This window comes from Cornus florida, unplaced genomic scaffold (genome assembly GCF_030987335.1).
Source record: "Cornus florida cultivar Cherokee Brave unplaced genomic scaffold, ASM3098733v1 CherokeeBrave_3.0.0_Hap2_Chr02, whole genome shotgun sequence".
NCBI classification, from domain to species: domain Eukaryota; kingdom Viridiplantae; phylum Streptophyta; class Magnoliopsida; order Cornales; family Cornaceae; genus Cornus; species Cornus florida.
In genome coordinates, this window is record NW_026775572.1 from 35,936,671 (window position 1) to 35,995,700 (window position 59,030).

General features: G+C 35.9%; 2 protein-coding genes across 23 annotated transcripts; one reads left to right on the top strand and one right to left on the bottom strand.

Moving 5' to 3' along the window:
- Positions 1–7,719: 7,719 nt before the first annotated feature.
- LOC132294682 (ESCRT-related protein CHMP1B-like) lies at positions 7,720–32,588 on the top strand. Of its 22 annotated transcripts, none has more exons than XR_009478160.1 (7): positions 25,523–25,797; positions 26,134–26,186; positions 26,289–26,364; positions 28,207–28,290; positions 29,734–29,768; positions 30,735–30,903; positions 31,862–32,584. XR_009478160.1 is itself a non-coding variant. In XM_059792624.1 (5 exons), the coding sequence occupies exons 1-5, from the start codon at positions 25,609–25,611 to the stop codon at positions 30,831–30,833; spliced, it is 471 nt and encodes a 156-aa protein (XP_059648607.1). In that variant the 5' UTR covers positions 25,523–25,608; the 3' UTR covers positions 30,834–31,015. The 22 variants fall into 22 exon arrangements, 2 of the variants coding, with proteins under 2 accessions (XP_059648607.1, XP_059648608.1); XR_009478143.1 differs by lacking the exon at positions 26,289–26,364 and having other exon boundaries at positions 29,723–29,768; positions 31,862–31,927; positions 32,029–32,581; XR_009478149.1 differs by having other exon boundaries at positions 27,971–28,290; positions 29,654–29,768; positions 31,862–32,579.
- LOC132294681 (uncharacterized) lies at positions 14,048–15,782 on the bottom strand. Its single transcript, XM_059792623.1, has 2 exons — positions 15,581–15,782; positions 14,048–14,693 (listed from the first exon to the last, which is right to left on the bottom strand). The coding sequence occupies exons 1-2, from the start codon at positions 15,694–15,696 to the stop codon at positions 14,207–14,209; spliced, it is 603 nt and encodes a 200-aa protein (XP_059648606.1). The 5' UTR covers positions 15,697–15,782; the 3' UTR covers positions 14,048–14,206.
- Positions 32,589–59,030: the final 26,442 nt, after the last annotated feature.

A 59,030-nucleotide genomic window follows, 5' to 3' on the forward strand; every position in this document is an offset into this window, starting at 1 on the left:
CACCCACATACCATTTGGATACAGTCATATTGGTAAGACTACGCAAAAATATCTTGTCATTTATTAAAATTTTCATTTGTTAAAATACCCGACAACTAAAAATTATTAGACGGTTCTAGACCATTTATATTTGGTAGATCAATTCAATTCAGACTCCTCGATTGAGAAAATTATCCCACAAGAGTGTACTAATATATTACAAAGAAATCTCAACAACCGTTTGGATTGAATTAGTATACCAAATGTCAAATGGTCCAAGATCATCTAATAATCTTTCTAACAACTAAAGCCTTACCATTTTTCAGTAGATTCATTAGAATATGAGGGGTTGTTCCATGTACTTATCACTGCTTGATAGAAGTAGAAACAATTTCCTTCTCATCCACATCTTTATTGTGAAACAAGGAGACTCTTATTAAGTTTGTTCTTCAAGCCCTTCCTATGCATACTATGAGTTGTTTTAGGCTTCCCGTGGGAGTTTAGACCATCTCCAATGCAAATGCCATTTTTACATGCCAAATTTATATTTTGAGATGAGCTATATTATCAAAATGTTATATTTTAGTAATTCTATTCCAATGGTGCATTTCATCCAAAATGCTATTTTTTAACACAATTACCATTATTTTTCAACTACCATTCCCAACTATCAATTTTCAACAACTATTTTTTTATTTTTATTTTTTTGTGAGTGTTTGTATTTTATTTAGCTTATTTGCCTTATTAAAAATAAATAAATAAAAATAATCATTAAATCCAACTAAGTCTTGAAATTTAGGCAACTTTTGGATTAACAGACACACACACAGTTATATATATATATATATATATATATATATATATATATATATATATATAAACACAGACATATATATACACATATATACCAACACTGACATATATATGAATACACAAGCACAACATCAAACTACAAAATCTACAAGAATTAGAAGTTCAAAACCCATATATTTCTGTTTGGCAGAAGCAATAACAATAGCTATAGTTTGTACTATATTAGACACAAGATTTGGCAAAGCTATATTTTGGCAGTCCATTTAACAGCCCATATTAAACCCACCTACTATATTTTAGCCCATTGGAGTTGCTCTTACAAAAAAAAAAAAAGTATTGCTTTCGAAATTGGCAACCGATTTGGCAGCCCATTAGAGTTCAAAAATAATATTTTCTCAAAACTTTCCTTAAAAAATTTCCTGCTAACCAAATACATGAAAACTTGATTTTCTTTTCTTTCATTTCACTTCACTTTCTTTGACTTTCACTTTCCATAAAATTTTTTGTAAAACCAAACAAACCCTAGGGGTATAGTGATGTTGGCAGAGATTCGAGAGATATAATAGCGTTGGCAGGAATTCGAAAGATAAGTCCTTGAAGTATTGCTTTCGAACATTTACTCCTAACTTGAATGGTACATCTATTATAGACCGACCTTTATTCCTAATTTGAATGGTATATCTATGATAGACCCGTACACCTGCAATAATAATAATTATTATTATTATTATTATAATAAAATCCTGACCATCTAAAAATTTATGGCATTTCCTTTTCTCTCGCTTACCTTTCATTGCTTGCCCATTTCCCACGAAGTGGCACACAAGCCCTTATTCGCTGACGAATTTTTTTTAAAAAAGGCGATCCTCAAGCGCAACGAGAAGATGAATCACCTTCGACTGAAGTCCCGCTCAACGCCTTTGGTCGCAAGGCTCGACACGCAGGTGAAGATAACCACGATCGGCAAGTCGACGTCGTCAATAGTGAAATCACTCGAGTCGGCGCTTGTGACAAGGAATTTGCAGAAGATGTCGGAGACGATTGACCAGTTCGAGCGCCAGTTCGTGAACATGGTGAGTTGGTGTTTAAATTTTAATGGGTTTTTGAGTTTTTCAACTCCGAGGGAATTCATTTCGGTTGAATTTAGGCCTCGTTTGGATTGAGGGATTTAGAGGAATTTGGAGAGAAAAGAAAGGGAATGATAGTATTTAGTGTATTTGGATGGAGGGACTACAAGAGAAAGGAAAGGATTGGAAAGAATTTGGAGGGATAGCCTATCCCTCTAAATCACTCCCTCTAAATCACTCCAATACAGTAAAATCAAATTCTCCCACTTTTGAGAAGATTTGAAGGGAAAGGAAACCATTTTTGGTATAATTATTTTTAAAGACAAAATTAGCCTTCCAAATTTTATACACAAAATTTATATTACATTCAAGTCCTAGCAGGTCAATAATTAGGGCGCAGCATCTCCTCTTATCTCGAATCTGCAAATCTCACAGAATCGTCGCTTCTCTATTATTCTCTCGCGTCTCCGGCTTCGGCTCTGTTGATGGTGATAAGCCCACTAGCTTGCTGAGTGATGTTACTGAAGCGTTTCCGATTTAGGACCCATATGCTGTCTTATCTTTAAGTCATCCCATTTGCATTTCTTTGAAAGGTCAAGATGTTGTTATTTCTCTGATTGAAACCCTCGAGTCCTATCTTTTGAAGCCCTTGATCTGCATTTGGTACAATTCTTCAGCTAAAGAGTGAAACTTGTTACAATTTGATTTTTTTGAACTTAAATCATTCACTGTGCATGTCCTTGTACTTTGTGTAATTCATGGTTTTTAGCAAAGTCAGAATGCTGTATTCGATTTTCTTAATATTGGGTTCTGTTTGGGCGTCGATAAAGTGTAAGAAAATAAAGGGCACTCAAAATCTTGAACCTTATTTATGTCACAATCGTCTGGTTGAGTTGATAAACAAACAATTTTACTCAAAATGACATTTAAATAACAAATTTTTTTTTCTTAGTTGAGTTGATACTTCGTTTTCTAGACTGAAAAAAAAGAATTTTTGATTGCTCTGGTGAATTTAAATTCACTGACTTTTATTTATTTATTTTGGTCCCACCTTCTTTGTTTTTTTTTTTTTTTAATCTGAACACACATCCTTTATTTTCTCTCCTCTCTGTTTTATCCAAACAAAAATATTATATTTTCCTTTCCTTTCTTTTCTATCTGTCCAAACATGAATATAAATTATAGCTATCATTTTCTTTCTTTTCTTTTCTTTTCTTTGCTATTCCTTTCTTTTTTTTTCTCTCCTCTGTATCCAAACCAAACGAAGCCTTAAGTTTTATGGCAAATTTTGAAACTACACTATACGAGGGTTTTGAAATTGCATTCGCATTGTTAATTGTTTGGCTACTGGTTCCTTCACTATTATTTATTGAAATAGGGTTTATTTGTTGAATTTGTTTTACTATGGCATGTTTATTTGTATAGTAATTTCGATCCTTTTATAGTGTTGATTTGTTTTACTACAAACGTTTGTGCTTGATTACTCTTTTCTGATACCCTGGTTCTTGTGTAGGCCATTGCCGACGATTGCAATCAAAGAGGCCAAATTGTCGCTGGGCTTCTCAATTGGCCCCAAGGGACCTTTGCTCCCAAGGTGAGCCACATTATCATATTTTGTCGAAAATTCCATTGTTTTGTTAGCAAGAGGACATTGTTAACTTGTTGGCTAAATTCAATATCATTATTTTACCCATAGGTTAGTGGCCTAGTTGTACCAGGCTCTTACTTTCCAAAGAAAGATTAGGAGTTCGAGCCTCGGTGGAGGCATGTGTGTGAGTACCAATTAAGAATATATATATATATATATATATATATATATATATATATATATATATATATATATTTTATTTAGTTAATCTCTCATCAAGTGTAAAACTTGAACAGATTAAGTATAGCAACATAAATACAATGAGGTTGAATAACTTAATCTAGTAATGAAGAAAACAAAAGGCAAAATAATTTTGCCTTTTGTTTTCTTCATTACTAGATTAAGTTATTCAACCTCATTGTATTTATGTTGCTATACTTAATCTGTTCAAGTTTTACACTTGATGAGAGATTAACTAAATAAAATCCAGAACATTTTTATAAAACATGATTATTAGGAACAAAATATATATAGAAGTACTTTAATAACTTATACAGAGAGTAATTATATAATTTTTTATTTAACAAGTGACAGCTAAAAATATTAGCATATAAGATGTTACTGTTGTTATTGTCATTTTTGTCATCTTCGTATCATAGCACTTTAATTTTCCCTTCTTCCCAGCTTCAAAGACTTGCAGATGAATATTATAATATAATTTGAGATATGTTTCCCTTTAATACCATCTAACAAAATTGTTTGAGAAAGAAAACTCATTTATCTTTATTAAACATGAGGACATGTTAGTATAAGTTCTCCTTTTCTCTTTTGATTTCAAATCATCCATATCATACATGTGTGAACATTGTTGTAAATGTAGTAGTGATTTGTTAATGAACTTGCATTTTTGTTCCATAATATTAGACTTCAAAAGTAAAGGCTAAAAGGCTCTAAGTTAAAATTTAATTTCGAAAAATACAGGTTATATTTATTTCCAAGCTCACTATATATATATTTGGCCAATAAATTTGTGTTTTGGAAATATTTGGGGGGGGGCCAAGTGAATTTTTTTATGAACTTTGGGACCAAATGTTGGAATTATTTGTAAAAAAACTATTTTTTCTAGGGTATGGTAAAAAAATTCAAAATTTTTGGCTCCTAGCCCCCCTTTCCCCTCTGCCACTGGGTGGGTTGGGCCATCTATTATCACTCTCAAGTGGATTTGTAACAGTAAATAAGTCCACGTTAAGGTAGTACCGTAGTCATGTTGAAAATTTGGTCTTTTGCCACCCCTATAATGAACCAGCTCTGTTTCTGTCCAAAAAAACTAGAGAGTATAGATAAGATAATGATAAGTCATGGTTTATAAATTATAATGTTACGTATCTCTCAGTTGTTGATGTAGCCTCTACTAGGGTTATTAAACTGATGTAGTAATTAATTAAGAAAAGAGATCAAAAGAAAAGAAGTCAGAAAATGAGAGAATTTGAGAGAGAGATAAGAGAAGAGAAGCAATATAAGAGAGATCTGAGAAAAGGACAATGAATTCCATGGAGAGAGGGAGGACTTACATTAGAAGTAATAAAATAGAGAAGAGAAGAGGAGGGTGGGAGCAAAAAAACCAGAGATGGTGTTGATGGTTAGAAGAAAAAGAGGAGGGTAAAAGAGTGCAGAGCTCTTTTAAATTTCTCAAATTATTATTCACAGGGCCGGCCCTGAGATTGAAAAATTCTTGAGAGGCCTTAGGCGAACTTTAAATGTGAGGCCCCTATACATAAGTTTCACACGCGCAAATTTTTTTATTTTTTTTTTTATTTTTTATGGAAGTGCAAAATTTTTATTAAAGTAAATGTGATCGTCTTGCATTTTGAATTACAAAATTATCAATTAAAGTGCTCAAATCAACTTTCTCCAACATATCTTTTTCAATAGACAAGATAGCCAATCCATTCAATCTCAATAATACTTGCCTCCAATGTCCTCTATTTTTGTTGATTTTTTCTTCTATACTTTTATCGATTGTTGCATTTTTTTGTAATCTGATTTCTAATTCAATCCAATTCCCAATGTTAATAATGTGTTTACGACTAGTCTCGTGACTTTTAAGTTTATCCCAAAGATTTTTTCAGTTATTCACTCCTTCATTTGCCAAATGAGTTTTTGGTTCGTTACATATAAACAACTTACAACAAAAGCAATAGACTCTGTCCAAATAACTCTAATAGATTAGCCATCTCCTATCATGTTTTTCACCGTTTGACAAGTGTCGAATATAATATGTAAAAGAGAAATGTCTACTTTTTGAATTTTTAGAAAAAGTTTCAAGTTTAGCATCTCTTGGAGGACCTCTTTCAACTAATAAATCTCTCATTTTTTGATCAATATCTTTCCAATTTCCTGGATCATTAATGTTCAAAGGAAGATTATCATTCTCATTCATATATTCTTCATTTGCCAAATCTTAAAGTTCATTCACATGTTCTTCATTTTGATTCTCTTTCCTATCTTCATTCATTAAATCTCCATGTTCATTTAGATTTTCTTCATTCCTATGTTCTTCCTTTACCAAATCTTCAAGAGTTCAACTAAACTACCATTTTATGCATTGTTCCTAAAAACCTTATGAATAGTGCCATTTTGAGATTCAATCAATTCTTCTTCTCCTTTCTTCTTCTTCTTCTTCTTTTTTTTTTTTTCATACCCAGATTTAAATTTTCTTGTAAACATAATTGTCAAAAATCTTGCAATCTTAGAAATCTAAATAACAGGAAACACAATCAACATAAAACTAGACTTTAAAAATATATATATATATACTTTGCTGAAAGCAAATATAGATTACCTCAATCTCAATGGCTCAATATGCAATCATATGATTTACAGAAAAATAAAAATACCTCGTGAGAAGTCTAAATGATAAGTCCTCAACTCCCTGTATTACAACAAATTCATTTGTTAAACAATAACTCCATTATTTCCATAAGAACAATTGATATAGATTTAAGTTCATCAAAATAATTTTTTGGTTTAAGATTTAATTTAAGTTCATCAAAATAACTACTTAAAGACTTGAATTAGAGTTAGAACTTAGATGTAGAAAAGAAAACTTACAGTGTTGTTGCCATTAATTGAGTGTGTTGATAGGGATCGATGATGCAGATGCAAAGTTACGAACCCGGAAAAAAAGAAACAGATCGAAAGAGACTGAAAGAGAGCTCAAACTTTAAGAGAGACTGAAAAAGCTTCTGTCTTCTGATTGTTGTCGTTGGTTGCAGAGCACACAGAGAGAGGGAGTAAGCTTGAGACTTGAGAGGCGAGGTTAAACTAAATCTGCCCTAAATCTGATTGTTGCTGCATTTGCCCTATATTAGTTTATTTTTCAATGGCCCATCATTCTTGCTCCATTTTGATGGCCCTAAATTTGGAGGCGAGTTTCAATTGCTACGGTTTGGTTATAATTTTTTTTTTTTTTAGTGGCCCATCATTCTTGAGGTCCCTTATTTGTTACATTTTGGTTATAATTTTTTTTTTTTTTTGGGTAGCTCAACATTCATGGGCCTATAAAATTTGAGGCCCCTTAAATGATTTGATGCATTTAGTTACAATTTTTTTTTTTCTTTTGTAGCCTATCATACATGGGCCTATAAAATTTGAGGCTCCCCAAAATTCTGAGGCCCTAGGTGACCGCCTTGGGCGAGGGCCGGCCTTGATTATTCATTTTTGGGCTCTCCCGTTTTACACCAATGAGACCAATTCATAGGATTCGTAAACCCTAAAAACATGTGGGGACTGCTTAAAACTCATCCATGTAATGCCCCTACTCATTCATATAAGCTATTCATGCCTGCTGTTTTGCAAAAATCTCTTAGACGATTACTTTACAGTGTTCTCTTTGATTACTAATTTATTACGTTAGAAATCTTATGGTATTATTTTTATATTTTGACATGCGAGTCTCAGTGTATCATTGTTTTAGTTAGGATGATACTACATATGTAACATATGGGAGAAGTTTGGAGGGGAGACCAGAAAATGATGAAGAGGCAGACAACATCCCATCTGATTCTGAAAGTATTAAAGCAAGAAATTCCGTTTTTAAGTGTATGTCAAGTAATGGAAACCAGACTAAAAAAAAAAGGTACTGGAAAGCCGGTGTCAGATTTGACAGTCTTTGATTACTGCCTAGGAGGCTTAACTGAGAGGCCTTTTCTGCTCAGGGAGATTGCAACATCAGCTTCTGAACAAGAGCTTGCAGACTTTGCACAGCAGGTTTCCCTATATTCTGGATGTTCCCATCACAGGTAATATACACTACTACAAATTATACAGTTTGCTACCAAATATTCTCTACAATAATTTTTTATAGTAAATATATGTATTTATTTTTGTAACAAATGTTGTATGAATTTCCTACAAAATTTAAATTACGTAAGAAATACTTAAAAGTATTTGACAAAAGGACACCGTTTCCTTTGTAAAGTGTATTACAATTTAGTTTTTGTCGATATATTTTTTTATACTGCCCTTCACAACACTACTCCATTTCCCTTGTAAAGTATACTACAAAGTAGTTTTTGTCGATATATTCTTATATACTGACCGATTTCACGAAAGTCCCCCTCCCCCTTCCGCTCTCCCTAACGATCTCGATCAGCTAATCGCTGTCTTCAATTTGATATTTTCTGGTAAAATCCTAACCCAATCGATTTTATGAAGTCCTCTCTCTCTCGAAGGATCTCTCTCACAATCCAGATCTTCATTAGCTTAAGCGGTTCTCATCTTCAATTCAGTCTTTTCAGGTAAAATCCTAATTTTAATTGTTGATTTAATGTTGATTTGACATTCGATCTTTCTGGTATGATTTTTCTCCATAAACTGTGAGTACACTTTCATTATATGGATTCTGCTCGTTTCCAAATTGTTACAAGGTTCAAGGAAACTTCTTAGATGACTTTCAGTCAACGACTCCTTTTTCCACTTCTTTTCCTTACGGGATAATTTCACTTGCCTCTCTTGAGGTTAGGCATAATTACAGGTGGTACTCTTTATGTTTTAAAAATTACACTAACCTCCCTCCAAATTTTATTCAATGTAGCCATTTCCTCTGACGATCCATTACATTAATCGTTACCACTCAACTTTCCCTCTATATCACACACACTATGAATACATACACAGACAACTACCACACAACCACCACCATCATAATCATCACCACTAGCGGACTCTTCTACAACGACAACCAACACGGCACTATCATCCACAGGTGAAGCCAACGGTAACGACCTAAAATAAGGAGACTGAGGAAGAAGAAAACTTGGTGAATCCAAGAAAGTGTTTCAACTGGTCAAACTTATGTATTGATATATAGATGTATGGGCAGGGCAGAACAGAGCTACCATCTCTGGCATAAATTCACCGATCTGAACATGAACATCTGCCGCCTCGACTTTGCCGACATGGACGTGATTGCCATAATATTCACTAGCGAAGTCGCACCTGGCAAAACTCCAGATTGGATGCAAATCCGAATTCAAAAACCATAGTGAGCTCAGTCGGTTCTCGCTAGTGAAGCGGTTCGAGTCGCCGATCAACTGAGAGCTACGAGACTTGTGAAATGACGACGATTTGAAAACGCTGAAGTTGTCACTCTTCTGGTACTCATTGAGTTCGTCTCGGTCATCGTTGTAGGGATGATGCTTTCGCAGAAGACGATGTTGTTGATTGGGTTGATTGAAGTTCAAATCGATGAAGAACTCGAATAAGTCTTGATCTATGGGGGTTTTTGGATTAAGGTGTAGCCACGAACGGCAAAGCCGAGGAGGAGAGCTGCTCTGTCGGCGAAAGGGTTTCCATAGATGCCGGCGGCAAGGGGCTCCATCGATTTCAGCAGCGATTGTTGTGGTAGCGACGATTTGCAGCTATGTATATATATGTAGATCTAGAATGAGCCAATGTGTGTGTGTGTGTATATATATATAGACCAGTAGATATATATTATGGGGAAGGCGGCGAGGCATGCCGGATGGCGGAAAGGAATACTAAGTAGCCAAGAGGGAGCCGACGAAGGGTAGAAGGCGCGGTGGGCACAGAGAGAGAGTGATATTACATAACATTTATCCTTTTTTTTTATTTTTTTTTTCTAGGTATATAAGTTATTTTAATACAAAAGTAAGGGTTAAAATGTCTTTGCAAATATAGTAAGGGCAAATGTGGTATTACAGGGTTAAAAAGTGCTGATGTCATCAAAAATCATCATTGACCGGCGTTGACTTTCACCGGAGGGGGCTAAGTGTTACGACGGAGCAAACCTTGAGAGAGGGCGATGTAATTTTTTACACGTTAAGGGTACCGTCTGTAATTAGGCCTAATCCCAAAGGAGATAAGTGTAATTACCCCTTTCCTTATTAACAATGTCTTCTCTTTTGGTGACAGTGGGTCCTAACATCCTTGAAAATTAATTCAGGGATCACTTTTCCTTCAACATCTTCTCAAACATTTTCAGATTTCTCAGGAGGTTAAATGAAAACTCGTTATTGCTGCAAAACAATAATGAGTTTGCATTAAAACAAAACAATTTAAATATTTTCTGTGCCCAAAAGGTAAATGAATAAATAAATGTGTTGGGCTGCAGGCTGGGCTAACTGGTTTGTATTCGGGCCAGGCCTATCGGTCTTTACGGCGTGACTCCATGCTCAGCCCCCAGCGCCAGCGGGCAATGGGCCGAGTGATGTACGAATTCCCTATGTATTAATTTAGAAACTGAAGCCATGACATATTGGTTAAGTAACTTAATTCCAAAGCTTCTAACGTGGGCACCAAGAATACAAGCAATGCTTAAGTTTGAAAATAACATTTTCAAACTTGTTTAGTAAATGAGCATAACTCGTCAAACTCCGAATACGTTCACAAGCGAAAAAACATATCTGAACAAGCAACAGAAAATATTAACAAACTCGACAGGACTCATCAAAAGGACTCTCTGCAATCAAGCTTGAGCTTGAGAACTGCTAACATGAGCTTGACGAGCGAAAAACCATGTCTTCATCCTTCTCCTCATCTATACCAAGATTTTAGAAATCTTACGGACACCAAACACAATTATTGACTAGAAGATATTGCTAGCTATATGGACCATGACATATATGGAAGCTGCATTTTCCATCTTAACAATGGTTGTTTGCTTCACTTGCAGGCATTACCAACAAATGAGAATTTTGGAAGATGGAAGCCAACTGCAATTGCTGCTTTAACAAAGTACGAAGCCCACTTAGTTTTAAGTTTAACCAAGCAATAAGAGGAGTTCCCATTCTGAGTGTAGGTAAAGAAGTAACAGCTTGACTAGTCATCACAAGGAACACCTTCCCCAACTTCACCCGATCACCATTTGGCTCCTGGTTTTGAGGTGGTGTAGTAGCCATTCCAAACTTTTCCATTTTGGGGTCCACGCAGGGCGTTTCATAATCATTTCTTCTTATTGGTAAGCTTTTTTAAGCTCGTCAAGCCATTCTTTCACTGCTCCACTACTGAACTGCTTGTCATTCGCATTATTGACCAATGCTAGCTTCAAGGGCTCCCAAGGGTGCTTTCAGCTTCCTTAGGAGTCTATCGCCATCTTTTCGTTCCCAAAACAAGTTAATGAAGTCACGAGACGCGACACTTGATGGAAAGCTTCAGCCATTTTCTTTTCTGCTGCAGTTGGAAGAGAAGGTGAGACATAGAGAGGGAGCAAACGAGAGAGTGAGTGCAATATAGAATAGGTGTGAAGATCCTCTTCAATCTTCAATTTTGCGGTTAAAAAGAATCGAGTAAAGCTATCAATGTTACCTTGTAAAATAAAAGTAATGCTATGAATGTTATAGTAAATTACACCACAAGCATACTGCTGCAAATGCAATAGAACCCCATACGGGCTAATACAGACCAAAATAAAGCTACTTTGGATTGAAGCATCCAACAGATATCAATCATTTTGTACGTTGGGTAGTTATATTTAGTTGGTCGTTGGTGCGCTGTAAAGCAACATAAAAAGAAAGTTGGAATAATTAATGGAACTAAGAATGTCCACGGTTAAAAATAAATTTTTAATGTGTAGAAAGAGCATCAGCAAAAATCTTATTTTTATGTGTTTTAGCCACCCAAGTTGCCCAACCGACAAAACTCTACGTACTATTCTTAACGAATCCAAAGAAAGAAAAAACAAAGAATGGTTGTCTCTCTCTCATAGCTCACTCTATCTCACATACTAAAAATATGAGGAACCCAACGCGTTTTTGTGTGCGCGTGCTTAGGTTTAGCGAAAGTTTTGTCCTGTTACATTGTCCCTCAGCATTGTTGAGGTTGAGCCAAAAATTTACTAACGCGTTTTTATTTTTTTATTTTATTTTATTTATTTTTGCGTGTGTTTTGTGTATGGGGATGGTGACTGGTGGTTGTAGATCACATTATCTTATACAGGATGGTCCTAGGGGCAAGGCTAATACCTCCAATTTAAAAGGGCTCAAATTTAATACCAATATAATATAGTATATATATATATATGAAATATCACTACTTTTCATAATTGAACTTAATTAACCTTTTAATAAATTAAAAGGCTGATCAGGCCATAATTTTCATAATTAAAAGATAATATACAATAGCATTGTTGAGGTTGATTTTGAGCCAAAAATTCAAACTAACGCGTTTTTGTGTGCGTGTGTTTTGCATGGATGGTGATTGGTGGTTGTATATCACATTATCTTATACGAGGGTGGTCCGGGGCAAGGCGGCGGTAACCTAAGACTTTTAATTTGAAAGGGTCTCAAATTTAATATCAATATAATATAGTAGTATATGTATAAAATATCACTACTTTTCGTAATTTAACTTTACTAACCTTTTAATCAATTAAAAGACATCAATTTTAGACCATAATTTTCATAATTAAAAGATAATACACAATCATATCATGGAAATTTATATCAATAAATAACTTTCAAAAAATAATTTATGACAATAAACACGTACTTATAATATCAATTTATATATGTTATACAATAATTTGTATGGTAAAAATAATTTGTTTTTATCTATTTCCTTCAAAAGAAAAAATAATTTTTTATGTTTAAATAAGAAATTGATTTATTTTATTATTATATTAGTTTTGGGCTCACCTACATGCATAATAGTTAAGCCCAGTTCAAATAACCAAATTTTTGACTCATGGATGTAATCAAAAGTCAAATTTTTAATTCAGCTCAGTTCAAATAACAAAATTATGACCATGATTAGAGTACTTTAATTTATAATTTTGTATCTCAAAATATAAGACGGTCATATTTACTTTAATATGAAGTTGAATTTTGATTTTTGTGACATGTATTGAATATTTTAATTTTTTTTTAATGTAAATTGGAGTGTGCTCTTTATAAAGCACCAAGACCAATTTTGACTTTGTGTTATCAACCTTAATATATTTTATGTGTTTATCGTGTGAATTTAATGTAAATTTTGCACTCATATAATTTTTTTACTCGTATGAAATCTTATGTATAAAGTATCTCACATTTAAAAATCCGCCTACATCATCTCAAAATTTTGAGAATATCATAGCCACCTGTCTTATACAAGTTAAAACACTTTTAGGAGGAAACAGTAGTCGTGTTTGTTGTGTTGAGTTTGTGATTCTGAAAATCACACAAGGACACAAGATGCATGGATAGGATTAAATTCAAAGCATATACATATCCAAAGAAAAAAGATGGTCAATCCCGTGGTTTTTGGGTTTGACCTCCTCCGGTCACAATTTATGAAATGTTTATCCATATTTGACATTGACAAGTCAGAAAATTACAATTTATGATATTTTTTAAGCTACAATATATGATTCATTTTTTGTAGTACGTTACCCGACGGTCTCTAGCAAGAATTCTTGAATTGCCATATCAATCCGCGGTCAAAAAAAATTCGAATGATTTTATTTTAAAATTATTTTTCATTTGTAAAATTCAAGAATTACTCGTACATTTTAATTACAAGGTAACCTTGTGAATCTCATAACAAAGACTGGTCTAAGAGTTGTAAACAAAAATTTTGTGTCATTTTCAGATTAATTATACTTACATGAACATTTTTGAGCATGGGCAGGTGGAGTGGTGGTGTAGTGCATGTGTGGGGTGGCAGGTTAGTGAGACAGAAAAAAATTTCAAATCATGCCTAATTTTCTGTTACGTTCTGTATGAGAGGCACCATTCATGAACACATATAATTATATATTCTCTCTTATTATTATTATTTTTTTTCACAATTTTTTACACACACAAATATGTGCACCATGAATGGTGCCTCTTTTATTTAAACGTGTGAGTAGTTCATTAATAGTTTATTAAATTTTGTCTTAATTTTTTTTTTTTTATTGTTACAAGTGGGACTTGTCTTCCATCGAATTTAGATCCAATTTAGATGGGGTTAAAGTGTGTATGAATAATTAGGTATGCAACATTATCTAATAACGGATTAAAATGTATATAAATGAAAGAGTATGCAGCACTAATTGGATTTAATTATTTTAAAAATTAATAAAATATAATAAATTTTAAAAGGATAAAAAGTGTAAAAATTACTACTATAAAAAAGGTCATCAAATAATAAACCGAAAGTATAAAGATGTGTAAATGGTTTGAACCATTTATTGGGTGCCAAATAAATACTACTTTTTCTTTTTATTTTACAAAGAAAGAGACAGAAAAAAAGTAGAATAAGATGTAGGTGACCCTATCTAGCCCGGAATGAACGAGGTTCCCAGTGCAACAATAAAGGCACATACCGTGGCAATGATTCCGATTTTCTGAAAGATATCAGCTGCCCCTTTCTTCTTGTGAAGGAGAAAAACGGCAATCAGAGTAGCAATGAAACCGACTGCAATTGCTGCTTTAACAAAGTAGGAAGCCCACTTGGTTTTAGCCAAGTAAGAGGAGTTCCCATTCTGAGTGTAGGTCATCAATGAAACAACCGCTTGACCAGTCATTGCAAGGAACACCTCCCCCAACTTCTTCATCCCATCATCAATTGGACCTGTGGTGCCTCCAGTATGCGACTCCGGCGTCGTTTCTGGTCTATTTGGCCCGGAGTTTTGAGACGATTCAACTCCAGTAAGCAACCCCTGCTCCATTTCCGCTCTATTTGGCCCGGAGTTTCTAGACGATGCAACTCGAGTAAGCGGCCCCGGCTCGATACCGAAATTACTGATTTCATGTATACTCGAGCTACAAAAAGACACAGGTTTCATCAAAATAAGAATAAATAAGAATCCATATATTCAAAATCAAAAGAAAGCAATCAAATTAATGGGATTCATTAGCATGTGAACCTCGTTAGATTTTTTCCGGCGAATTTAATTTATAGCTGCACAAATAATGCAGACACTAGCTAGATTAAAAATATAACAGTAAAAAAAAAGATCACACGTGTTTTACCGGAATCATGGATTTCTCCCACCGGAATCCATGGAGCCAAAAATCAAAAGAGGAAAGGATTCCCGGCCGGGATTTTAATTCCTCTATTTTTCTAACCTTTGCTCTTCTAATTTTTGGCTCCTTGGATTCCGGCCGCGAATTCTATGATTTCCGGCCACACCACTAAGTGAGGAGAATCCGTGGCCCTGGTGAGGCGTTCACGAAGGGGGTCGAGGTATGCAGTAACGCTGAACCTCACAATTGTCGATGGCGAGGATATGGAGGACCTTGACAACGGCAAGGATCTGGTCGGAGAAGTCGAGCAAGGGCTCGGTCTCTGGACACGCTGAGCTCTTGGTCTAAAACGGTGCGGGGGGACCACTAACAAGTGTGAACGCTTTACGGTGGCGCGTGAGGTCGCGTGGATGGTGTCGTGTGTATAGTCTCTCTTCTGCCCACAGTGGAACTCCCACCGGAGATGGTGGTTCTGTGGCGAAAGTGAAAGTGGCGTTTCAGTCCTCCAATTAACTCCCACAGAAGGTGGTGGTATTTTGGTCTCGTGCCTGACTATATTGCAATGTATATATTGAATATTTTTATGTATTTTAACATATTCTAACAGGAGAGCCCAACTGGACAACGTTAGCTTTCCCATATATATATATATATATATATGTATGAACAATACACGTATCTACCTTGCCTGTTCCGGAGAGGTTATCACCACGGCGGCTGTGCCGACACCACCACCACCAACGCTCTGCCTTTGGGGGCTCTGGTGGGCCCTTTCTACTAATATACAAGCACTCTCCATGGGTTCATCTCTCACCTGCTGCTTTTTCTCTACACAAGATTTAGTTCCCCCTCATTCTCTCGGTGGATGTGGTTCAGCCAGATCACTAAGGGTCAAGTTAAGCGGTCAACACTCGGACAAAGTCCATTTCAGCAAGACAAGTAATAATTGACCACTGGCCTTGAACCTCAGCCCAACATTCAGACGACTTAGCCACGAATTATTGATCGACGGCCTTTGAACCTCGATCCGATCTAGCCACAAACTTTCCTTGATCTGACCTAGTCACGAACTGTCGATCGAAGGGCCTTGAACCTCGATCTGACCTCGCCACGAACTGTCGATCGACGGGCCTTGAATCTCGATCCGACCCTGTAACGAGCTGTCAATCGACGGGCCTTGAACCGCGATCCGACGTAGTGACGAACCGTCGATTCGATGGGCCTTGAATCTCAATCCGACCTAACCACGAACCATCAATCGACGAGCCTTGAACCTCGATCCAATATAACCTTGATCCGAGCAATGAAGAGTTATGGTAGGGCTCTTCAAGTAACGATGGGATGCAGAAGGGATTTTGGAATGGAGGATGAAAAATTAGTAATTTTTTGCCCACTAAAGCAAGGCCCAGTTTGAGGATAAGAACAAAAGACAGTTGGAATAGTACAATTGCCTTTACAACTTGCCATGTTTGGATCATTCAACAGGAAAGGTACACTTAGCAGCACCTCCAGAAATATAGGGATTAGGGCTACTTGACCCGTCCTCAGGATGGGGGCCCAATAGTGTACCACCCGAATGACCTAAGGCTATAAAAGGAGGCAGTGACAAAAAAAAGAAGGGTAAGAGAATTGACGGCCGCTTCTTCCATACCATTGCTTCAATCCTCTCACTGGACTAGTTTTCTCTCCCTTTCTCCACCTTTTCTGCATTCCTCATATTGTTTAGTGGAATATTCCTAGACCTCTTGACTTTTCAATGACAGGCGAGAAACAGGTATCTACATTTGGCGACTTCACTGGGGAATATCTTAGCAAGACGATGAATCCAGACGAGGTTCCTCCATCACAGGTAGAGGTGCCTGTCGCCAGAGCCACCAGCGCTAAGGCCACTAGTGCCAAAGCCACCAACGCTAGAGCCACTAGTGCTAGAGCTGCCAGCATTAGAACCACTAGCACTAAGGCTACCAACACCGGGTCTCATTCTTCAAGATCCAGACACAGATCTAGCACCGATACTGTTTTGAAGGCCATGTAGAGTATGAACCGCCAGCTGATGACTCGAATGGAAAGGTTTGAAGAAGCCCTCCATATCTTTGACAAGAGAGTTTCGATGACGCCAGCCATAGCTCAGACGGAGCTCCTTCTAGTGACCCAGATGGCATTCACTATCGTCACTCCAGCTGAAGTGAATCTGCCCCCGCCGTGTGGGCGACAGACCATCACGCTGTCACCAAGAGGCCAAGACCATGGTGCAGACCTGTTGTCGCTGCCTACTCCAGAGTGCTACAATCCCACACTACAGGTGACCCCTGGAGTTCCTCCAACTTTTTCATCTCGAGGCAAAGAACCCATGTTCTACTCCCTACCTACCTATGCTCAGGCTAACCCTAAAGCACATCACCCCCCTCCCCTCTTACTCATTTTCTGCTCCAAAAGAGGTTTTCACGCGCTCTGAAGTGCGTGACCTCTTCAAGAAAGGCACACCAACTTCTTGCGCCTTGGATTTCGGCAGCGAGCCCCCTTACCCTCGTGCCATTGCGCAAACCCCATACCCACAGGGATATTTGGTCCAAAAATTCCCTTAGTTTAATGGCATAACTGGTGACCCCTAGAGAGCATATCATGCGTTTGGTTGAGGCGTAGGGCCACTTCAGCGACAATCATGTGGTCCATTTAAGAGAATTCTCCAAGTCTTTGACTGTAATATCCCTTATTTTAAAAGGATAGTCTCGGCAATTTAATTATTATTTTATTGGGTTTTTATTTGTTTAATTGCTAACTATTATTTGTTTAATTGTTTATTTTGGTTGTTTAGTTGATTAATTGCCTTTGTTTGTTAATTTTGTGTGTTGAATTGATTAATTGATTGGGTGGCTTTATTAAATGATATTTGAATTAAATTGTTAATTGTATTATTTTTATTTAATTCACTGTTTTAATATAATTCCTGTAATGTTAAAATTAAGTAAGTATATTTAAGTTAAAATTATAGCTTTGGATAACAATTCACGTATAGGCAACCGAGCATATTATAACCTAGGTTATTATATGGGCCGACTAAGGTTTATGTTAGGGCTTTGGCTCTAATAAAACAAGGATTAGGGTTTAGTGTTTTACATCTATAAATACAGTGATTACAGCAATTTAGGGTTTTAGTAAAATAAGCAACATTCTGTAGAAACAGAGAACGTGAGATACAGAGTGAGGTTTTAAGAGAAACAGAGCAAGTTTGTGAGGTTTCCGACTGAGGCTTCAAGGTCAGACCTAGGAGAAGGGAAGAGCAGAAGTAAGAGAAGGCTAGACAGTAACTCAGTGTTGCCAAAACAGTGGACACGACGCCGGGATTTCATAACTGAAATCATAGGCAAGTTCTTTTCTTCCTCCTTCTCTTTGGCTTGTGTTCTGTGCACCTAGGTAGTCTCTAGGGTTTAATTAATCATTAACTGAGTTTTACAGTTATAGTAGATGCTATATTGATGCTCTGTATATGTTGAAATTTGTTCAAATATAGTTCGTGCATGTCTGATTTAAATTGTGTTCTTAAAGCATGATTAGTTCGTAGAACTTGTACTCTCTGTATTTGATTTTAACTGCTGTAAACACACCATGGGGATTCTACTAGACACAGTTAGGACTCTTAGGAACAGTTTAAAACCAGATAGAAAGGGTTGGTAGCGGCCGACGTTGAAGAAGAAAGTCGCAGAACTCGCAGACACAACAGACGACTCTCAGAGAGGGAGAGAGCCGGCTCCAGGAGGAAGGAGCCGGCTCCCCCCCATTGTAGAGCCGGCTCTACCCACTTAGAGAAAGCTCCAAGAACTTGGAGCTTGCTCTTTTGTTTTCTGGAGCCTGCTCTACAAGTTTTAGAGCAAGCTCTCTGACGGGGATTTGTTTCTGAAGTTTTTAGGCGACGTTTGGATGGTGTTAATGTTGTCTGGACTGTGTTATGGGTATACTGGGATTCTTAGTTCCAATTTCAAGGGGCATTAAAGCCTCTTATTGAATAGTTTATGTCTCTATGCTAAAGGATGAAACAGTAGAAAAATATACAACTGTGCATGCTATTAATGGAAGAAAGGAACTTAATGGCTTAATTAAATTTCAGCAATTTTATAGGATTTAATATGTTTTAAAACTTATTTTAAATGAATGATAGGGTCATTCATCTGTTAGTTTTGATCTATGCATGCTTTGGAAACTAATTGTTGAGATATTAAGTTTGTTTCTGAAATTACCTGGATTATTCTTTGGATTACAATTGCTAGAATATTAAATATCTTCCTGCAATTATTTGGATTATGGTTTGGATTTGTAAATTATTAAACTTCTATTTGTGTGTTGTAATTTACATTGACATGGAGGATTGTATGCACCGGTATGGGACGGTGGCATACTAGGGATGGTTTAACTCAAAACGCTAAGACCTAACCTATCGAATTAAAGGAAAGGATTATAAAATATTGATCCTAAATTGTGTTTAAGTCAGATCAACTGACTAAGTTGAGTGATTTCCTGAATTAGTTGGTTGTAATTAAGTCACATCAACTGAATAAGTTGAGTGACTAACTGGACTGTGTTTTGTATGTCACCTCAATGAATAATTGAATGGCACACTCTGGTTTCAGACGGACTTTAGATATATGATTATGTTACCGCGAGATGAGCTTGAGTCTCAGGCTCGTTGGTTAGGGTGCGTATATGCAGTAGATGCGTAGCTGGATATAGTACGCAGGTGTACCCTGTTAGGTCTAGGTACTCATGCCCACCTTTGGGTGCGTTTTCGCATGTTGTCTTCTATTCAGGTTGAGACCCTTATTATAGTCCAGTGAATGTCCCTTAGTGTGGATATATATATGTATGGACTAGATAGCTATTGTGAGGGTATCTAGGGTGTATCTGCGTATCAGTCACTGTATGGATTACAGTTAGATTAGAACTTGTTCGTGGGCCTGACCCACTATTTTAATCTTTTCAGGTACAGGACGGTTCCAGCCTTAGAGCTTAATCATGCTATTCGAGGACAGTTCCTCCTTCATCAGATTACGTAGGACTTCTCTCGATGTTTCAGTTTTATTTACTTTCAGTTATTTCAGTTTAGTTGGGATTTTGTTTAGGGGTCCACTAGATGGATTCCCGAGTTGTACACTTGGAGATTTCAGAAGTTGGATTTTATTAATTTTTATCAGTTGAGGATTTTATATTAGTATTCTTTTCAGCCTTATTATTTTATTTTCTTAAATCTATTTTTTTGTAATCTGTGTTCGTTTATATATTAATTGTTTGATATTTCCCTCGGGTTTGGGCTTGGGCCTGATCAAACCGTGTCTCGGATCCGAGGGGTATCACAGTTGGTATAAAAGCACTCCAGGTTCAAGTGTCTTTAGGATGTTTCGTATTAAGATTTTCGCGTAGCATTTTCTCTTGATTAGAGCTTAAGTTTAGGATTCATTGTATTCCTTTACGGTTCATTTAAACTCGTACTGATGCCTGTCTTTCTATGTTAACAACATGATTAACGCTAGACAGAATATGAATAGTCGATAGAGGAGAGCAGCACGTAGGCAACAGGAATGCCTGCAGCGTCGACAAATGGAGGAAGAGCAGCAAGTGCCTGGTTTCCGAATGATGATGGTCAGTTTCAGGAGGGGTAGGAGGACGTTCAGTAGACTCGGGATCAGGGAGGAGATCCAGAGTATCCTCTTCACATCAACGACCTCATTGCTCGGGCTATAGAAGCAGGGGTAACAGCTGCACTTCGGTTTCAGCCTCAGGTACAGCCGGCACCGTTAACAGCTCCGGTTGTTCAGACTGATACTTGGGAGAAGGTCAGGAGTTCTTTCACAAAGGGGAGCATGTCATGCGTTTGTTGAGGCGTAGGGCCACTTCAGCAACAATTATGTGGTCCGTTTAAGAGAATTCTCCAAGTCCTTGACCGATCGTACCTACCGCTGGTAATTTAACCTCGGGCCAGACTCCATCAGCACTTGGGAGCAGCTCAAAGATCGTTTCCTCACCAAGTTTTTCCAAGCTGAAGAACGTGTCACTACCTTTTCCCTCATAAAAGAGGCTCAAAAGGATAGCGAGGACGTACTTGCCTTCATCAACTGGTTCAATGATCATGCGGGTGAATGCTTCGAAAGTAGCAATGAGATGGACCTTGTCGATATTTGCATCCAGGGCATGTTACAAGTCTATAAGCTCCACCTTGTTAACTTGAGAATCGCTAGCTTTGGCGACCTCAAGATTGCGGCCAGAAATCTCAAAGACCTCAAGCCTACAATTGCCAAGTATGAGACTCCCAAATACGAATCCTCTAAGTTTGAGGCTGCGAAGGGATCCAACTGCAGACCTGCACCTGCAGCAACTATCAAAGAGTGTCCACGAAAGCGATTTGATAAGCCTCAACCCAAGCCTACAGGCGAGGAGCCATCACCATTTCCTATTTGCATTGAAGAGGTCAGGAACACACTGGCCCAATGGGTTAAGGACAGTGTTGTTGTTTTACCCACCCCACGTCGCGAGCCTACCCCCGCAGATAGGGCTAACGCTGACTTTTGTGCTTACCATCAAAGTATCGCTCATCCCACCATAAATTGTTTGGGCCTCCGCCGTCTTTTCCAACGCCGAATGGCTGCAGGCGATCTTGAAGTCACCCCCCCCCCCCCCAAAGATGCGCGCAGATTCCCATATCCCAACCATCGCGCAGCTGTCATTACCTGCTACGATGAGCTTGCCGAGACAAACCCAAGTCACGATCCTGAGACACTTGCTTCCGAGGTTAACCTGTGTCCTTTGGTCACCACCGCTAAACCCATTCCCCCCGGCACCAAAAAGGTTTTCTCCTTCACTGATAATGACAAGCAAAGCCAGGGAATTGACCCTTATATGTGCTAGCTTCAATCAAACGGGTAGAGTTCAAATGCGCGTTCCTCGACATTGGCTCCTCTATTAATGTCATGCCTCTCTTCACCTTTCGCAAGGCCGGCATCTCTGAGGATCGTTTAATCAAAGACTCAATCGAGGTCGCAGGTTTTGGCAATAATCTCCGCCACACATTGGGTTACGTTAATGTTAATCTGGCTGTTAACAAATTCCAGGCCTCCACGAAATTTCATGTCATCGACAGTGACACCTCTTATCACATCCTCCTCAGCCATGCATAGATGCACCGTTTTGGTATTGTCCCTTCCACTTACCACTAATGTTTTAAAGGAATTTGGAATAACAAAGTCGTCACAGTTCTTTGCTCCGATCGTCCCTTTGCCACCTTTGAGGCCCATTACACGGATGCCCTGTTTTTCAATGATCTAGATGATTATGCCCAAGGCTGTGAGGCCACCATCATCAGCACTCCCTTACCAACTTGGGCTGACGCCCAGAAAGGCGTATTCCATCCACCATCTCCAGTTTAGAATAGCGACGCTCCCCCTGAATGCAAGCGTGTCCGTCTCCCCAACGGTCACGTCATCTACCGTTTATGATGGTGCCCGGGGTCAGCAGAGGTCTACTCTATTAACCCCGTGAGTACCAACCTCGGATCATCGAGAAAACACCACTGCCAGACCTTGTCGAAGTTAATCTTGCCCTTCCCAATGAGCAACCCCATATTGCTTTCCTCTCTGGTACGCTCCCTTCTCATGATCATTCTCAACTTGTATCTCTCTTGTAGGAATTTAATGATATCCTTGCCTGGACTTACAGTGAGATGCCTAGGCTCAACCCTTCGTTGGTTTCCTATCACCTCAATGTTTTACCCAACACTCGACCGGTTAAGCAAGGTTCACGAACCTTTCGACCAGAGCTCGAACTACAAATTAAAGATGAAGTCCAAAAATTGTTAGAGGCTGGTTTTATTAAACCTATCATCCACCCCACTTGATTGGCTAACATTATCCCGGTCCAGAAGAAGAATGGTCAAATACGGGTGTGTGTTGACTTTTGAGATTTAAACAAGGCCTGCCCAAAAGACGATTTCCCCTTGCCAATTATCGATACTCTGGTCGACGGCACGGTAGGTCATGCAATGCTTTCTTTCATGGATGGCTTTAGTGGTTACAATTAAATTCAAATGGCTGAGGGTGATGCAGAAAAGACAGCCTTCCGGACGCCTCTTGGCAACTTCCTCTATATTGTTATGCCCTTTGGCTTAAAAAATGTAGGTACCACTTATCAGCGCGTAATGACCGCTATTTTCTATGATTTTCTCCATCACAATCTTGAAGACTATGTGGACAATTTGGTCGTTAAGTCCAAGTAGGCAGCCAACCACCTTTATGACTTACACCAAGTGTTTGAGCACCGTAGACAATATAATCTCAAGATGAAACCCTTCAAAAAAATTTTTGTGTCAACCATGGTAAATTCTTAGGTTTCGTTGTCAATTGTCAGGGCATCGAAGTGGATCTAGCCAAGTCTAAAACAATTATTGATATGCCTTCTCTAGCAACCTTAAAGCAGTTGAAGAGGTTCTTGGGCAAGGTTTCTTACCTTCGCCGTTTTTTGCCAACCCTCGCTGAAGTAACTCATGCCTTTAACACACCTGTCAAGGGCAAATCAAAGTTCTCTTGGACTGATTCTCACCAGGCAGCTTTCATGAGGATCAAACAAGTGTTACTATCCCTACAAATCATGCATACCCCACGCAGGGGCCAACCCCTCTTCTTGTACATCACTTCCACTCCTCGTTCTGTAGGGGCCCTCATGGCACAAGAAGTTGATGGTCAAGAACGCCTGGTCTATTACATTTGCCGTCTGATCCGTGATGCAAAAAAAAGAAAATCACTCCATTAACGAAAAACATTGCCTTGCCTTAGTTTTTGCGATACACAAGTTCCGGCACTACTTTCTTGTTCATCGCATTATCCTCCTCACCAAATGCGATCCCTACAGGCATCTTCTCTCAAAGCCTATGCTTACAGGTAAGGCCGCACGATGGCTCATCTACCATGCCAAATTTGACATCACATGCCAACAACCCAAGGCCATTAAAAGCCAAGCCCTCGCTTATCTGCTTGCCCAGTTCCCAAATAAAGCTTACGAACCTGTGGCAGAGCAGTTGCCCCTCGACGACTTACTGGTTACCTCCCTCGAGAAGCCTCAAGAATGGCACTTGTCTTTCGATGGTTCTGCCACAGCAAAAGGCGACGGTGCCGGTATTATGTTATCCTGTCCAACAGAGACCACCACTGCTGCCATCAAACTCGATTTCAAATGCACCAACAACAAGGTAGAATATGAAGCCCTTATTCTTGGACTTTTAGCAACTCTTGATAGACAGATCTCTCGGATATGTATAGACGGTGACTCCAATTTGATCGTCAAGCAGACCTCGTGGGAATTTGCAATTCGCGAGCCCTTATTGGCCTCTTACCACATGATCATCCAAAAACTTCTCCCACGGTTCACCACTGTTCGCCTGGCTCACGTCCCCCGTTCTGTCAATCGCTACCTTGACGCTTTCGCAACTCTTGCATCTAAGCTCGACATTTTTGGTACTGCCCAACAGATCCTTGTCAAGAAACAGACACAGCCTGCCGTCGCCTGTCTTCTCCCTCCTGAGAAATTCACTGATTGGCATCGCCCTGTCATCGATCAAATGCAGGCTGTGAGAATGTTGATGGCGCCGGCGAGATAGATCCAGCGGTGGCAGATCTAGCGGAGACAACTGGTTCGGCTGTGGCTGTGATGAGCTCTGCGAAGAGGGAGATGACTGGGTCTTGGAGATCCGGCGAGACAGATTCGGGTCTTGGATTTACAGATCGGATTGGATCGGCAGAATTTGGGGATGGATAAGGAGCAGAATCGGAAGAAATCTAGGGCGAAGGTTGTGGATTTGAGGACTTCTGAGGATTTGGAGGGGGTTAGAGTTAGGGTTAGTGTTTGGAGGTAGCCGAAGAGGTCGAGGAAAGGGTCTGATGATGAGGATTGGAGGATTTGAGCGACCTTGCAGATGAGGTCGAGACAAGGGAGAGGGTATCCTCGGACATCGGTTTGGAAAGTGAGAGAGTCGACTTTGACGGTGAATGAGAGGCCGTTGTCAGATTCAACGACGACTCTGCGCTATATTTGGTGGCGAATCCACGACGAAAAGGTGGATTAGACAGAGGTAGAGGTGGTGGTGTTTCATTGTCAGTGTGAGCTATACAACTCAGGAACTCATGTGTTATGTTATAAGTGTACCAAACAAAACCTATTATCTTGTTATCAATAATTATCAGATTTGGAATGGGGTGATGGGTGGTGGTGGTTATGGGTTTGCAGAGATGGGTGGCGGTGGTGTTGATGCGACACTGTTGAGGTAGAGGAGGGGATGTCGCAGATGGTGGAAGGGCATTATTGTCCAAAATATTCAACTTGTCTATTGCGTGAGAATCACGCGCTCATTTTTGGACTGCCGGTGGCCGGATGGAGTGATCTGTAATAAATTTGTATAGTTTAGGAGGTTTTATGCAATTTTAATAGTTTAAGGGGTTAGTTGTAAATTTCGCAATAGTTCAGGGGGATTTATTGCACTTTTCCCCTATAATAATAATAATAATAATAATAATAAACAACAAATGAATCCTGACCGTCTAAAAATTTCTGGCATTTCCTTTTCTCTTGCCTACCCTTCCCTGTCAGCCCATTTCCCTCGGAGTGGCGCACATGAGGCCACGTCCTTATTAGCTGATGAATTTTTTTAAAAAAGGCGATCTGCAAGCGCAACGAGGAGATGAATCACCTCCGAATGAAGTCCCGCTCGACGCCGTTGGTCGCGAGGCTCGACACGCTGGTGAGGATAACCACGATCGGCAAGTCGATGTCATCAATAGCGAAGTCACTCGAGTCGGCGCTTGCGACAAGGAATTTGCAGAAGATGTCGGAGACGATTGACCAGTTCGAGCACCAGTTCGTGAACATGGTGAGTTGGTGTTTAAATTAAATGGGTTTTTGAGTTTTTCAACTTCTAGGGAATTCATTTGGGTTGAATTTAATTTTATGGTGAATTTTGAAACTATACTATACGAGGGTTTTGAAATTCCATTCGCATTGTTAATTGTTTGGCTACTCCTTCACTATTATTTATTGAAATAGGGTTTATTTGTTGAATTTGTTTTACTATGGCCTGTTTATTTATATAGTAATTTCGGTTCTTTTATGGTGTTGATTTGTTTTACTACAAACGTTTGTGCTTGATTAGTCTTTTCTGATACCCTGGTTCTTGTGTGGGCCATTGCTGATGATTGCAATCAAGCAGGCCAAATTGTGGCTGGGCTTCTCAATTGGCCCCAAGGGACCTTTGCTTCCAAGGTGAGCCACATTATCATATTATGTCAAAAATTCCATTGTTTTGTTAGCAAGAGGACCTTGTTAACTTGTTGGCTAGATTCAATATCATTATTTTACTAACAGGTCACTGGCCTAGCGGTACCAAGCTCCTACTTTTCAAAAGAAAGTCAGGAGTTCGAGCCTCGATGGAGGCATGTGTGTGAGTACCAATTAAGAAAACAAAAAAATATCATTATTTTGCCTTTTGTTTTCTTCAATACTAGATTAAGTTATTCAACCTCATTGTATTTATGTTGCTATACTTAATCTGTTCAAGTTTTACACTTGATGAGAGATTAACTAAATAAAATCCAGAACATTTTTATAAAACACAATTATTAGGAACAAAATATAGAAGTACTTTTATAACTTATACAGAGAGTAATTATATAATTTTTTATTTAACAAGTGACAACTAAAAATATTAGCATATATGATGTTATTGTTGTTATTGACATTTTTGTCATCTTCGTATCATAGCACTTTAATTTTCCTTCTTCCTAGCTTCAAAGACTTGCAGATGAATATTATAATATAATTTAAGACATGCTTCCCTTTAATACCATCTAACAAAATTGTTTGAGAAAGAAAACTCATTTATCTTTATTAAACATGAGGACATGTTAGTATAAGTTCTCCTTTTCTCTTTTGATTTCAAATCATCCATATCATACATGTGTGAGCATTGTTGTAAATGTAGTAGTGATATGTTAATGAACTTGCATTTTTGTTCCATAATATTGGACTTCAAAAATAAAGGCTAAAAGGGTCCAAGTTAAAATTTCGAAAAATACAAGTTATATTTATTTCCAAGCTCACTATATATATATATATATATTTGGCCAATAAATTAGTGTTTTGGAAAATTTTTTTTTTGGGGGGGGGGGGGGTGTTGGAATTATTTGTAAAAAAACTTTTAAAAAATTCAAAATTTTTGTGGGGCCATGGCCCCTCCTAGCCCCCCTTTCCCCTCTGCCACTGGGTGGGGTGGGCCATCTATCATCATTCTCAAGTGGATTTGTAACAGTAAATATGTCCATGTTAAGATAGTCATGTTGAAAATTTGGTCTTTTGCCACCCCTAATATACTGAACCAGCTCTGTTGCTGTCCAAAAAAACTAGAGAGTATAGATAAGATAATGATAAGACATGGTTTATAAATTATGATACGTATCTCTTAGTTGTTGATGTAGCCTCTACTAGGGTTATTAAACTGATGTAGTAACTTTCACTAGGGCCTTTAATTAAGAAAAGAGATCAAAAGAAAAGAAGTCAGAAAATGAGAGAATTTGACAGAGAGATAAGAGAAGAGAAGCAATATAAGAGAGATCTGAGAAAAGGACAATGAATTCCATGGAGAGAGGGAGGACTTGCATTAGAAGTAATAAAATAGAGAAGAGAAGAGGAGGGTGGGAGCAAAAAAACCAGAGATGGTGTTGATGGGAAGAAGAAAAAGGGAAGGGTGAAAGAGTGCAAAGCTCTTTCAAATTTCTCAGATTATTATTCATTTTTGGGCTCTCCCGTTTTACACCAATGAGACCAATTCATAGGATTAGTAAACCCTTAATACAAGTGGAGAGTGCTTAAAACTCATCCCTGTAATGCCCCTACTCATTAATATAAGCTATTAATGCCTGTTGTTTTACAAAAATCTCTAAGACGATTACTTTACAATGTTTTCTTTGATTACTAATTTATTACGTTAGAAATCTTATGGTATTTTTATTATATTTTGACATACGGGTCTCAGTGTATCATTGTTTTAGTTAGGATGATACTACATATGGGAGAAGTTTGGAGGGGAGACCAGAAAATGATGAAGAGACAGACACCTCCCCACCTGATTCTGAAAGTATTAAAGCAAGAAATTCCGTTTTTAAGTGTATGTCAAGTAATGGAAACCAGGCTAGAAAAAAAAAAATGGTAATGGAAACCCGGTGTCAGATTTGACAGTCTTTGAATTCTGCCTAGGAGGCTAAATTGAGAGGCCTTTTCTGCTCAGGGAGATTGCAACATCAGCTTCTGAACAAGAGCTTGCAGACTTTGCACGGCAGGTTTCCCTATATTCTGGATGTTCCCATCACAGGTAATATACACTACAACAAATTATACAGTTTGCTACCAAATATTCTCTACAATAAATTTTTTATAGTAAATATATCTATTTATTTTTGTAGCAAATGTTGTATGAATTTCCTACAAAATTTAAATTACGTAAGAAATACTTAAAAGTACTACGTATTTGACAACACGGCACCGTTTCCTTTGTAAAGTGTACTACAAATTAGTTTTGTCGAGATATTCTTATATGAGCAATACTTCCATTCTGCGCAGGGAGGATGAACTTCATCTTCCCAATGACGTGGCCCAATGAAATTGCAACAAGTGTCTAAAAATAAATATAAAATTAAATTAGGTATTGGCCATTTATTTTGCCCATCTGTAATTTTTCTTTTATTTTATTTTTTCCTTCTCCTCTGGTCTGCCGTTTGCACCTTCTTCCTCCTCTCTGACGTCTAGACCACCGTGGCCGACGGCATCACTCTGGGCTCGCCGATACTGAAACTCCAGCCGGCACAGTAGCACCACCCCCAAAGGGCGGCAACATCACCACCACCGATGGCAAAGGCAGCAACACCATTCCCATTCCTCCCCACGAAATTTATATGCTAATCCACTAGAACAAAGAATCGAAACCCAATAGCCAGTGGCTCTTTAAAACTGCAAAGAATTGAAACCCAAAATCCTTCGAAACTGTAAATCCACCACTAGTACACTCTCCATCGCTTCTTCACATCCAAGACTTCCATGCCTTTTCAATGCCCTAAATTACAGAACCCTTTGATCAAAAAAAAAAATAATAATAATTTACAGAACCCAAATCCTTCCAAACCCTAGAAAAACACCATCCCAACTCCCCCTCAACCTCAACATCTTCCTATTATTCCTCCTCCTCCTTCTGTCCCGCTGCCGTTGTCTTCCTCGTCGCCTCAATCCCAATCACAATCTAATCACTGACACTGAATCCACTTCTCTGTCGGATTCAAAATTCCAAATGGCTGGAGGTGAAGACTGAAGAGAAAGAAGGAAAGAATAATAAAAATAATATACAGATGGGTTATATCCGGAAATAGATGAGTAATGCCCAAATTAATTTTATATTAATTTTTAGACACTTGTTACAATTTCATTGAGCAACCTCACTGGGGAGGATGAAGTTCATCCTCTCTGCGCAGGATGGAAGTATTGCTCTTCTTATATACTGCCCTTGACAACACGACTCCATTTCCCTTGTAAAGTATACTACAAAGTAGTCATATATTCTTATATACTGCCCTTGATTTCGAACTCATTCTCACTGACTGATTTCACGAAAGCCCCCCTCCCCCTTCCGCTCTCTCTTAATGATCTCGATCAGCTAATCACTGTCTTCAATTTGATATTTTCAGGTAAAATCCTAACCCAATCAATTTTATGAAGTCCTCTCTCTCTCTCAAAGGATCTCTCTCACAATCCAGATCTTCATCAGCTAACCGGTTCTCATCTTCAATTCAATCTTTTCAGGTAAAATCCTAATTCTAATTGTTGATTTGACATTCGATCTTTCTGGTATGATTTTTCTCCATAAACTGTGAGTACACTTTCATTATATGGATTCTGCTCGTTTCCAAATGGTTACAAGGTTCAAGGAAACTTCATAGATGACTTTCAGTCCACCACTCCTTTTTCCACTTCTTTTCCTTCTTATTAACAATGTCTTCTCTTTTGCTGATAGTGGGTCCTAACATCCTTGAAAATTAATTCAGGGATCACTTTACCTTCAACATCTTCTCAAACATTTTGAGATTTCTCAGAAGGTTAAATGAAAACTCGTTATTGCTGCAAAACAATAACGAGTTTTCATTAAAACAAAACAATTTAAATATTTTCTGTGCCCAAAAGGTAAATGAATAAATAAATCTGCAGGCTGGGCTAACTGGTTTGTATTCGGGCCAGGCCTATCGGTCTTTACGGCATGACTCCATGCTCAGCCCCCAACGCCAGCTGGCAATGGGCCAAGCGATGTACGGATTCCCTATGTATTAATTTAGAAACTGAAGCCATGACATATTGGTTAATTAACTTAATTCCAAAGCTTCTAACGTGGGCACCAAGAATACAAGCAATGCTCAAGTTTGAAAATAACAGTTTCAAACTTGTTTAGTAAATGAGCATAACTCGTCGAACTCCCGAATAGGTTCACAAGCAAAAAAATATCTGAACAAGCATCAGAAAATATTACTAACAAACTCGACAGGACTCATCAAGAGGACTCCCTGCAATCAAGCTTGAGCTTGAGAACTGCTAAACATGAGCTTGACGAGCGAAAAACCATATCTTCATTCTTCTCCTCAACTACACCAAGATTTTAGAAATCTTACGGACGCCAAACACAATTATTGACTAGAAGATATTGGTAGCTATATGGACCATGACATATATGGAAACTGCATTTTCCATCTTAACAATGGTTGTTTGCTTCACCTGCAGGCATTACCAACAAATGAGGATTTTGGAAGATGGAAGCTGCTAAAGTTGAGCTATTTGCAGAAGCAAATTGATGATTTAGAGACAATGCATAGTGTATAAGCAAGTGCTCTAGCTTCAATGGAGAGGCGGGAGATCGATCGGGGCAGCTTTTACACTGGTCACAATATTGGTGTGTTAAAATATTCCATTAATGTCACTTCCCCATGCATTACAATTCATTTTCTTGTATTACTCTTATATATGGTTAATTTCCATTGTAACATCAATCAGTTGAGCTACTATTTTGTGCCATATATTCAACCACCTTAGCCAGATATATAAGTTCTGCAGATTAACATACATACATATGAAAGACTTCTGCAATTAATTAATATTTAGAAACAACAAACAAATTGTAGAATCTATGCTTATTAGGTCAAAGCCCCCAATCTAGGCCGGAATGAAGGACGTTCCTGTGCAACGATAAAGGCACATACCGTAGCAATGATTCCGATTTTCTGAAAGATATGAGCTGCCACTTGCTTCTTAGGATGGAGAAGAACGGCAATCAGACTAGCAACGGAGCCAACTTCAATTGCTGCTTTAACAAAGTAGGAAGCCCACTTAGTTTTAAGTTTTAACCAAGTAAGAGGAGTTCCCACTCTGAGTGTAGGTCATCAAAGAAATAACAGCTTAATTGACTAGTCATCACAAGGAACACCTTCCCCAACTTCACCCGATCACCATTTTGCTCCTGGTTTTGAGCCGATGCACCTCCAGGTGGTGTAGTACCCATTCCAAACTTTTCCATTTTGGGGTTCACGCAGGGCGTTTCATCATCATTTCTTCTTATTGGTAGGCAGCTTTTATCAATCTCACCCTACAAAAAACCGTGAAACACATGCATTTGATCTTTCTTTTTACTGTAATATTTTTAATCGTCTGCATTATATTTGTGCAGCTATATATAAATTAAATATGCCCTAATTTTGAAGGTAAAAATCTAACGAGGCTTCACTTGCCATTTAAATGGCATCGATCGATCAACACGTACCCTTCATCTGCTGCTAATTAATAATCCCATTTGATTGCTTTCTCTTTTGATCTTGAATGGATTCTTATGTTGATGAAACCTGTGTGTTTTGTAGCCCACGTATGATGAAAAGCGTGAAAGCTCTTCCCCAAATCAAGATGGCACTATACAAAACCCACAGGTACGTAATAACTTGCATGGATCTCACAGTACTCTTCCCAATTAATTTTGACTCTTATTTTGCATGAAATCGAAATGTGTGGCTGCTTTGGGACGACTCAGCTGCCTTCTACTCGCTTTGCAGGGCTACTGTAGCGATCTTATCCAGTAATTAAGTCATCAGCATGGTGGGCAGCATTTTTAAGCTCCGTCAAGCCATTCCTTCACTGCTCCACTACTGAACTGCTTGTCATTCGCATTATTGACCAATGCTAGCTTCAAGGGCTCCCAAGGGTGCTTTCAGCTTCCTTAGGAGTCATCACCATCTTTTCGTTCCCAAAACAAGTTAATGAATTCACGAGACGCGATCCGATCAAACAACACTTGAAGGAAAGCTTCAGCCAATTCCATTTTCTTTTCTGCTGCAGTTGGAAGAGAAGGTGAGACATATAGAGGGAGCAAACGAGATAGTGAGTGCAATAGAGAATAGGTGTGAAGATCCTCTTCAATCTTCAATTTTTCGGTAAAAAAGAATCTAGTAAAGCTATCAATGTTACCTTGTAAAATAAAAGTAAAGCTATGAATGTTACAGTAAATTACACCAAAAGCATACTGCTGCAAATGCAATAGAACCCCACACTGGCTAAATTCACTAACGCGTTTTTTTGTTTTTTTTAGTCCTGTGTGTGTTTTGTGTATGGGATGGTGGCTGGTGGTTGTATATCACATTATCTTATACAGATAGTTCTAGGGGCAAGGCTGCGGTAATCTAGGACCTCCAATTTAAAAGGGTTTCAAATTTAAGACCAATATAATATAGCAGTATATATATGAAATATCACTACTTTTCATAATTGAATTTAATTAACCTTTTAATCAATTAAAAGACATCAATTCTGGGTCATAATTTTCATAATTAAAAGATAGTACACAATAACATTGTTGAGGTTGATTTTGAGCCAAAAATTCAAACTAACGCGTTTTTGTGTGTGTGTGTGTGTTTTGTATGGATGGTGACTGGTGCTTGTTTATCACATTATCTTATACCATGGTGGTCCTTGGGGCAAGGTGGTGGTAACCTAGGACCTCCGAATTTCCGAATGCGGGTTGGCCAGGCCCACGCCCGAATACCCAAGGATATCAAAACAAATTGATAATAAACGAACACAGAATACGAAAGAATAAAGAAGAATAAATAAAATGCTGACAAGAAACTAAAATGATAATCTAATAATAAACCTCATAATATATTTCCAATAATTAATAAACTCTTCTGATACAACTGATCCTCTAAAATACAACTCGGGAATCCATACTGTGTGGACCCCTAAAAAATCCAAACTAAACAAATGACAGTAATCTAAAACAGGAAACTGAATCATAAAGGAACTCCTATGTAGCATTGGAAGAATGAAATAGACTGATCCCCGCTCAGCACGAACAACCTCTACTCGTGACGAACACCTGAAAAATAATGGTGGGTCAGGCCCACAAACAAGTTCTACTCTACTACAGTCCAAGCAGAGATCCGATACACGTATACATCCTAGTCAATCCAACAGTAACTAGTTGTCTGTATATATATATATACACACTAAAGGAACCTCACTAGACTATAGGGTTGTCTCAACCTGAATAGTAGGCAACATGCAAAACGCACATATAGTGGGCATGAGTACCTAGACCTACCAGGGTACACAACTACACTATATCTAGCTACACGTCCCTGGCGATATACGCGCCCTAACCATTGATCATGAGACTCAAACTCATATCATGGCACCATACTTATATATATAAAATCTAGTAACCATCCTATCCAGTATAAATGAATCCTCCATAAGTCATTCAACTTGTTCAGCTGACCTGACTTGAATATAAGTAGGACTTAACATTTTAGTTAATCCATTCCCTTATATAATAAATTAATCATCCATAAGTCATTCAACTTGTTCAGCTGACCTGACTTAAATATAAGTAGGACTTAACATTTTAGTTAATCCATTCCCTTATATAAAATAGGTAGGACTTAACTAATAAGTTAATCCATCCCTAAAATGCCGTCCCATACCGGTGCATTAAACCACACAATCCAATAATTGATGTAACAATTAAGGAAATACATCAAACATTCCATAAATAACTATGATAAATATGATATCAAGTTATCACATAATAGGAATGACTTATTATTTCTTTAAACTTCCTATATCATATGTCCTACACAAACTGAATCTTATACATGATGATATTTTATTATACCGTTAAATAAGGATTCTCCATATCCAATTCATCCTACACATTTAATCTCAATTGCTAAAATATTTTAAAAGATTAAATCCATTCGTTTGTTTAAAACATTCAAATAGCAAGCATCATTATGATTGAGTCTATTTAAATTTATTAAAACCCAAACCTAATCCCTATTTAATGTTCAGGAATCTTAGGCATGTTTCTACGTTCCATTATTCCACAGATATGAAAAATACATAATTTAAACATGTAAAAATTCACATAAGAAATCAAATCAAAATCATGCATTTTATCAATTCATAACACAAGAACAGATATGAACCAATTTTATAAAAACCTATGTTTTAATCCAATTAAACATGCATAATTATTTAATTTTATGTGTTTAATAAATCCTGGAATTTCCTAGGCATGTATAGAAATACGAATCAAAGGGAAAGAGATAGAAGAAGAACTTGCCTTAAACTTTCGGACTGAAAGTTAAATTTCTTCTTCCTTGATTTTCTCTCTAAAGGGTTTTCTCCTCATTCCTTCCTCTTTCTCATTCTCTCTCTAACTCTCTCTCTCTAGAATATATTACGTGATATATTTTCACTCCTATTTCAACCTGTAGTTGTGTATTTATAGGCTAAATAATAACCCTATTCCTTTTTCCAATCCAAGTCAACTTAATAAAGAAAAATAAAAAAAAATGAAAATATTAAAAAGGTAGCTTAAAATATGTTAAGTATATAATCTATGTATATCCTTATTAATTAAATAAAATATATGCATTAGATTATTTATTTATACTAAAGTTACCATAATATTAAAAAGGTAACTTAAAACATGTTACGTATAAAATATATGTATCTCCTTATTATATAAATATATAAAATATATACATCAGATTATTTATTAATACTAAAGTTACTATAATATTAATAAATTACTTTCCTTTTTATACATATGTATATACATATATATCTATATATATATATATACAACTATCCATGAGTAATTATCCATACCCATCCAATATCCTATCCAAGTAGTTCATAGGACCCAATTAGTTAGCCCATTATTACTAACCATAACCATAAAATAAAATAAAATAAAACATTTAATCATTTAATTTACAATTAATTACAATTAATCAAATACATCATTTAAGCACACAATCTAATTAAACAAATAATACAAATAACACCTAGACAAAATACAAATAACACATAGATAAGTAGCCAATTAATGAAGTAACACTTAATTCAATTAAACACATAAACAATTAGTCAAATAATCAATTAAATAATTTAAAAATACAATAAAAATAAATAAAAAAATACTGAAACTATCCTTTTAAAATTAGGGGTATTACATTCTTCCCCCCTAACAAAAGGAATTCCGTCCTCGGAATTCACCCTTACTTCCTTCTATTATTCTTCCATTATGCTTGGAAACTGTGAGCGAAAAACATCCTCCTATTCCCAAGTAGATGCAACCTCACTATAAGGGCTCGCTTAACTCCAATATACCAAGTGGTAGACAGGGTTCCTATATTTTAAGAAACACAATAATTATATAATGCGTAGATTGTATCAAATAACAACGTAATCCTCCTATGTCGACAAGGGAATGATCTACATACCTCCAAGTGCCATAGAATATACGCACAAACTTCTATGCACCCAGCGCTAATAATTTGGTAACGCTAATTCAGAGGTGACTGCCTCAATTGCGAAACACAATCGTCTAAAAGTCAATGTAATAAGTAAAATTGACCTTTCTCCAAAAATCGCCTTTCTTCCTACATAGAAAACAAAACAAGCAAACTACTCCCTGATAGAAAAACTCTAGTACACGAGTTCAACTATTTACAATATCCTACTGTTGCCTCCCAACTGCACGCAGTTCAATATAAAGGGAAGTATCTATTTCTGACATATTTTTAAATGAAGTCGAGGTCTGATTGTACAACCCTTACTTCCATTTCCAACTAACAAATGAGAAGTATGCATTGTGAAAGATACAAAACCTCCAAAGTTGTCACACTAACCTCCTTGTGCCAACAATATCACAGGCAAAATTCCGATAAGTGAAGTAAACACTTCCAACAGTCCATGAAAATCTAGGATATACGCCTCAAACATATCCTTTATGGTCTAATTTAATCTCTCGATTAATTCCTCCGTCTATATATATGGAGTAGAGCTGCTGCTCTAAAATCTTCATAAAGCTCCTTCGAAATAGCACTTTGCATCCACTAATATGGACATCCACATGCTATAACACCACTATCACTGAACTATATAACTACTATGAAGTTCTAAAATAAGCATCACTCAAATTTATGTCCTCAAGCTATCTTTCTCAATCCACTACTCGGTTTCCATATGGAAAATTGAAATTTCAAATCAATGTCGATCCTTCCCACCAACTATCACTCCTGTTTAGTTCAACTTCCATATTTGTTATAGGAAGTGGCTAAAGATTCCTATGATATCTAATGATCAACTTTCCACCTTTGTAGCAGGTTTTACACTTAGGGCAATTATATACACGTCCCTATCCGTACCTGTTCACCAAAACTGACATTTGATGTCGTGATGTACCTTCTAACCGTCTGAGTGTACCAAGAAAAATTATAAATTTCCATCTCAGTCGCCCGACAGTCATATCACTATTTATAGAAACTACTAACTCCTCCTCCAGTACCTTAAACTCCATCTGAGTAAGGTAACACCTTCTCTAAGGTCAGCTCCGATATTCAAAATTGACCTCCTGAACTACCTTGGTAATAACAAGTGTTATTATTCACACTTTGCATCCATCTAAGCCGTCTCGTGATCCGTTATATTCGTATGAATTGATATCTTACCAGTTCGATCAAAATAGACAAAATGAAACTGATTTAATTTTATCAGTCAACCAATATCCCATCTAGAATCCTGACCCTTGCATCAAATCAGCAATCCCTCAACTAAATCCGTGAAAATGCTCTGTCATTTCCACTTCAGTATAGAAAATAGCTGCAAGAATCCAGTGATCTCTGATGGTCCATCTCTACTATATAATAAATATTAGACTTAGAAAAAAAAACACTATATTCTTCTTCCTGCATGTCCTCCAAACATCTGCTTCATACTGTGACGCATCATGTTTCTACTAGAGTGAATAAAGAACTAAGAGTTGTGAAACTCAATCCTTGTATCCTCCATCAAATTTGTCTACAGAAAGTATCGTTAGTCCGGTACCACCAGCTTTTGTTTGTACCCATTGTTTAAATTGGAGCATCTTCAAAAGCGAATTCTGTAACTAAATCTATCCACCACTGATCCGTGATAAACTTGCCGATATTAAAAATCAATCGGTAATGCAATTTATCAATAGTTAACTATGACTTTAACTCAACAAAAGTCAACAAATTACGACCTTTCCATACATACCATGCACCTCATCTTGATATAAGTATTTGGTCTCACCATCTTGTCTTTGACACACCCTGCTTCTTTAAGACAAGTTAATGACAATCCGACTTCTTTATCTAACTTCAAAAGAATATGAAATCTTCCCATCCTCTACATAAGTTATCAATTTCCTTGCAACAGCTAATTGTTGCAAATTGTGACTAAAAAATAATTCCATATTATTTATGGAAATGAAGAGACTTAGTTTCCTCCTCCATGTGCAACACCGGCAAATTCCTCCCAATGACACACCCTCTTGAATAAATTCTTGATTAAGAATTTACTGATGAATATTTATTCAGTCTCCTATCCTCACTCGGTGTCATTCCAATAAGTACTTAATCCAGTACTAAATCCTCTTTCTGACTTGGTAACAACTTCTGAAATTTTCAAGAAGATGTTCAGCAAATCCAGCACATCTGATATATTATTATGGCGTTTTAGTGATCTTTATTTACCACTACCTCACGCATACCGAAACATTAACAATCACCAATATTATGACGTTGTAATATGATACGAATCCATACCTAACGTAAAGTATATCAAATTAATCGTTCTAAATTGTTTGACTCGTAGTGATGGTTTAATTATCCCATCCCAAAGCACACCATAATGACACATGTTCAGGTCCAATAGATTGGTTAGATTTATGTGTATCTACCAAATCCTATGACCGTATGCTCACAAATTTAACGTAAATAGCGCTATGACTCCATGTTATTAAAACAATAATTGGTTGATCACACACTTATGTCCCCAACTAAACCACATACCAAATCCCGAGTAATTAACAAAAAAAAAAATAAATAAATAAAATAAAACACGTATGATAAACACAATAGAACAAAATATACTCCTACTTAGGACATCGTTCTTTCTAGAAAAGAAAGTCTCATTTGAAATCAACCTTACTAGATTATTTCAAAATTTCCTTTTATAGTTTCGTAAATAATCATTCAACCTCGAAACATATCCTTTAAAATATCGCTTAAAAGCACAAATGTTTTCCTAAGCAAATACCAAGGGCTTAACATTCATCCTCCTAATATGCGGAATGTAAACTGTCTTACTTGACTTTATAAATCGAATTAGAACGTCACAACATAATACCAATGCCTTTTTGTATGTGATTTAAAAATTATGTATTTCGTTCTAATAAGAACACATCCGATCCCTAAACTCCTGAACAATACTTCTTATATACCTATTTGAGAGATGATAAGAAAGATTTAATTATTTGTAGATTGATCAACTCCAATTCTACTAATAACATTCGCTATACTACTAGCAATTCAGATCACTTCGCGCAATCATCCCTTTTCAAGATTTAGTACCCTCTCTATTGGATACACATAAATCTCCTCCATTAGGATCCTCTTCGGCTCCTACTCCTTGCCTGTCTCCTTTTTTAGATCAACTGAAGTCGTGTTGGTCCCGATATGCGGTGACCTATCACGTACACCTAAATCCTTCCTTGGCTTATACTTTTAAAGTAACGCCAAACGAACCTAAACCGTCAATCCTTAACTCTGCCTTCTGGCAACGAAATCGATAACGTACTCCTTTACACCTTTAAGTCTTTATCGTTTTCGTCTTGAACCCATCATTTTCCTAGTGCCAACCATTCTATGACTATAGAATATAATTGACATCAGCTCCTCCTAACAAACCGTAAATAGAGTACAATGAATCCTAATACGGGCTCTAAGTTTTAAGAGACGCAACGCGGAAGTCACATAACGAAAGACACTCCTAAGGACACTTGAACCTGGAGTGCTCTGATACCAACTGTGATACCCCCGAATTTCCGAATGCGGGTTGGCCAGGCCCACGCCCGAATACCCAAGGATATCAAAACAAATTGATAATAAACGAACACAGAATACGAAAGAATAAAGAAGAATAAATAAAATGCTGACAAGAAACTAAAATGATAATCTAATAATAAACCTCATAATATATTTCCAATAATTAATAAACTCTTCTGATACAACTGATCCTCTAAAATACAACTCGGGAATCCATACTGTGTGGACCCCTAAAAAATCCAAACTAAACAAATGACAGTAATCTAAAACAGGAAACTGAATCATAAAGGAACTCCTATGTAGCATTGGAAGAATGAAATAGACTGATCCCCGCTCAGCACGAACAACCTCTACTCGTGACGAACACCTGAAAAATAATGGTGGGTCAGGCCCACAAACAAGTTCTACTCTACTACAGTCCAAGCAGAGATCCGATACACGTATACATCCTAGTCAATCCAACAGTAACTAGTTGTCTGTATATATATATATACACACTAAAGGAACCTCACTAGACTATAGGGTTGTCTCAACCTGAATAGTAGGCAACATGCAAAACGCACATATAGTGGGCATGAGTACCTAGACCTACCAGGGTACACAACTACACTATATCTAGCTACACGTCCCTGGCGATATACGCGCCCTAACCATTGATCATGAGACTCAAACTCATATCATGGCACCATACTTATATATATAAAATCTAGTAACCATCCTATCCAGTATAAATGAATCCTCCATAAGTCATTCAACTTGTTCAGCTGACCTGACTTGAATATAAGTAGGACTTAACATTTTAGTTAATCCATTCCCTTATATAATAAATTAATCATCCATAAGTCATTCAACTTGTTCAGCTGACCTGACTTAAATATAAGTAGGACTTAACATTTTAGTTAATCCATTCCCTTATATAAAATAGGTAGGACTTAACTAATAAGTTAATCCATCCCTAAAATGCCGTCCCATACCGGTGCATTAAACCACACAATCCAATAATTGATGTAACAATTAAGGAAATACATCAAACATTCCATAAATAACTATGATAAATATGATATCAAGTTATCACATAATAGGAATGACTTATTATTTCTTTAAACTTCCTATATCATATGTCCTACACAAACTGAATCTTATACATGATGATATTTTATTATACCGTTAAATAAGGATTCTCCATATCCAATTCATCCTACACATTTAATCTCAATTGCTAAAATATTTTAAAAGATTAAATCCATTCGTTTGTTTAAAACATTCAAATAGCAAGCATCATTATGATTGAGTCTATTTAAATTTATTAAAACCCAAACCTAATCCCTATTTAATGTTCAGGAATCTTAGGCATGTTTCTACGTTCCATTATTCCACAGATATGAAAAATACATAATTTAAACATGTAAAAATTCACATAAGAAATCAAATCAAAATCATGCATTTTATCAATTCATAACACAAGAACAGATATGAACCAATTTTATAAAAACCTATGTTTTAATCCAATTAAACATGCATAATTATTTAATTTTATGTGTTTAATAAATCCTGGAATTTCCTAGGCATGTATAGAAATACGAATCAAAGGGAAAGAGATAGAAGAAGAACTTGCCTTAAACTTTCGGACTGAAAGTTAAATTTCTTCTTCCTTGATTTTCTCTCTAAAGGGTTTTCTCCTCATTCCTTCCTCTTTCTCATTCTCTCTCTAACTCTCTCTCTCTAGAATATATTACGTGATATATTTTCACTCCTATTTCAACCTGTAGTTGTGTATTTATAGGCTAAATAATAACCCTATTCCTTTTTCCAATCCAAGTCAACTTAATAAAGAAAAATAAAAAAAAATGAAAATATTAAAAAGGTAGCTTAAAATATGTTAAGTATATAATCTATGTATATCCTTATTAATTAAATAAAATATATGCATTAGATTATTTATTTATACTAAAGTTACCATAATATTAAAAAGGTAACTTAAAACATGTTACGTATAAAATATATGTATCTCCTTATTATATAAATATATAAAATATATACATCAGATTATTTATTAATACTAAAGTTACTATAATATTAATAAATTACTTTCCTTTTTATACATATGTATATACATATATATCTATATATATATATATACAACTATCCATGAGTAATTATCCATACCCATCCAATATCCTATCCAAGTAGTTCATAGGACCCAATTAGTTAGCCCATTATTACTAACCATAACCATAAAATAAAATAAAATAAAACATTTAATCATTTAATTTACAATTAATTACAATTAATCAAATACATCATTTAAGCACACAATCTAATTAAACAAATAATACAAATAACACCTAGACAAAATACAAATAACACATAGATAAGTAGCCAATTAATGAAGTAACACTTAATTCAATTAAACACATAAACAATTAGTCAAATAATCAATTAAATAATTTAAAAATACAATAAAAATAAATAAAAAAATACTGAAACTATCCTTTTAAAATTAGGGGTATTACATTCTTCCCCCCTAACAAAAGGAATTCCGTCCTCGGAATTCACCCTTACTTCCTTCTATTATTCTTCCATTATGCTTGGAAACTGTGAGCGAAAAACATCCTCCTATTCCCAAGTAGATGCAACCTCACTATAAGGGCTCGCTTAACTCCAATATACCAAGTGGTAGACAGGGTTCCTATATTTTAAGAAACACAATAATTATATAATGCGTAGATTGTATCAAATAACAACGTAATCCTCCTATGTCGACAAGGGAATGATCTACATACCTCCAAGTGCCATAGAATATACGCACAAACTTCTATGCACCCAGCGCTAATAATTTGGTAACGCTAATTCAGAGGTGACTGCCTCAATTGCGAAACACAATCGTCTAAAAGTCAATGTAATAAGTAAAATTGACCTTTCTCCAAAAATCGCCTTTCTTCCTACATAGAAAACAAAACAAGCAAACTACTCCCTGATAGAAAAACTCTAGTACACGAGTTCAACTATTTACAATATCCTACTGTTGCCTCCCAACTGCACGCAGTTCAATATAAAGGGAAGTATCTATTTCTGACATATTTTTAAATGAAGTCGAGGTCTGATTGTACAACCCTTACTTCCATTTCCAACTAACAAATGAGAAGTATGCATTGTGAAAGATACAAAACCTCCAAAGTTGTCACACTAACCTCCTTGTGCCAACAATATCACAGGCAAAATTCCGATAAGTGAAGTAAACACTTCCAACAGTCCATGAAAATCTAGGATATACGCCTCAAACATATCCTTTATGGTCTAATTTAATCTCTCGATTAATTCCTCCGTCTATATATATGGAGTAGAGCTGCTGCTCTAAAATCTTCATAAAGCTCCTTCGAAATAGCACTTTGCATCCACTAATATGGACATCCACATGCTATAACACCACTATCACTGAACTATATAACTACTATGAAGTTCTAAAATAAGCATCACTCAAATTTATGTCCTCAAGCTATCTTTCTCAATCCACTACTCGGTTTCCATATGGAAAATTGAAATTTCAAATCAATGTCGATCCTTCCCACCAACTATCACTCCTGTTTAGTTCAACTTCCATATTTGTTATAGGAAGTGGCTAAAGATTCCTATGATATCTAATGATCAACTTTCCACCTTTGTAGCAGGTTTTACACTTAGGGCAATTATATACACGTCCCTATCCGTACCTGTTCACCAAAACTGACATTTGATGTCGTGATGTACCTTCTAACCGTCTGAGTGTACCAAGAAAAATTATAAATTTCCATCTCAGTCGCCCGACAGTCATATCACTATTTATAGAAACTACTAACTCCTCCTCCAGTACCTTAAACTCCATCTGAGTAAGGTAACACCTTCTCTAAGGTCAGCTCCGATATTCAAAATTGACCTCCTGAACTACCTTGGTAATAACAAGTGTTATTATTCACACTTTGCATCCATCTAAGCCGTCTCGTGATCCGTTATATTCGTATGAATTGATATCTTACCAGTTCGATCAAAATAGACAAAATGAAACTGATTTAATTTTATCAGTCAACCAATATCCCATCTAGAATCCTGACCCTTGCATCAAATCAGCAATCCCTCAACTAAATCCGTGAAAATGCTCTGTCATTTCCACTTCAGTATAGAAAATAGCTGCAAGAATCCAGTGATCTCTGATGGTCCATCTCTACTATATAATAAATATTAGACTTAGAAAAAAAAACACTATATTCTTCTTCCTGCATGTCCTCCAAACATCTGCTTCATACTGTGACGCATCATGTTTCTACTAGAGTGAATAAAGAACTAAGAGTTGTGAAACTCAATCCTTGTATCCTCCATCAAATTTGTCTACAGAAAGTATCGTTAGTCCGGTACCACCAGCTTTTGTTTGTACCCATTGTTTAAATTGGAGCATCTTCAAAAGCGAATTCTGTAACTAAATCTATCCACCACTGATCCGTGATAAACTTGCCGATATTAAAAATCAATCGGTAATGCAATTTATCAATAGTTAACTATGACTTTAACTCAACAAAAGTCAACAAATTACGACCTTTCCATACATACCATGCACCTCATCTTGATATAAGTATTTGGTCTCACCATCTTGTCTTTGACACACCCTGCTTCTTTAAGACAAGTTAATGACAATCCGACTTCTTTATCTAACTTCAAAAGAATATGAAATCTTCCCATCCTCTACATAAGTTATCAATTTCCTTGCAACAGCTAATTGTTGCAAATTGTGACTAAAAAATAATTCCATATTATTTATGGAAATGAAGAGACTTAGTTTCCTCCTCCATGTGCAACACCGGCAAATTCCTCCCAATGACACACCCTCTTGAATAAATTCTTGATTAAGAATTTACTGATGAATATTTATTCAGTCTCCTATCCTCACTCGGTGTCATTCCAATAAGTACTTAATCCAGTACTAAATCCTCTTTCTGACTTGGTAACAACTTCTGAAATTTTCAAGAAGATGTTCAGCAAATCCAGCACATCTGATATATTATTATGGCGTTTTAGTGATCTTTATTTACCACTACCTCACGCATACCGAAACATTAACAATCACCAATATTATGACGTTGTAATATGATACGAATCCATACCTAACGTAAAGTATATCAAATTAATCGTTCTAAATTGTTTGACTCGTAGTGATGGTTTAATTATCCCATCCCAAAGCACACCATAATGACACATGTTCAGGTCCAATAGATTGGTTAGATTTATGTGTATCTACCAAATCCTATGACCGTATGCTCACAAATTTAACGTAAATAGCGCTATGACTCCATGTTATTAAAACAATAATTGGTTGATCACACACTTATGTCCCCAACTAAACCACATACCAAATCCCGAGTAATTAACAAAAAAAAAAATAAATAAATAAAATAAAACACGTATGATAAACACAATAGAACAAAATATACTCCTACTTAGGACATCGTTCTTTCTAGAAAAGAAAGTCTCATTTGAAATCAACCTTACTAGATTATTTCAAAATTTCCTTTTATAGTTTCGTAAATAATCATTCAACCTCGAAACATATCCTTTAAAATATCGCTTAAAAGCACAAATGTTTTCCTAAGCAAATACCAAGGGCTTAACATTCATCCTCCTAATATGCGGAATGTAAACTGTCTTACTTGACTTTATAAATCGAATTAGAACGTCACAACATAATACCAATGCCTTTTTGTATGTGATTTAAAAATTATGTATTTCGTTCTAATAAGAACACATCCGATCCCTAAACTCCTGAACAATACTTCTTATATACCTATTTGAGAGATGATAAGAAAGATTTAATTATTTGTAGATTGATCAACTCCAATTCTACTAATAACATTCGCTATACTACTAGCAATTCAGATCACTTCGCGCAATCATCCCTTTTCAAGATTTAGTACCCTCTCTATTGGATACACATAAATCTCCTCCATTAGGATCCTCTTCGGCTCCTACTCCTTGCCTGTCTCCTTTTTTAGATCAACTGAAGTCGTGTTGGTCCCGATATGCGGTGACCTATCACGTACACCTAAATCCTTCCTTGGCTTATACTTTTAAAGTAACGCCAAACGAACCTAAACCGTCAATCCTTAACTCTGCCTTCTGGCAACGAAATCGATAACGTACTCCTTTACACCTTTAAGTCTTTATCGTTTTCGTCTTGAACCCATCATTTTCCTAGTGCCAACCATTCTATGACTATAGAATATAATTGACATCAGCTCCTCCTAACAAACCGTAAATAGAGTACAATGAATCCTAATACGGGCTCTAAGTTTTAAGAGACGCAACGCGGAAGTCACATAACGAAAGACACTCCTAAGGACACTTGAACCTGGAGTGCTCTGATACCAACTGTGATACCCCCGAATTTCCGAATGCGGGTTGGCCAGGCCCACGCCCGAATACCCAAGGATATCAAAACAAATTGATAATAAACGAACACAGAATACGAAAGAATAAAGAAGAATAAATAAAATGCTGACAAGAAACTAAAATGATAATCTAATAATAAACCTCATAATATATTTCCAATAATTAATAAACTCTTCTGATACAACTGATCCTCTAAAATACAACTCGGGAATCCATACTGTGTGGACCCCTAAAAAATCCAAACTAAACAAATGACAGTAATCTAAAACAGGAAACTGAATCATAAAGGAACTCCTATGTAGCATTGGAAGAATGAAATAGACTGATCCCCGCTCAGCACGAACAACCTCTACTCGTGACGAACACCTGAAAAATAATGGTGGGTCAGGCCCACAAACAAGTTCTACTCTACTACAGTCCAAGCAGAGATCCGATACACGTATACATCCTAGTCAATCCAACAGTAACTAGTTGTCTGTATATATATATATACACACTAAAGGAACCTCACTAGACTATAGGGTTGTCTCAACCTGAATAGTAGGCAACATGCAAAACGCACATATAGTGGGCATGAGTACCTAGACCTACCAGGGTACACAACTACACTATATCTAGCTACACGTCCCTGGCGATATACGCGCCCTAACCATTGATCATGAGACTCAAACTCATATCATGGCACCATACTTATATATATAAAATCTAGTAACCATCCTATCCAGTATAAATTAATCCTCCATAAGTCATTCAACTTGTTCAGCTGACCTGACTTGAATATAAGTAGGACTTAACATTTTAGTTAATCCATTCCCTTATATAATAAATTAATCATCCATAAGTCATTCAACTTGTTCAGCTGACCTGACTTAAATATAAGTAGGACTTAACATTTTAGTTAATCCATTCCCTTATATAAAATAGGTAGGACTTAACTAATAAGTTAATCCATCCCTAAAATGCCACCGTCCCATACCGGTGCATTAAACCACACAATCCAATAATTGATGTAACAATTAAGGAAATACATCAAACATTCCATAAATAACTATGATAAATATGATATCAAGTTATCACATAATAGGAATGACTTATTATTTCTTTAAACTTCCTATATCATATGTCCTACACAAACTGAATCTTATACATGATGATATTTTATTATACCGTTAAATAAGGATTCTCCATATCCAATTCATCCTACACATTTAATCTCAATTGCTAAAATATTTTAAAAGATTAAATCCATTCGTTTGTTTAAAACATTCAAATAGCAAGCATCATTATGATTGAGTCTATTTAAATTTATTAAAACCCAAACCTAATCCCTATTTAATGTTCAGGAATCTTAGGCATGTTTCTACGTTCCATTATTCCACAGATATGAAAAATACATAATTTAAACATGTAAAAATTCACATAAGAAATCAAATCAAAATCATGCATTTTATCAATTCATAACACAAGAACAGATATGAACCAATTTTATAAAAACCTATGTTTTAATCCAATTAAACATGCATAATTATTTAATTTTATGTGTTTAATAAATCCTGGAATTTCCTAGGCATGTATAGAAATACGAATCAAAGGGAAAGAGATAGAAGAAGAACTTGCCTTAAACTTTCGGACTGAAAGTTAAATTTCTTCTTCCTTGATTTTCTCTCTAAAGGGTTTTCTCCTCATTCCTTCCTCTTTCTCATTCTCTCTCTAACTCTCTCTCTCTAGAATATATTACGTGATATATTTTCACTCCTATTTCAACCTGTAGTTGTGTATTTATAGGCTAAATAATAACCCTATTCCTTTTTCCAATCCAAGTCAACTTAATAAAGAAAAATAAAAAAAAATGAAAATATTAAAAAGGTAGCTTAAAATATGTTAAGTATATAATCTATGTATATCCTTATTAATTAAATAAAATATATGCATTAGATTATTTATTTATACTAAAGTTACCATAATATTAAAAAGGTAACTTAAAACATGTTACGTATAAAATATATGTATCTCCTTATTATATAAATATATAAAATATATACATCAGATTATTTATTAATACTAAAGTTACTATAATATTAATAAATTACTTTCCTTTTTATACATATGTATATACATATATATCTATATATATATATATACAACTATCCATGAGTAATTATCCATACCCATCCAATATCCTATCCAAGTAGTTCATAGGACCCAATTAGTTAGCCCATTATTACTAACCATAACCATAAAATAAAATAAAATAAAACATTTAATCATTTAATTTACAATTAATTACAATTAATCAAATACATCATTTAAGCACACAATCTAATTAAACAAATAATACAAATAACACCTAGACAAAATACAAATAACACATAGATAAGTAGCCAATTAATGAAGTAACACTTAATTCAATTAAACACATAAACAATTAGTCAAATAATCAATTAAATAATTTAAAAATACAATAAAAATAAATAAAAAAATACTGAAACTATCCTTTTAAAATTAAGGGTATTACATATAGGTAGGACTTAACCTTTATAGTTAATCCATGCCTTATTCCAGAATAGGTAGGAGTTAGCATTTTGATCTAATCCATACCTAATATGCCACCGTCCCATACCGGTGCATATAATCCACAAAACAAATCCAATAATTGACAAAATAGAATAAACAGTTCATCAATTAAAATCCAGAATAACATCCATGTAATTAACAGAACAGAATTTAATAGTTCATCAATTAAAAATCCAAAATAAGCATAAATAAATTCTGACAAGTATATGACACTATTATGCATCCAATACAATATTTAAAAATCATGTTCCAGTCATTTAAATTGCTAAAATAAAACTAAGAAATTTAAATCTTGGTGGAAAATTGAGTAATCTATTCTGTTACTTCTTCCTTACTTATCTTTTGTTGGTGCTGTTCACTCATTCTATTTATTGATTCTCATCCTGTTGTTCTATTTCCTTTCCTGTGAGTCTAGATCCAAACATTAAGTCCTAGATCCAAACAGTAAGTCCCAAGGAGAGGTCCTGAGCAGTGCGGCATGAGAGGATGAACGCGTGGGTAGGATATAGATACCACTTGGAGAGAACCATGAAAATAGTCTGTTTTAACCTGTCAACTAATCAAGGATAGTTTAAGTTAAGTAACTATGAATAGGTTATTCCGATCTTCCTCTTCTGTGAGCTCTAGATCCAGAGCTAGTACTAGTCTACCTCCTCCAATTCCAAACATAGTTAATGAAGAAGAGTATCAAATTGAAGATACCAATTTAGACTTTAGTGATTGGAATATTCCTAGAGTTCCAACTAGAGAATTCTACAAAACCAGTTTTCTTAAGTCTACCTTTCTTAGTGATTACATAGTCAAGACAATTGAACAAATTTATTCGCTGTCTAGAGAACATGAAAAATGTCGGTTACTTACAGCTAAGTCAATTCAAAGTCATCGAGATCGTGGATACAACTTCATCCATATAGGTCTAGCTCAAGTAGCAGTTAAACCATTTACCAATACAGGACTTAATGCCTCTGTGTTTCTAGCCCTCCGTGATATTAGGTTTATTGACTATGAAACTAGTCTCTTAGGAATAGTAGAAACTAGTCTTTGTAATGGCCCAGTTCATTTTAATTGTTACTCAGATCTAACTCTTAGTTTAAGTGACCCTCATTTATTGAAAGCCTTAAGCCTTAACTCTTAGGTTATCCTATGCTTCTAGGATCACAACCCTTAGGTTTGATCTATAGGATTTATTATAAAACAAGGAAAACTAATCTTAATGTCAAAGCCATTAAGAAAGATATAAAAGGTCATACCCTTCTGATTGAGAGCAGTACCCCTGATGCTAATATTCAAATAAAGAAAACTATTGCTTGGAAAGATATTTCACTACCCAATGAATGGATTCTTGAAAATGAGAATCACCCAGTCAAAATAAATAATGACATTAGTAATCTGGATAGAGTGCAGGAATTTCTTGACGGAACGGTCAAAATAAGCTTTGATGAACAATGCCTTCTGACTCACTCACGTCCTTCTACTTCCTTTGATAGACCATATGGTAGTTTATTAGACAAGGAAAGTGAAGCTCATCCTCTAGATAAAAAAAATTCTCGTTTTCATCCCCAGCCAAAAGATACTAAGTTAAAAGGTATTCAAATAGAAGAACAGGTTACTCACCCTTGTTATGTTACTCCAAAATCTAACAAATCTAGGTATACACCTACCTCTTCTACACCTTCTGATTTTATTGCAAACCTTAATGCACTGACACCTCAGTTAAATACTTTTAGTAAACCTTTTAAGTATAATCTTTCAAGATAACATGATGATTACTCATCCCCAAGTAATAAAGAAAAGCGAAAATCTTTTCCCAAAACCTATACTGAAAAAGAACAAAATAAGATTCTCCGTCATTGGCAAACATTATGATAGAACATCAACTAGAAATCAAAATTTTTGATTATCTAGAAAACTATCATAACAAAGTCAATGTCCTAACTAAAGTTAATTGGAAAACCTCTGATACAACAACAGTCTCCTCTTCCTATCCTCCCCTAGAAAATGTGATTCTTGACCACATGGGAGCTGAAATCACTGCCTCTCCCTTAAAAGTAAGTACCACAGGTGATACTGATGTAAGAAAAATTATTGAACAAAATAACTTCACTAACCAGTATTTACACACTCTTGGTACCCAATTAGACAAAATTGGGCTCTCATTAACTTAACCTCCCCATCTTCCAGTAAAAACTCCTACTACTTCTTCCATAAAAACACCCATTATTTCTATGCCTATACACAGAAAAGGTCTTCCAACAGCATTGCCAGACCCTTCTATTATCCTCTAAATTGAAACCATCCTCAAAACCCTCGAAAAAGGTAAATCCAAAGTCAAAGAAGAAAAAATTATCACTATAATCAATAATATTGATAATTATGATAGTTTCTCCTCTGATACTTCTAGTTACCCCTCTGACATCCAGAAAATTGAGCATGCTTTCTCCAGTCTAGAACTCAATCGTTTAACTAACAAACGAGTCAACCCCACTAGTCTTACCAAAAATTGGTATTCAAGACCAACGCCTTCTGATCTCCAATATGAAGAACGAAATATCCAAAATCAATTCTCCGTTTCTTCGGATAAACTTTATGAATGGAATATAGATGGTTTATCCGAACAAGAAATTATCAATAAACTCAGTCATATATCCATGGTAACTAACAATTATGTTACTTCCCATAACCTTAGTCAGCCAAAAATAGTTGATTTACTTACTTCGGGATTTTCAGGTATGTTAAAATCATGGTGGGAAAAACATCTCACTGAAAATTCTCGTGAAAAGATAAAAAAAAATGTTGTTAAAAAAGACAACAATGGCCTTCCCATCTCTGATGAAACCATAAGACGTGGTATTCCTGATGGACTTAACACACTAGTTTATACTATAGTTGAACACTTTATAGGAACTCCAAGTAACATCACTTCCAGAGTGCATGACCAGCTGACCAACCTTACTTGTCCAACCATGAGGGATTTTAGATGGTACAAAGATGTATTCCTTTCCAGAATCATGCTTTGAGATGATAGTAATAAACCATTTTGGAAAGAAAAATTTATTAATGGCCTACCCAATCTCTTTGCCCACAAAATTAGTGATACTCTTAGCAAAGCCACAGGTAACATTGATTATGATAACCTCACTTATTGCAATATCATTAGCTTAATTCAAAAAGAAGGATTAAGGATGTGTATTGACATGAAAATCAGTAACCAGTTACAAGATGGTAGAAAACGAGCTAAATATGAAATGGGAACCTTCTGTGAACAGTATGGTCTTCCTCCTATAGCTCCCTCACGACAAAACTCCAAGTCCTACAAGAAAACCTATAACAGTCACAAAGGTTACCGTAGAAATTACAAAAATAGAAAATCAGTATTCCCCAAAAATGAATACTATTCTAAAGAAAAGTCTAGTCCTAAAAAGAAATTTAGTAAAAACACTTCTAGAATAAAAGATAGCAATAATACCAAGGATGTTAGCAAAGTTAAATGTTACAAATATGGTCGGTTAGGTCACTTTGCAAAAGATTGTTATGTAAAAAAAAAATCAATCAATTACAAATTTCTGATGAAATTAAAGACTCTATCTACCAAATACTACAGTTAAGAGACACTGATGATAGTAGTAGTGACCCAGAAGTTAGTTCTTCATCCCAGTCATCTGATAATTCTCCTAGTTCTCCCAATATTACAATAGGATGTAAAGATAGTTGCTGCAATTCTAATAAGTCACTTAATGTTCTCACAAAAAATGATGAACAAGAGTATCCACTTATTGATTTAATCAGCAAAGTAGATGACCCTGAGTTAAAAACCTTATATCTTAAAAAACTTAAAGTATTATTAGGTAACTCAGAAACTGAACCCCTAACGGTTAGTAAACCTAATTTTAGCCTATATAAACATTAGAAAGGTTTAATAACCAGCCTAAAGAAGTTACCATTCAAGACCTTTAGGAAGAAATTAACATAATTAAAACCGAAATTAAAAATCTCAAGTTAGAAAACCAAGTCATAAAAAATGATATCAAGGAGTTAAACACAAACCCTGCGTTTTCCTTCAAAGGAAAAGAATCACCTGATGAAGAAGACTCTAAACATTCAGAACCCTCACAAAAACTCCAAACTTTAAATCACATATCATTCCAGAAATGGTATGTTAAAGTTACTCTTATCATTAACAAAGATTTCAAACTTGAAGTCATTGCTTTGATTGATACGGGAGCTGATCTTAATTGCATTTAGGAAGGTCTCATACCAGCCAAATATCATGAGAAAACCTCTGAAAGGCTAAGCTCAGCTAATGGAAGTAAGATGGATATAAAATACAAGTTATCTAAAGCTCATATTTGTCAAAACAATGTATGTTTCAAGACATCCTTTGTTTTGGTAAAAAATATGACTGATAAGTTAATCCTAGGAGTTTCATTTATCTACCTCCTTTATCCATTCACTACTAATAATGAAGGATTAGTCACTCGTCCTTTTGGATAAGAAGTCTAGTTTAAATTCCCAAGTCCCCCTTCTAGGAAAAAATTAAAATCAGTAATTGATTCCTCTATTTCCAAATCCGTAAACCTACTTCAAAGAAAAACTCAACAGTTAGAATTTTTAAAAGAATAAGTTAATTATAAACATATTGATGACCAGTTAGCCAATCCAGTGCTTCAACAAAAAATTCAAGATTTCGAACAACAAATTAAAAACCAAGTTTGTTCCGATCTTCCAACTGCCTTTTGGCATAGAAAACGGCATACAGTTAGGTTACCATACATTAAAGGCTTTAGGAGAAGACACATTCTTACTAAGGCAAGACCAATCCAAATGAGTCCTGAAGTTATGGAATTTTGCAAAAATGAAATTTTTGATCGTTTACATAAAAAGATCATTAGAAAAAGTAAGTCACCCTGGTCATGCCCAGCTTTCTATGTTCAGAAAAATTCTGAAATAGAGAGAGGAGTTCCCCGTCTAGTTATAAATTACAAGCCTCTTAATAAGGTTTTAGAATAGATCAGGTATCCTATTCCCAATAAGAAAGACCTTATTAGCCGCTTAAGTCATGCAGTCATTTTCTCTAAATTTGATATGAAGTCAGGATTTTAGCAAATTCGTTTGAAAAAGAAAGATAGGTATAAATCTGCTTTCACCACTCCTTTTGGTCATTATGAGTGGAAAGACATGCCCTTTGGTTTGAAAATTGCCCCCAGTGAATTTCAAAATATCATAAATGATATTTTTAATCCTTATAGTCATTTTTCCATTGTTTATATTAATGATATTCTCCTCTTTTCAAAGTTAATTGATGAACACTGAAAACATTTAAAAACATTTCTTGTTGTCATCCAGAAAAATGGTCTTGTAGTCTCTATTTCAAAAATCAAGTTATTCCAAACCAACATCCGCTTTTTAGGTTATCACATTCATCAAGGCCAAATCCGTCCTATTGACCGGTCAATCTAGTTTGCCGATAAGTTCCCTGATGAAATTCTTGATAAGTCACAACTCCAGAGGTTCTTAGGATCCCTCAATTACATTGCTGATTTCTACAAAGATCTTCGTAAACAATGTAAACCACTCTTTGATCGTCTTCAAAGTAATCCTCCTCCATGGACTTTTGTTCATACTAATATAGTCAAATCTATCAAGCAATATGTCAAGTCATTGCCTTGTCTTGGCATTCCAACTACTGATTCTTTCAAAATCATTGAAATTGATGCCTCTGACATTGGTTATGGTGGCATCCTCAAACAGCGGGTCAGCCCAAATGTACCTGAACAATTGGTTCAATTCCATTCTGGTGTTTGGACAAAAGTACAAAGTAATTACAGTACTATTAAAAAAGAAATTTTATCTATTGTTTTATGTATCAGTAAATTTTAAGATGATATTTTAAATCAAAAATTTTTAGTTCGAGTTGATTGTCAAAGTGCAAAATATGTTTTAGAAAAAAGATGTTGAAAATATTACTTGTAAACAAATTTTTGTTCGGTGGCAAGCCATATTAAGTATATTTGATTTTGATCTAGAATATATTAAGGGCAGTAACAATTCCATTCCATATTTTCTCACCAGGGAATTCTTGCAGAAATTTGATAGCAGACCGGCAGCCTCCCTAGAGGCCTCAACCAGTTAAACCTTTTGATATTTGCTCAGGTAAAACTCCAGTTACCCGAACACAATCACAATCTTCTTCTGCCCTAGCAGTAGTCAACCGGTTCTAACCACTTGCTTCCCAATCAACCTTTAAGTCAGCTCTGGTCAATCCAGCACCAAACCCCTTTCAAGTCGAAACACAAGTTCAAACCCAGTCCCATGTCCAAAAATCAACCACTAGAAAGCCATCAAGTCCATATTATGAAAAAGCTCTGATACTATTTAGAATGGAAGCGCATAATAACTTAAAACTTCAAATTAATTAAAGTAATAAGGCAAAATAAATAAAATAAAATTACTAATATTAATGAAATATAATTACAACAAAATATAATGAAAATAACTTACAAACTGATATGTTACTAGTAGATGGTTGTATACAGCATATCCGTTAACAACATGCAAAATTTGTTTAAACTTTCATACTGTCCAGTCCATTAACATATAGACATTAATTATGCAATATAGGGTTTTAATACAACATGAAATAATATTTAGAATCTTCCATATTAACCCAAAACAGTTTGGGAACCCTAAACATCTAAACAGTGCTAAAAAACCATCTCCAGTGCACACTTAAGCAAGAGAGCAAGCTCTCAAAAGTTGAGAGCCAGCTATGTAGCAATGTGATACCCCCGGATTTCCAGGTGCGAGTTGGCCAAGCCCACGCCCGAACACCTGAGGATATAAAAAACAAATGGCAATAATCGAACACAAAATACAAATAAGATAAAAAGAAATAAATAAAATTGCCGAAAGAAAACTAAAACGATAATCCATTAATGAAATCCTCAGAATAAATTTTTATAAATAAGAAAGTATTCTGATACATCCAATCCTCCATTACTAATACAACTCGGGAATCCATACAATGTGGACCCCTAGAAAAACCCAACTGATCAAATTACTACATTAGAACACTGAAACATAAAAAAAAAATTCTAAGTAAAAAAATCCGGAAGAGTGAAGTAGACAATCCCTGCTTAGCAAGAACAATCCCTACTCTTGACGAATACCTGAAAAATAACGGTGGGTCAGGCCCACAAACAAGTTCTATTCTAACTACAGTCCAAGTAGAGACCCAATACGCAGATACATCCTAGATAACCTCAACAATAGCTATATAGTCCATAACTATAAATATATATATATCCACACTAAAGGACTCTCACTGGACTACAAAGGGGGTCTCAACCTGTGATACCCCCGGATTTCCGGATGCAGGTTGGCCAGGCCCACGCCTGATTACCCGAGGATATCAAACCAATTAGCAATAAACGAACACAGAATACAATTAAAGAAACAGGAATAAATAAAAATTTGCTGAAAAGAAACTAGAATGATAAACCAAATACTGAAACCTCAGAATAAAATTAAATTAATAAAGAATTATTCTGATGCATCCAAATTCTCCATTTCTAATACAACTCGAGAATCCATCTGGTGGACCCCTAATAAAATCATCATTGAGAAATGAACCATCGGAAAAGAATCCAATGCTAAACTATACAGGAACCACTTACGTCATCGGAAGAATGAGAAGTCGTCTCTGCTCAGCACGAACAAGATCTAAAACCTGGAACCGTCCGTTACCTAAAAAATAATAGTGGGTCAGGCCCACGAACAAGTTCTATCCTAACTACAATCCAAACAGAGACCTGATACGCAGATACATCCTAGATGTCTCAACCATATCTATATAGTCTATAAATAGATATATACATATAACCACACTATAGGACTTTCACTAAATTATGCTGAGGGTCTCAACCTGAATAGAAGGCAACATGCAATACGCACCTGAGTGGGCATGACTACCTAAGCCTAACAGGGTATACCTCAACTAACATAGCTAGCTATACATCTTACTGCATATACGCACCCTAACCGTCGACTATGAGACTCAAGCTCAGATCGTGGTACCATAATTTATATATATAAATTCCCATCCAAACCAATGTAGTGCCGCTCAACTGTTCGTTGCCATGACACGACATAAAATTAGGATTTAAACGTTTTAGTTAAAACCATATCCTTCCTAATACAGAAATATAAACAATCATCCAGTATGTCGTTCAACTATGTTAGTTGAGAGGACATGAAACCATGTAGGATTTAACTGTTTTAGTTAATTCATTCCGTATATATGAATGGGTAGGAATTAGCGTTGCGACCTAATCCATCCCTCCGTATGACACCGTCCCATACTGGTGCATACATGCAAATGATCCGTAAATGATGCAACATTTAGGCAATACATCAAATAAAGTCCACAGTATCCATATAGTTGATAAACACAGAATTTAAATAAGTCATCAACTAAAAATCCAGAATCCATCTATGTAATTAAACGAGACAAAGTTTACAAATTCGTCAAGTTAAATTCCAGCATCCATCCAGGTAATTGACATAAAATATACATTTATTTCTTCAATTAATTCCAGGCCAACGTCTAATTAGATTGTCAGAACCTAAGTATAAGTCCAACAATTAAATTCTAAACCATAATCCAAATAATTGCAGTGTAATGCTTAATATTACAACAATTTAAAATTCCAAGCTTAAATTCATGCATTGCAAAAAAGTATTTAGTATTTCAAAAATTAACATCCATGATATGCATAGACCAAACTTTTTAATTAAGTGATCCTAGCATATAACCACAACAAGAGTTACAAATATATACATACTCCGTTAAATTGCTAAACTAAAAAAACAATTAAACTTCTTTCATCTGTTAACAACCTGCACTGCTGTATACCTTCTCACGATTAAACCCCTGAGTATAAAGACCTTAATTTATAAAAAATGGCTCTAGTATAGCGTAATATAATGCTTGGAATCCATGTTCCAAATTTTTTTAATTTCTAGACGCAGTTTACACAATTAAGTCTTTTCGGTTCGCTAAGTCCGTAAACTGCCTGCGTCTTGCCTTAGATTTTCCTACGGTTTAAAACCTTAGCATATAAATAAATTAATGCATCCTAGGGCTTTAATATTTCTTGAATTAATATACAAATCCATCTCCCTAACCCAAACACGCTCAGAAAAACCACCATCGAACCAAACAACACACAAATAGCCCCAGAACACAAATAGGATCACAGAGCCTTCTCCAAATAAGTGGAGCAGGCTCTAACCTGCCTAGAGCCGCCTCTTTTAGAGGTAGAGCCTACTCTACTTCCTCTAGAGCAGGCTCTACTCATGGGGGAGCCGTCTCCTCCCTCCGTGGAGCCGTCTCTTTCCCCTTCTGCGAGCTTCAGTCTGTTCCTGCTTTGTTTCAGTCCGTCCTCTTCACCTCTGGTCTATTCCTAACACTCTGTTGGTCTTTAAACTAATCTTAGGAGTTTAATTAACACCCAGTAGCATCCCATTAGTTTGTTATAACAGTTGGAATTAAAACAACAACAAAAATAACAATCGTTTTAACACGCTTTTACGATCAAACACTGAATACAATCTTGCAACTACAGTTCCATTCCAACCCCTCTGCTCCTCTTCAAAACTGAACCTAAGGTCTTATAACATCCTATTAACATCCCCATGACTTGTTCATAATAGTTCAATTCAATTACAATGTTTAAAACCTTAACCGATTAAACATGCTTCCACTCCAAACTGTAAACCAGAGGTATAAGAACTTTAACAGAATAATTTCACACATATAGACATCTGATTTAGCATATAACAAACATGTATAATTTAATTATTGATCAATTAAAACCCTAGAGACAGTTTAAGGATGCACAGAACACAGGGTAACGAGAGAGAGAAAGGAAAGAACTTGCCTTTACAGTTTTGGATTCAAAACTCTGTTGCCGTCGTTCTAAGTTTTTCCGGCAATCCAATTCACTGTTAAATCTCCTATTACTCCATCTTCCCTTCTCCTACGTCCGTCTTTCAAGCCACGGCCAAACCCTTACCAAAGTGGCTCTGTTTGTTTCTCACAATCTCTCTCTGTTCCTCTCTGTTTTCTCTCTATAATTCTGAACGTAAATAGGGTCTGTGTTTGCTACCAACCCTAAGGTGACACACTGTTATATATATATAAGCACCAAGAAATCCTACGCCAAATCCTACTCCACGATTGAAACAAAACCCTAATTCTAGTCGGCGTGAGATACCAGACTACAAACCTAATTTAACATTATAATTTAATTCATTAATAAGTTAAACTCCTTTAAATCCTTTAAATTACACAGCATTTAATCCATTTAAAATGAATTTAATTCAATTACAGAAAAATAAAAATACAATTAAATTAAATAAAACAAATAACCAAATAAGGCAACGTCAAATACAATTAACCATTAAATCAAATAAAAATAAAACAATTAACAAATCAATTTAATTCATAAACATTTAAATTCACCCAACACTTACTTTAATTCAGAAAAACACCTAGCCACATAAATACCAAAAGCAAATAAAATAAATAATAAAAACAATAAACTAATTATTAAAATTTCAATTATAA

What these genes read in the sequence shown, in the direction of transcription:
- LOC132294682 (XM_059792624.1), top strand. Translation starts at nt 25,609, where the DNA reads ATGAATCACCTCCGAATGAAGTCCCGCTCGACGCCGTTGGTCGCGAGG. An exon ending in AGCACCAGTTCGTGAACATG is followed by an intron (nt 25,798 to 26,133) that starts GTGAGTTGGTGT and finishes GCAATCAAGCAG; the next exon opens with GCCAAATTGTGGCTGGGCTT. An exon ending in CTTCAATTCAATCTTTTCAG is followed by an intron (nt 29,769 to 30,734) that starts GTAAAATCCTAA and finishes CTTCACCTGCAG; the next exon opens with GCATTACCAACAAATGAGGA.
- LOC132294681 (XM_059792623.1), bottom strand. Translation starts at nt 15,696, where the DNA reads ATGGAGAGTGCTTGTATATTAGTAGAAAGGGCCCACCAGAGCCCCCAA. An exon ending in ACCTCTCCGGAACAGGCAAG is followed by an intron (nt 14,694 to 15,580) that starts GTAGATACGTGT and finishes GTCTTTTTGTAG; the next exon opens with CTCGAGTATACATGAAATCA.